This window comes from Petromyzon marinus, assembly GCF_048934315.1.
Source record: "Petromyzon marinus isolate PM22_M1 ecotype Great Lakes invasive population chromosome 68 unlocalized genomic scaffold, UKy_Petmar_22M1.pri1.0 chr68_unloc.1, whole genome shotgun sequence".
NCBI classification, from domain to species: domain Eukaryota; kingdom Metazoa; phylum Chordata; class Hyperoartia; order Petromyzontiformes; family Petromyzontidae; genus Petromyzon; species Petromyzon marinus.
Genome location: NW_027422597.1, coordinates 748,373 through 809,320, shown reverse-complemented (window position 1 = coordinate 809,320; position 60,948 = coordinate 748,373). Strand labels below are relative to the sequence as shown.

The window sequence follows — 60,948 nt, the reverse complement described above, 5'->3', positions numbered from 1 at the left end:
CAAAGCACCAAGACGTCAGTGTCCTCAGCTGTGATGATAACTGCCTTTGAGACCACATTTGCCGCATGCAATGCATGCAGGAGCAGACGGCTGTCAGCTTCTTCGTGCGTGGAGTGCAGCTCTGCTACTTCCTCACACTCATCTTCTGTCAACTTGTAGCAGGTTTCCTCCCGGGCCACGAACAACACCTCGCCATGCAGCATCTCTCTGTATCGTGGCAGTTTCCACTCTTCCACCAGAAAATTGATGAGACTGGTCTCGTTGGAGGGACCGCACTGGAATTTTCTCCGCTGCTGGACGTGGTGTCCCCCTGCAAGGTTCTTGTACTGGAGAGTGGTGTCTGCACCCCGGTTCAGTCGTTCAGCATCTTTGATCGAAGTCTGTCGGTAGACGTAAAACACGACATCAATCCTCTCACTCAGTGGCTCCTCTCGTGGAGGACCTGGATCAAGGCTGACTCTGCCACCTGTGGTAAAGGTTTTGTTGTTTTTTGGCCCAGGCTGATCCCATCAATGATGGCAGTAGATGGGGTTGGGATGTCTTCTGCAGGAGACACATTCTTCTCAAGCTCTCTGGCAAGTGCAGCCTTGTTTGTTTTTGTAGGGACCCGTCAGCATTTGCCAGTGCCCATGGCAGTGGGCCCAGTGGGTGGGCAAAGACATCCTTCATATTCAACTTCCTGCTTTCAGCCACTAGGATCATGTGGCTGAACAGGTTTCCATCTGCCTTCAGGACCACATCCTGTGCTTTCTTTCCATGTGCCGTATTTTGTACTGATATTGGAGAATGTCTTCAGACTTTGCTTGGTCACCTTGTCGTGGAACTTCACAGATTGTGGGTCTTCATCTAACCTTGCTTGATTGAATACCTGGTAGGCCTCTTCTCCTATCTCAAGAGCTCTCAACGGATCCCTGGTCACATCAGGTGGAGCTATGGTGCCAGTGGAGAGGCTAACCAGATCTGTCTCATCTGGGGACATAGGATTGATGCAGTTATTCTCCATAAGGTCAAAGAGAGACTGGACATCTGCTTCATCTCTCTTGACCCCTGGACCCTGTAGATCTGGATGAGACAGTTTGGACCTGCCTTGACCTATCAGGTCTCTCAGCTGTTTCAGGTACATGCTTCTGTACTCAGCTGTTAGGTAATATTTGGTCACGGCTCCTGGCTTCAAGCTGAATCCCTTTGTCCCTCCAGCTGTCTGGGTGTCTTTGTTCACCGTTTTTTCTATAGCTTGGTCAACAGGGATTCGGCCAAATGGATTGGCGGAGCTCAGTTGAACCGAAAAGCCTCCTTCCATGAATTCCGTGTACACATCTGGGTGTGTGATGGGCAGCTGAGACACCTGGGCGTAGTAGTAGGGGAGGTAGCGTGCATAATTCATCCTATCATAAGCGAAGCACCACGGGATCATTGCTCGAATGCTTGCCAAGTGTAGCATCCAGTCTCCCTCTCTGGATGCTCGGATGTGCCCCGACAATATTTCAACCGTGTCCAAATAGGGCGTCCAGAAGGTCGAGAGGCTGCCGTTTCCAACCTCTGAGGAACTCGCGGTAGACTTCAAACAATTCCACGACACGTGTACACGAGCTGTTCTCGAGGACCTCCTTCAAAGCGGCTTGCGAGACTTCTTTCCCAAGGTTGTCAACGGTCCTCAGCGTCTCATCCAGGTGAACCATGCGGTTCATGTGAGTTGCTACCAACCAGGACAGGAAACCATTCCATGTCAGTCGCACGAGAGCCTCACACAGGAGCTTGTGTAGTCGCACTGCCCTGTTGTGCTTGCGGCCATCCATAACACCAGAAACAATGGAGCCTTCTGCGATCATGCCAGACTCAATGCAGAGATCTCGGAGTCCAGCATTTTGGAAACGCTTTCCTAATTATTGCCAGCAGTGTGCAGATGGTGTGGAATACCCCAAGCCTGACGACGATATCATGGAGCCTGTCACGGTGTTTCCATGTGATCTCGACGGCCGTCGCATGCACGGCTTGGTTCAAAGAGGCGGACAATCTTTGTCAGGCTTAAGTACCACACGACGCTCGGTGACCGGTTAAGCACCTCGTTGACGGTAGACACTTGTGTCGCTGGAGCACTGATGGCGGGCAGATAGCCTGCATTGTCGGGGATGACCGTCGTCTCACCTCGAGTCAGGATGTAGAAGCGTGTCCAGCTGCTGATTGGCCGGTCTTCCTGTTGTGACGTGCGTGCTAGGACCCGAACAAGGTTCTTCTCCCTGGCAAGCTGAGTATTGGCTGCGCTTTCGCCATCTGCACTGTTGCTTTGTGGTGGCCTCCACCCGTTGTCCAGCGTTGTAAGTTGGTACCATTGGCGGGGGTGCATTAATGCTTCTCTGCTTTGTTTTGGCAACAGTGGGCAATGGGTTGGACAGGACCTGGGCTGGCTCGCTTTGCTTGCACAGCAATCCCTCACCGCTGACAGTGACGGTTTCTTCAAGACGATCGATATTGTCCCAGGCTAAAGTTGTGAATATACCAGGATGGATGTTAGCTGGTAGGGCAATGTCACTCCCTGATGATGAGAGGTTCTGAAGACGCAGGGCAGTGCCGATCTCTTCCATCCGTGGATAGGACACACTGTGACCAAGTCGGTTGAGGATGTTTATCAGCTCTACATTCCCTGACAATGACATGACACTGAATGGCAAAACAATGTGTTTGGAAGGCTTGGTCTTTCCACATGTCACTGCATAAACTATGTCATGGACAAATGATTGCAGAAGCCGCTGAACTCTATGGGATGCATGATCAGGATCATGAGCACCTGTGAGTAGATAGTTGAGGAAGACAATGAGCGACTCTGGAATGGTAGGACATTCTGCTTCTGGTTTGACTTCAGGCGGCCAGGCTTGAGGAACATCTTGACTCTTGATGTCCTCTTTCTAATTGACGGCTGCTTTGGCTATAACATCTTCATCACCGACACTTTTCAGGGTCTGGAGCTCCATTTTTAGAGACTTATTTTCTTTGGTAAGTTTCCTCATGGACAGGTTAGCTGGATAGAGGAGGAGTTTTCCTTTCACATCAGGGAAGATGCCCAAGGCTCCAGCAAAACGCATTCTCCAGCTATCGCCTTATGTGCTTCTTGGTTGATTCCTTGACTTGGACAATGCCTAGGGAGTCCATTGAAGCAACCAGGCTAGAAGTCAGATCAGTCTAGAACCAGTCAAGAAGTGCCAATGGTTACCACTAACAAAGTTATTGGTAATAATTGTGTGCATGTTATGAAAGTTTACAATTTATGGAAGCAAAATATCAAAAAGATCAACATTGACAAACTGAACAAAAATCATTACTTTTGCTTGTAGTACCTGGCCTTAACTAATAATCTTAAGAGGTACATTAACTTTTCAATTTAAAGCTTTCATGACTGCAAGGATTCATCTTCTTTGGTTCTTTTGGTAAAGTCACCACGTAGAATGAGAATAAAATAATAAATGAATAAAATAAAATAACATAATAAAATTCTCACGACGTTTCGGCCACAACACAAGTGGCCTTCATCAGGTGAAGGGACGAGACTGTCTGGAGGACAGCGCTGGAGCGAACAGAGCCAAGCTCAGACCACGACCTTTAAGCTGTGTGCGAAGAAACAGAGCGCCTTGACAAATGAATTAGCATAAAAAATTAGCATTTAATTGGCAGACTTAGCATGCTGAAGGCCGCTTGTGTTGTGGCCGAAACGTCGTGAGAATTTCATTGTGTTATTTTATTTTATTCATTGATTATTTTATTCTCATTCTACGTGACTTTACCGAAAGAACCAAAGAAGGTACATTAACAGTACATTGAGGGTAAAGTTGGCACTTTAGATATATTTTATGAACAGAAATAATACACAACCACTAGTACTTGCCTCACCTGCCAGTAAATGATCATGAGCAAACAAGCCGCTGGAAACAGAAGGAAAACAGATAGCGCCAATCTATTCCAGACTTAACTAAGTCTCTGAAATTGAAGAACAAGCGTGAATAGATGCAAGAATGTGTATGAAATATATCCGTTGGGGACAAACATCCATTTCGTAAGTTATTTGTTATCTTAATTAACAGCAGAGGTGTTGGAATGTTTTATTTGCAACGTTCGGGCAAATAGGCGTGAATGCGATAGGTGCGAAAGCAGTTTTCCTGGGAGATAAATTAAACAGCTGCTCATTTGGAAAGGTTATCGCGTATTATTTTACTTCTGTTGGTGTAACAAATACAATGGCACTAATGAAGTTTGGCCAACTTGGGTGGTACCGATATCTGGTCTGGCCCAAGGGGCTCTAAAATTTGTCGACTACAGGCACCGGTAACGAAACGTCATTCGTGGAACGAGGCTCGGTGGAAGGAATAGAAGTGAAGTGAATTCGTCACGTGACTGTATGACTATCAAGGGTCACACTGGACATCTGTGAAAAAAAAGAGCTTTGTAGCTCATCGGATTCCTCCAGTATGAAGACAACTATTCTGAAAGCTAAAGAGGCAGTCTTGAAGTGACTTACGTGGGCCACTGCTGGTGGAAAGGCCTCCACGAGAGGGGTCTCTAGAAAGCCTCTCCCCCCAGAGTATATGTTGCACTATTTCACCAGGTAAGGCCCCACTAAGCTACATAGCTCTTCTTTCGGAAGTGGAACCTGGCTATCATGAATGATCGCCCAACGAAGTGGCTGATATCATCAACGTCGTGTGGAAATTTAGAGCAGTAGCCAAAAAAACTCGAAACGTGTGATGTTGATTCCTAAATGTGGAGGGAAAAACCCGGAGGACCCAGAGAAAAATCCACGCCACCACTGGGGAGGGAGATGAAAACTCCAAATATACAGGAGGCGTCAGGGTCAGGATCGAACCCACAACTTCCTGTATACCAGGCGATGTAGTCAACATCTCCTAGCCACCATGGAGCCCCAAAAAGAAAGCCCCTTCCCCCGTGAAAAAATATTTCGCCTTCTCTTCCATGCTGGTCGGATGCCTTAAAAAAAAACACACATCGTAGATAGCCACTGTTTGTCCCACCACGCGCGACCTCCTTTGACACTTCTGGGTGGATAAAGGCCAGAGAAGGGGTACGGGGGAGATGCAAAACAAAAGACTTGCACCGTAACCAGGCACGGTGGTGACTGAGAATATCAGCACGCCCTGCTACCCCTGACCCCTTTTGAAACGCAATAGCCAGGGAGAGCTTCCTTCCTCAGTACTGCTGCGATGTTTAGCTGGCGATTACAACAACAACAACAACAACCAGCAGCTTCATCAGAGGATTTGCCAGAATTGTGAAGAAGTCTTCCTGTTTCCGATCTTAAATAGTGAAGGTAATTTCACCACTGTAGATGACGAATAGAGCAAGCTGATGACATCACTTATGATGATTAATAGAGCAAGGTGATGTCATCACTGATGATGACGAATAGAGCAGGGTGATGTCATCACTGATGATGAATACATAAGGTGATGTCATCACTGATGATGACGAATAGAGCAGGATGATGTCATGACCGATGATGAATACATAAGGTGATGTTATCACTGATGATGATTATGGTAAGGTGATATAATCACCGATGATGATGAATAGAGAGCAAGGAGATGACAATCGCTGATGATGATGATGATGATCATGAATCAAGTAATGCAACTAAGAATTGTAATACTCTTTGGTTCTATTGGGTAAAGTCACGTAGGTGAAAATAAAACAACAAAAAAATAACAATAATAAATGAATAAAATAAAATAACACAATAAAATTATCATGACGTTTCGGCCACAACACAAGCGGCCCTCATCAGGTGAAGGGACGAGACCGTCTGGAGGACAGCGCTGGAGCGAGAAAAGCCACGCCCAGATCACGACCCCCAAGCTAATCAATGAGTGAACGAAAGAGCTTCACAGCTCATCGGATTTCCTCACTCCAGACGGTCTCGTCCCTTCACCTGATGAGGGCCGCTTGTGTTGTGGCCGAAACGTCGTGATTTTTTGTTGTTTTATTTTCACCTACCTGACTTTACCCAATAGAACCAAAGAATATGGATCCTAGCAGTCACGAAAGCTTCAAATATAGAATTAAGAATTGTAATCTTCTACGAATGTTTTTCGGAGTTGATTACTCGCGGCCATTTTTTTGTTAAATGGCGACCATGGCCATATCAGGCATCCCCGGCCTGGTAGTGAGGGAGCCTGGCAAAGTGATCTGCTCTGGAAGTGGCAGCGATCTAATGCAAGTGAATACACCTTGCTTGGCCCGTGATTAAATAATTACGATATGTATCGTGATGCTATTTATAAATGAATAAAACAAAGTTAAAATAAGCCGACCATAACTTAAATGAACCATTGATAAATGTTTGTAATCTTGATGAATAGGACCGATTAATTTGGTCTCGTTGACTAAACACCCCCCCACGGCATTCATGCACATTCCTCTGCGTGGCTGTCAATGGACAATACCTTTCTTGAATTGGGCAAGGGTTGTTACAAAAACTTGACACGACGGGAGGGAATTACAAAGCGGAGCAGTGCCAGGGAAGAAGCAGACAGAGCAGTTGGGTTCATAAATGATAAAAAATATATATTTGAGCTATCTTTCCAGTACAGGCCCAATGAGCTATACAGTAGCTCTTATTCAGAAGCGACATGGCTATCCGAAACGATAGCTCAACGAATTCCTGTCAACATCATCACGTGGAATTTTATGGCAGCAAAATATTCTAAACGCGTCACGTTGATTCTTCATGCGGAAGGGAAAAGAGGACGACTTGGATGAAAATCCACGTGACCACGGGGAGAGAGATGTTGCAAACTCAAAATAAACAGCAGGCGTCTGGGTCCCGATCGAACCCACGACCTCCTGTCCTGTATACGGGGCAGGGTAATTAACATATCCTAGCCACCGTGATTTGTGCAGTGCAATAACCACTGGACCACAACTACCCCCCACGCACCATTCATCATCATCATCACGATCCATATGGCAGATATCCCCATAGTCGTAGGTGGTGGTTTGTTTCCACTTTCCTCTCTCTCTGTCTTGTCGTGCCAATATGCTAAAGTAGTGGCCGCATCATCTTTCTGGCACCAATCTCGTTATGAGGTCATCGTCAAGCCATTCTCCGTTAGGTCTTCCCCTCTCTCTCTCCGGTTCCACCCATTAGAACTTCTCAAAGACGTTCTCCAGGTCTGGGTAACTTTCCCTGAGGTCCCACAGCGCCTCCCAGAACTGCTTGACCCTGGGTGGTCCCCTCGCCATCACCAGCTCCACCATGTGCTGTGTCGCCTTCTCGCTGCCTTGCCGAGCTTGCATCTCCTTCACGGCCTGCGAGTGGACACACGAACGCAAAGACGTCAAGTTCAGAGCGGAACGACGTTTCTGCAGCGATGGCGGTTCTTCAGAGCCGCTTGCCTGCAACACTCCAGAAGCACTCTGTGTTTCCGTTGTAAAGCAGCAGCGTTTATGACCAAGTGTGACTCTTGTAAAGATGATCCAACATGACCAACACTTCCAGGTAAAGTTGTATTCCTATTCGGGACTTACCCCTATCGAACACTGGCCAAACTCATCGAAGGGTTTTCTTAAAACTCGGGAGACAAACCCAGCAATAAAAGTATTCACCTCAGCGTCCACTCCATCTCTTCCCCCCACCCACCCAGCCCCCCCGGCCGACTCTCTTTGTCTTCCCAATGCAATGCCTCATCACTCTCCCCCCCCCCCAGTTCCAACCAAACCTACCCCAGCCCCCTCCTCGACACTCACGCCTGTTCTGTTCCGTCACTCAAATAGCACCAACATTTTTAAAAACCACATTCCTCATCTCAGACCACTATCATCTTATGTACAATTGTATCATCGCTGTGAAGCGCGTAAGAAAAAAAACGTTCTGTAAATTTTGTAAAGATAAGGCCACAGAGTTCTTGATGAATGTTCAGGTTTTGTTTTATTGTAATTACATACTTCCGAGGACAATCACGAGTTGTTTTAGCTACGTTATTTATAAGGACAATAGGGAGAATCCTGTACGTATAGATAGTAAGACATGTAACACGATTTTTGTTTCTGGTTACTAAGTGTTATTTTCTAATTGCTTATGCCTCAACAGTATAGAAAATTGCTATTATTATTATTGTTGTTGTTCCCCTCAAACTTTTCTTTTGTGACCAGGACTTTACGTGAAGGAATGACACAAATGCACGCCACGTTTTCTCATTGAAAAGAGGTAAATGTCAAAACATCATTGGCCTGTTCTTAGTTTTTTTTCGGTGAAAAAAACTAAGAATATGAATTACTGCAGTCACGAAAGCTTTAAATCAAAAAAATCATTGTGCTGGTCACAAAAGCAAAGTTTGTGGGTAATAGATAGCCATTTTCTGTACTTTTGAGGCATAAGCAATAAGAAAATAACACTTACTACCCAGGAACAATGTTTTTGTTACAGTGTAATCAGTAAGACATGCTTCACACTCTATCGTAATCTCCATGACCTTTTCATTTCAACATTTTCCCCAAATCCACATCCCGTAATTTTGCTCAATATTTTTTTAACGTACAGGAATCCCTTGCCACCCACTGATTTGTTAACCGCAGGCTGAATGTGCACAGGGTTTTATGATTTCTATAGCGATTTACCAAAAGCGGCCTGGGCATTTGAGTGTCCGCGGTTAAGCACGGTGTTAAGGAAGTCGAGTGACGTAGGTATTGCGTCATTGCATCACATTGTAACGCGCGGCGTCATCGTTACCAATGTCGCGGGGTTCCCCGTCACAACTGCCTTGTCAATGCTTAATTCGAGAGACATTTTCTACAGCCATAATACCGCAGTACATAAAGTTCGTTTGTGGATGTTGCCGCAAGCTCTTTGCACGAGTCGTTATTTCGATGTGCACGTCATCAGCATGCAGGGATACTCTTGACCCATTGGCTCCTAAATGTCACGCGGTAGCACTCGGTATATATTCAACAAAGAAAGGTCCCTGGACAGATCCCTGCAGGACACATACTCTGATGGTGCGCTGTTTTTGAGTTGTACGCCTTTTGGCGTCTTCTGGTCCAACACCAATGGAGACTAGGCTCTAAGAAAAGCTGTCTCGGGTGTGGACCAATCAAATTCAAGGACAGTGCATATTATCAGAGTTGCCTTTTTTGTTTGCATTCTGACTGCTTGTGTTGTGGTTTTTGCAAACATGATGCCTTGAATAAAGGTGTCAGTTTTTGTGCCAGTTAAAAGGGTAAAACCTTTGATTTAAAGCTTTCGTGACTGCAGTAATTCATATTCTTAGTTTTTTCGGTAAAGTCACGTTGAAGAGAAACAACAAAATAACAATATATATATAAAACAATAAAAAATTCTCACGACGTTTCGACCATAACTCAAACGGACATCATCAGGTGTGTCGGTTTGCATAAATTTATTTTGAAAACGGCATATTTATTTATATATATATAAAATAACGTTTGCGTCACGCGCAACGATTGGCAGTTTGCCCAGGACTAGTCCATCTATTTTTTGAAAAGAGGATGGGGGAGACGAAATTTGTTTTTATGTATGCTGTCTGAAAGCCACTGTAAGCGTGAACAATCAATCAAGAAGTGAAATGATTTATCAAATCTTTCCAATGATTGCTAAGATAGAATCCATCTTCTCGGTTGAAATTGTCTCTGTGTTTGTATATGTGGATAGCCTCATGAACGAATCTCTCATGGAAGCCAGATGGCTTACAAAGAACCTCCGTCTTGGAAAAGTCAATGGCATGTGAGCCTACTGAATTAGAACAATGATCTGCTACGGCCGAGGTGTTGGTCCTACCGTGTTTAAGGTCTGCTTTATGTTCACGAATGCGGTCCGAGATATGGCGTTTGGTTTCTCCAATGTAACTACTACCACAGAGGCAACTTAGTTTGTAGACACCAGGGTATTGTATGTCCGGAATCACATCTTTTACAGACGGAACCAGATCACGGATTTTATGTAATGTGTTGAAACGGACCTGGATCTTGTGTTTATTCAAGATTTTGGAGATCTTTTTTGTGATCCCAGCAATGTAGGGTAAAGTGATGGTTTTGAAAGGCTCCTCAAGAGGGTTCTTCTTCATGGTTTGAGTGATAGCTTTGCGGATTGTATAGTCGGAGTAACCATTAGCCCTAAGAGCTTGGTGTACGTGCTTGAGTTCACTGCTTATGTGTTCCTGGTCGGATATGCATTGGGCTCTATGATACAGAGTCTTGATGAGAGAATTCTTCTGTGATGGATGGTGGTGGGAATCCGGTTTCAGATAAGCATCCGTATGGGTAGCTTTCCTGTAGACAGAGTGGCTCATTGAACCATCAGGTCTCTTTTTAATTAGGACATCCAAAAAAGGTATCTTGCCATCTATTTCGACTTCCATGGTAAATCTGATGGCTGGGTGTATGGAATTGATGTGGTCGAAGAATTGGTCTAGAGCAGGCCGGCCATGTGGCCAGATGACAAAAGTGTCATCCACGTACCTCTTCCATAAGGTTGGGCGCAGAGTGGCAGTCTGGATGGCGTCAGTCTCAAATTTCTCCATGAAAATGTTAGCTATAACTGGAGAAAGGGGGGAGCCCATTGGGGTGCCCTCAGTTTGTTTGTAGAAAGTTCCATTCCAAGTGAAGTATGTATTGGTTAAACAGTGTCTCACCAGGGGGGGTACCTCAGTGTTTAGTCCTTGATGAACCAAGTCTTCAATGATTGCAATGGTGTCAGGTACAGGAACCTTGGTGAATAAGGAAACTACATCAAAACTGACAAGCAGGTCGTCTGGGGACAGGGAAATACCCTTGATTGTTGATACCAGGTGAGTAGAATTCTGTACCGCAGAGGTGGTCTTTCCAGTGAAAGGACGCAGGATTTCAGACAAAAAACGAGCTAGTTTGTAGGTGGGGGAGCTGAAATCCTGCGTCCTTTCACTGGAAAGACCACCTCTGCGGTACAGAATTCTACTCACCTGGTATCAACAATCAAGGGTATTTCCCTGTCCCCAGACGACCTGCTTGTCAGTTTTGATGTAGTTTCCTTATTCACCAAGGTTCCTGTACCTGACACCATTGCAATCATTGAAGACTTGGTTCATCAAGGACTAAACACTGAGGTACCCCCCCTGGTGAGACACTGTTTAACCAATACATACTTCACTTGGAATGGAACTTTCTACAAACAAACTGAGGGCACCCCAATGGGCTCCCCCCTTTCTCCAGTTATAGCTAACATTTTCATGGAGAAATTTGAGACTGACGCCATCCAGACTGCCACTCTGCGCCCAACCTTATGGAAGAGGTACGTGGATGACACTTTTGTCATCTGGCCACATGGCCGGCCTGCTCTAGACCAATTCTTCGACCACATCAATTCCATACACCCAGCCATCAGATTTACCATGGAAGTCGAAATAGATGGCAAGATACCTTTTTTGGATGTCCTAATTAAAAAGAGACCTGATGGTTCAATGAGCCACTCTGTCTACAGGAAAGCTACCCATACGGATGCTTATCTGAAACCGGATTCCCACCACCATCCATCACAGAAGAATTCTCTCATCAAGACTCTGTATCATAGAGCCCAATGCATATCCGACCAGGAACACATAAGCAGTGAACTCAAGCACGTACACCAAGCTCTTAGGGCTAATGGTTACTCCGACTATACAATCCGCAAAGCTATCACTCAAACCATGAAGAAGAACCCTCTTGAGGAGCCTTTCAAAACCATCACTTTACCCTACATTGCTGGGATCACAAAAAAGATCTCCAAAATCTTGAATAAACACAAGATCCAGGTCCGTTTCAACACATTACATAAAATCCGTGATCTGGTTCCGTCTGTAAAAGATGTGATTCCGGACATACAATACCCTGGTGTCTACAAACTAAGTTGCCTCTGTGGTAGTAGTTACATTGGAGAAACCAAACGCCATATCTCGGACCGCATTCGTGAACATAAAGCAGACCTTAAACACGGTAGGACCAACACCTCGGCCGTAGCAGATCATTGTTCTAATTCAGTAGGCTCACATGCCATTGACTTTTCCAAGACGGAGGTTCTTTGTAAGCCATCTGGCTTCCATGAGAGATTCGTTCATGAGGCTATCCACATATACAAACACAGAAACAATTTCAACCGAGAAGATGGATTCTATCTTAGCAATCATTGGAAAGATTTGATAAATCATTTCACTTCTTGATTGATTGTTCACGCTTACAGTGGCTTTCAGACAGCATACATAAAAACAAATTTCGTCTCCCCCCTCCTCTTTTCAAAAAATAGATGGACTAGTCCTGGGCAAACTGCCAATCGTTGCGCGTGACGCAAACGTTATTTTTTTAAATATATATATAAATAAATATGCCGTTTTCAAAATAAATTTATGCAAACCGACACACCTGATGATGACCGTTTGAGTTATGGTCGAAACGTCGTGAGAATTTTTTATTGCTTTATATATATTTTGTTATTTTGTTGTTTCTCTTCAACGTGACTTTACCGAAAAAACTAAGAATAGGGTAAAACCTATTCCCACGTTCCTCTATTTTAGCATCTTGACAAAAAAAAACGATGTTTTTTCATTGGTAAGATAATCACACAAGCCAAACAAGTGGCGATCCAGATCTTCAAATACGCTGGTGCAATGTGTCATTAATAATGATCCTTTTTTTTTTAAATACTGAATGCAATTGAACGACGCTCTGCATGGCTTAACCATGGACCCGAAGCGTGGTAGCGCGTGGTGGAGGTGACAGAGAGTTGTGTCTTCAGCACGGACGAGTTAGAGGGTGGATCGAGTCCCCTCCACCTTCTAACAAACCCTTCCCCCCCCCCATTATCTCATTGCCATCGATCATGATCACCGTCGTTAACATTAAAGGTGTGTCAAGTTTACGTAATGCGTGGTTACGTTTTTATTGTGCTGTGTAATATACTGGATCTCATTCGGTGTTTCGTTAAAAAAAAACATGCAACTGAGTCAGACCATGGCGAGTAGTTCCCCCTAACTCCCTATTTCCCATAGGCCCCCGGTATTTGTAACCAACCACGGATTTGCCAACCGCGGCCTTTTCCGGGAATCTAATCCCCGCGGTAGGCGAGGGATTAGCTGTACATTCACACTGTCCATTACATACACTTACACGTGCTGCTTTTGGGTCCTTCAATTGCATTCAGTATTTAAAAAAAAAATGAGCATTATTAATGACACATTGCACCAGCGTATTTGAGGATCTGGATCGCCACTTGTTTGGCTGTGTGATTATCTTACCAATGAAAAAACATCGTTTTTTTGTCAAGATGCTAAAATAGAGGAACGTGTCACTTTTGTATGTGTCCTGGAGGGATCTGCCCAGGGACCTTTCTTTGTTTAATATATACCGAGTGCTACCGCGTGACATTTAGAAGCCAATGGGTCAAGAGTATCCCTGCATGCTGATGACGTGCACATCAAAATAACGACTCGTGCAAAGAGCTTGCGGCAACATTCACAAACGAACTTTATGTACTGCGGTATTATGGCTGTAGAAAATGTCTCTCGAATTAAGCATTGACAAGGCAGTTGTGTCACCAGTTGGCATAAAACCACATCTCTATCATGAGTATCAAGAAAAAATATATACTAAGTATATGTTAAAAATACTATTATGTTACTATACAGTCCGATGTAAACAGGGGTAACGGGCGTCTTAGAAACGTCATCATTATAAGATCACGTGTGCCACTACCTATGTGTGCTATGACCTATGTCTAATGCTCTGTTCAATTGTGCTTCTTACATCTGTTCGTGCTCTCGGCACTTATTTCAGCTTGTCCAACCCTAACGTCGGCATGGACCTCATTGTGATTGCTCACTGTCAACCAATCCCGCGGCAGACTCAAGATGCAAATGTTCTGTGCAGCCTAGAAAGTAGGTCCGTCGTGATAGCCTTTGTGCCAAAAGGACTGGCCAAACACCAAACGTCCTTATTCATGAGGCTACGCGTGATTGTGATGACGGTGGTCTTAGTTGGACTTTACCCGCACGCTGTTGTCGGTGAGGATGTTCCTGATCTGCAGTTGGGAGAGCAGAGGCGTCAGGTCGTCGCGCAGCGCCACGAGGAGCTCCCTCGTCTTGAAGCGGATTTTGTCTCGGAGGACAAAGTCGCTGTACTTGTTCAGAACCAGGGGGGACTTGTTGGAGAGTCTCCGGAGGAAGTCTGCGGCACCACAACAGGGGGCGACACACAGCGGCAATTGGCGCCGTTTCAGCCTTCAAAGGTGGATGAGAGCAGGTTGGAGTGCTTTTGGAAAATTTGAACAAAATAATGAATGGTAACTACATCATTAGACCTCCTTTTGCCAGTACCAAAATATGAGAATAGGGGTTTTCGCCTTTTTTTCTCGCAACAAAACTGAAACCTTTTTTTACGAGGAATCACGTGGTGCATTTACCACAATACTTGTGGCGTCCTCTGGTCTAGCCCCAATGGAGACGAGGCTCAAAAGAAAGCTGTCTATGGTTGTGGACCAATCAGTTTCAAGGACGATGCATCATATATCGTCGGTGTGTTTTTTGTTGGCATTTTGACCACAAGTATTGTGGTTAATGGACCACGTGATTCCTTGTAAAGAAAGGGTTCAGTTTTGTTGTCAGAAAAAAATGTGAAATCCCCCTTATTCTTAATGAAATGTAACGTAACCAATGTGCCTGAAGAATAAAGTTTTAATCGGCCCGCATTACCTGCTATGACGTACGGATCAGACACGTGGACACTGACAATTAAAAGGAACAGCACTGCAAGAGCATGAAATAGTACACGGTTTCAAGTTACGTAGAAAAACAGAACGACAGTGCATGGGTTATAGGACATTGCTTTGTTAATTAATTGCGTCTGGGCAGGACAGGTCACCAGAAGGAATGATGGCCGGTTAATACGACAAATGTGGATTGTTATGTTACCAAGGCCTCCCAGCCACTCCTTGAGTCCAGGATACTCGTTCTGCACGGCCTGCAGAGCAAAGAGCAGCTTGAGGCAGTCGTCATTCCCTCTCTCTTTGAAGAAGTTGAGCAGCAGCTCCGTGCACTCCACGCCATCCCGGATGCCCTTGGCCTCGGTGAAGAGCTCGTTCGGGATCCGTCCCCGGCTCATCAGCTGCAGCAGAAGATGCTTGGGGTCTCTGGCGATCCAGAGCTTCAGATCCGACTCCTTATCTCGAATGGCCCTCAACGCCTCGCCTGCGATCGACAGAGGCTCATATGAATTTCAAACGAATCGTTTAACACAGATTTTAATTGAGTTTATATCCTATTCAGCTACAATTGTGCTTCTGGAATCAAGGCACAACGTATAACATATTCAGGTTCATACTGGTACTTAAACAGTCAAGTGTGACGTAAAGTCGTTCAGTCACGCACAGCATGACATCATTCCTGTGCGGCTTTAAACGTAGCGTCATAGTCTCCGATCACTTCCCCGAGGATGAACTACGTGTTGGAAAGCAATACGGAAGCCATGCATATGCATGGTTTTTCTTCCTCGACTCTCACAAAATGGCATTCGATGTCAATACACCGGTGAGTTCACGTGGGTCGTACCGTGTGTCTGAATCCACTTCCACAGCTGCACGTATTGCTTCCTCACAGAGTAGAGGGCGTCCCACAGCGTCTCACAGCGCGCCTCTCCCTGGCTGATGAAGTGGTCCAGAACGAGCTCCACACTCTCCTCTCCGCCCTTGTCGACGGCCGCTTGGTGCACGTGTCGTGGAATCAATTTGAAGCCGTTGAGATGCTCCAGGAAAGCCGAGGGATCCGCTCCGAGCCAGGCCTTGAGATTCTCTTTGTTCACTCGGATCTGCTGCATTGTCTCGCTGCTCTCGTTGCTCCTCTGTAGCGTGTGCAGAAGACACGGTCACGATTATTTCTGTCTATCTGGGATGGAGTTTTCAGTGTACTGGTGCATGCCGACACACTGAAACAATGTAGAGTAGGGTCATCATGCCATTATGCTTCGTTGAGTTTACCTGAACTCCTTGTGTCACCTCGTGTTCATTTTGCACGATAACAATCGGTAGATTTTCATCATGCTCATTATTTGTATGAGTAGTGTCTGCAAGAAATCCGATAAAGTTAGTTAATCACTGATTCATAGCACAGTCGATGCGGTTATATTGTTCGACACAGAAAACTAAACATGGCGATCTTGGAGTCAGGGAGAACTTTTAAATGTTTCCTATAATTTTAAGATTGGACAGATATAAACTGGAATGTAAAGTTGCATAATTGCATAGCCAAGATGAAGATGTCATCCACCTGCGGCTAAAGACCATGAACAGACAGTTTTGAAGTCGTTTTTGAATCAGTCCAAATCCTACCTCGATGCCCCTCGGGACCTCGACAATTGTCAACTTCCTCCCTTTGTCACAAGAGCGGCAAGCACAGAACGAAGTAACGACGACGCTTCAATTGAGCGTCCTGTCCAACACGACTTTACTCGGGTGTGAAATATTGTCGGATGAGTGGAGGCACGGCAGAGGTGACTGTCACCAGTAGCAACACTCTCCAAGGGACTTTTTAAAATGACACCGAAGCCAAAGCTCTCAAAAGGGATGTAACTCATTTTCATCATTCTGTGCAGTGGTGTCTGCAGAGAGCATTCAGAGGCGGCTTCGTGCCGAGACGTGATTTCTCCGCGCAATTTTAATTCACTGTATAATGAGAGTAAAAATATATTTTTAGTCGACATATAATTTTATCCACAATACCAGGATTTTATCTTTAGATTAATCACGGAACATGACCACTTACCGGGACGCTTCAACATCTTCTTAAAAGTCGACCCCTTCAGTTTCATCTTTAAGCACAATATGTACAGCAGGAGTCCAGTCAGGACGAAGCCGAGGATTGTTGCCAACGCGACTACTATGGCGTCTGAAATTTTATGAAGGAGACAAAAGCACAAGCTGTCAACAACAGTCCCCTCTACGCCTACTTTTCCGGTCTATTCGATGCATTGAAATGCACGGGAATCCAGTACGTTGCATTAACACAACCTGTAGCAAAATCAACCCGTTAAATCGGTGCTCTTTTCATCATTTCTATCATTTTTTTTATCACGAAAAATATCGTGAAGGCGCTTTTTCAAAGATGATCATTTGCAGCAGTTTCACGTTTTTTTTTTAATCATTCGCCTTTCCCCAAGAACGACGTCTATCATTCACCATAAAAGCAGATGGCACATTTAATTGTGTTGAATGCACCAGTAGAATTAACTAGCGTATCCGTTTGGCTTGAACCACAAACCTCTGAAATGAGAAGTAAATACGCTTTCTTAACCAGTGTGCAGATTTCGATGCAAGGGGACTCCAGCCTAAAACTTCTTTGTAGGGACAATACAGATTTGGTGTTCAGTATTGCACAGGGTAGTGATCTGATAACAACACACGTGGCTGTGCCTGACCATGCATGCAGCCTTCTTTGGTTCTTTCGGTAAGGTCACGTAGAATGAGAATAGAATAATAAATTAATAAAATAACACAATAAAATTCTCACGACGTTTCGGCCACAACACAAGCGGCCTTCATCAGGTGAAGGGACGAGACTGTCTGGAGGACAGCGCTGGAGCGAACAAAGCCACGTCCCTTCACCTGATAAAGGCCGCTTGTGTTGTGGCCGAAACGTCGTGAGAATTTTATTGTGCTATTTTATTAATTCATTATTTTATTCTCATTCTACGTGGTGGTGGTGACTTTGCCGAAAGAACCAAAGAAGATGAATCCTTGCAGTCACGAAAGCTTTAAATCATGCCACGCAGTCCCTGAAGCCTGCAATAGACATGAGGTTGAGTTTCAATTCGGGCTTCTTCTGCGGACAGCTTCTGCCGTTTCAGTTGCCAGGCTGTCCCCTTGCTCCCACTGTCAGCTGAGAAACAAAACAGCTTATTGTGGTTGACTTGAGCGGCTTTGTAAGCCGACTACTACCTGAGCGTGGCTCCTCTGGCAGGCAAAATCCCGAATCGTCGTCTCTCTGGAGCCCCTCCGTGCACCGACACACCGTGTCCTGGGCCACGGAACAGTTCACAGCCTCCTCCTCGCCTGCAATGAGAAAGTTGATCAGTCTCAACGCGGATGGTTGGCTACGTACGGTGTGAAAAAAGTTCAACATGGATTTTTTTGCAATCTTGATTTGAAGCTTTCGTGACTGCAGGAATCCATCCTCTTTGGTTCTTTCCCGTAAAGTCCAGTAGGTAGAAATAAAATCAATCACGACGTTTCGATCGCCACGCAAGTAATCGTCTTCAGGTGGGAGAGGGCCTTAACTGGTTGTTGATGTTTCCATTCTACCTGCCATTGTCAGCAGTTATTTCCGACTCTTTGAGTTACATTACCAATTTACATTACCAAGTTAAATGTATTTGCATTAACGGGCTAAATGTCTCACTAACAAAACCAAGGTTGTCCCTTTTCCCTTGATGTGACGGTGGCTCTCGTTTTTTTAGAAGACTATAACTGGCTGTGATGTTGTTGTGTGTCTCTCCCTCTGTGTGTGTCCCTCTGTGTGTCTCTGTGTGTGTCTCTGTGTGTGTCTCTCTCTGCGTGTCTCTCTCTCTGTCTCTCTAGGTGTGTCTCTCTCTCTATACGTGTCTCACTGTGTGTATGTGTGTGTGTGTTTCTCCTATTGTTGTTGTGTCCGGCAAAACAACCCCCTACCTCCTCGCGGTGCCGGACGGGCAACTCTGTCGTGGACAACGCTGTGGGGGGAGATCCAATTTTGATTGGCTCCTCCCCTCATGGCATATGTGTCCACCACAGGGGCAAAACGGGGGCTCTGGACGGATGCGAGGGGCTGGTAACCCCTCCACCTTCAATTAATTACCACGAAACTACGAATTAAACTGAAATATGTAACAACTAAGCTTGTGCCGGAGGCCCCGGGGGGCCAGGCGTCTATGACGTCTCCTGGCCAAACCCCAATTGGCGGAGCCAGGAGATTGAATACCTACCCTCGGGGCTACTCCAGAAACAACGAAAAGCCACTACGGTTGGCCACGTGGAATGTTCGAACGCTCACTGCAGAGGAGAGGCTGCCACTCCTCTGTCGGGAGCTGGACCGGTACCGCCTGGATCTATGCGGCATTCAGGAGGTCCGGTGGACCGGCTCTGGCTCCTGCCACCATGAGGGGTGGACAGTCCTCTACTCGGGGCAGCAGACTGCCAAACAACAGGGTGTGGGTCTTCTTTTGAACAAAAGAATGAAGGGGGCGTGGGAGCGTGGCGGTGAGATGTGGGAAGCTGTAAGCCCCAGGCTACTTTGGGCTCGCCTTCCCATCAACCGGAGGCGAGGAATGGTGGTCGTGGTTACTTATGCCCCCACCGAAGATGAACATCCGTGGAGGGATGCAGGCAAAGCCGATGAGTCAGATGCCTTCTATGACCTCCTGTCACATGTGCTGGCTAAAGTGGCCCCTCGGGATAGAGTCATCATGTTGGGTGACTTCAATGCCCGAGTTGGTCATGATACTGGCACCTGGTCTGGAGTGATTGGAGGGCATGGGCCAGATCAGCTCAATAACAACGGTAGGAGGCTGCTAGATTTTTTGTGCAGCCCATGGGCTTGTAATTACCAACACGCTGTTCCGGCATCGGCGCATCCACACAACATCATGGATGCATGCCGGGTCCAAGCAAGAACATCTGCTGGACTACATAGTGACGGACCAGCGAATGCGAGCCCATGTCCTTGACACCAGGACCTACTGTGGAGCTGATCTGCCCTCTGACCATCGACTAGTCATCTGTAAGATGCGCCTGCCATTCTTCCACTCCGGTGGTGGGTGTACACCCAGGACCCCATTCCAACCTAAAGTGGCCTGGTCTCAGTTATCTGATGAAAGTTGCAAGCGAGAATTTCATCATCGCTTGCGGCTGGGATTGGCATCGTCCCCGACTCCTCCTGATGTCGAGGGTAAATGGGCGAGGTTTAGGACTGTGACTCATGCAGCTGCAATGGCTGCTTTGGGTACGCGGTCCAGACCTCCCCAGACACCCTGGATGACAGAGGAGTTGTTCGCGATGGTTGAGAAAAAGCGACAGGCCCACTGTCATCGGCTACAGAATCCCACGTCAGAGAATGAGGAGGCTTACCGCAGCCTTCGCTCGGAGGTTCGGAGAGCCGTGAGGCGCTGCAAGGATGGGTGGTGGTCGCGGGTTGCTGAGGAGATGGAGTCTGCCTCAGTGGCCCGTGATCACAAATCTCTATTTAACTCCATCAAAAAAGTAACCTGCAGCGCCACACCTATTACCATCATTAGGGGAAAAAACGGTGATCCGATTTCCGACCCCCAGGAACAGGTTCGCAGATTTGCTGAGCATTTCTGTGAGTTCCTGGGGGAGGGAAAATCCCTCAGCCAGGAAAACATCGTGGCACAAAGTGAGGATGACCCTGCTGAGGCTGCGGTGCCTCAAATATTGGATGAAGTCACCCCCTGTGAGTGGCTGGCTGAGGTGCCATCTGCTGAGGAAGTATTGAAGGCGATCCGGAGTCTGAGACCAGGAAAGGCAGCGGGCAGAGATGATCTCCCAAGCGAAATGCTGAGGGAGGGTGGCGTTTGTGCACAGACTGCCCTATATGACATCATAACAACAGTCTGGACCACTGGACGGGTTCCGCAGGATTGGAAGGATGCCCTGGTGGTCCCCCTTTTTAAGAAGGGGGACCGCACAGACTGTAACAACTACAGGGGCATCTCATTCCTCAGTGTGCCGGGAAAGGTCCTGGCAAGGATTATTCAGTATCGCCTTGCCAGGCACGCTGAGGAGAGGCTTGCGGAGCCCCAATGCGGTTTCAGGAAAGGGCGGTCCTGCACAGATGCCATATTTTCTGTCCGTCTGCTACAGCAGAGGTGTAGGGAATTCCAACAAGACCTACATCTCTGCTTTATTGACCTGGTCAAGGCCTATGATACCATCAGTAGGCCTGGGCTCTGGGTCGTTCTTCGTGCTTTTGGAGTACCTGACCCTCTGCTCACGATCATTAAGGACCTTCATGATGGTGAGCGGGCCCGGGTAAAACTACGTGGCCGGGAGTCAGAGCCATTCCCTGTACACCTTGGGGTGCGACAGGGATGTCCTCTGGCTCCCACATTATTTAACATCTATTTTGACCACGTAGTTCGTGAAGCCTTCAATAGCTGTACCGGGGGAATCTCCATATGGTACAGATATAATGGGAGGCTAATCGATGCCCGGGTGCGGTCAAGGGATGGCTCCCTATTGCTCAACCACGTTATGTATGCTGATGACTTGGTAATAGCTGCTCAGTCAGAGGAGGAGTTGGAGACGCTGCTGCTGAGACTGGAGCGTGCCACTAAGAGGTGGGGCCTTACCATCAGCCCCACCAAAACTAAGCACCTGCCTGGGTATTTTGTACCATCGGACACTCCACCCCCACAACTCCCAATCGGTGATGGGGCAGTTGTGGAGAGAGTGGAGAGTTTCCCATACCTGGGCAGTGTGCTTATGACTGGCTCCAGTTTAACAGCAGAGGTCTCACTCCGAATCAGTCGAGCGGCAATATCTTTTCATCGGTTGCGTAACGCTGTGTGGAAGCTACCTGGTCTGTCGCTCCGCACTAAGCTTCAGGTCTTCTCGGCCACGGTCATTCCCTCCCTTCTCTACGCTTGCGAAACGTGGACCCCCCTGGTGGAGCATCTTCGCCGGTTGGAAACATTTAGGCTGGCCTGCCTACGATCCATCCTGGGTTTAACCAGACTGGATTGTGTGAGGAGCTCACAAATCCTTGAAAGATCTGGGCAGGGTCCCATCGGTGAGCTCCTCCGGCAGGCAAGGCTGCGATGGCTGGGTCATGTAGCCCGCATGCCCAGCCACCGCATGCCGAAACAGCTTTTGTTTAGCCGGATTGAGGGGGCTGAGCGGGCGCGGCACGGGCTAGAGAAGAGATGGAGTGATGTGGTACAGGAGGACGTGGAGCTGAGTGGACTTGCCCATGACTGGTACCAGCGGTGTCAAGATCGGCCTCTGTGGAGGAGGCTCGTGAAGGATGCTACTGGGCAGTTGGAGGCAGTCGCCCTCCAACAACAACGGAGGGCGGAGGAGCGACGCTCACAACAGCGAGCGGAGCGCCGGGTGGCTAAAGCACAGCGGGTTGGCACAGTAGGGGGCACAGGTGGTGCATCAGCCAGTCATCTCAGTCAGTCGACCCGTGGCACCTGGGTCTGCCCCGTGACCTCCTGCCAGCGGGCGTTCGACACTTCACGTGGCCTCAGGGTGCACATAGCCTGGCACAAGCATCGTGGTGACGTCACCGCCACTTAGTGGCGAATGGCGGTTGTTGTTGTTGTTGTTTCTCCTATTGCCATCATTAGGGGGAAAAAAACGGTGATCCAATCTCCGACCCCCCCATGAACAGGTTTGCAGATTTGCTGAGCAGAAGGTTGGAGGGAAAGGGCTCGAGAGGGATACAATGAGGGAGCACAAGGGGGGGGGGGGGGGGGTGGGTAAGCGAGATAGAAGCCGGGCCTAGAGTTGTTTCGGTGTCGTTTCACGAGTTGCACAGCCATTTCGTCCCTTTTCGGGGTTATTTGGCTCCACACGTCTCCACACTGGTCGAAGCGTCTTGATGCAGGAAAGGCCCATAGACGTTGGTGCATAGTACACTACAACAATGGTTGTCGCCGCAGTGCCCTGTAATGTGGTGCCGCGCCAGGCTATAGAATCTGTTTTGTTTTCATTACGTAGGCTTTCATGAAGAAGATTTTTGGGGGTAGATTTTGTACGTAGATTTTAGACAACTATAACCCTCCACCGCCCAAGAAATGAAATAAAATCAAGTTGTAACGTGGACAAATGTGCCGATTGATTTGGGAGGTTTTTTTTTTCGCAGAAAATTTGGGGAATGTTGAATAGAAAACAAGATTTTTTTTATTTTATATATATAATTCATATGCACGGTGATTACCAATCAGGGCACTGTCCAGGCTTAACCCTGTCTCGCTTCTGAGAACTCAGGAGATTTGGTCCAATTCTGAGTTATTGTCATGGGCAGGACATTATTACTGAACCCATAATAATAATAATAATATATAGGATGGACAACAGCAGGAACATTACAAGTGTTGTAGTAGTAATAGGTTTTACCCTTTTAACTGGCACAAAAACTGACACCTTTATTCAAGGCATCATGTCTGCAATAACCACAACACAAGCAGTCAAAATGCTTGTGTTGTGGTTATTGCAAACATGACGCCTTGAATAAAGGTGTCAGTTTTTTGTGCCAGTTAAAAGGGTAAAAACCTATTCCTATATCTTGTTACTGGCAAAAGAGGTCTCATAAAAAAAATTAAAAGTGTTGTTGTTGTTGTTGTTTGGAAAAATAGAAGTAACCGGAAAGAGAGGAAGAGCTAGCAGAGTAAATGGGTTGACGACATTGAAAGAGATTGGTGCCAGGACGATGTGGCCACGAGCAAATTGGTACAAGACAAGGGCAAGTGGAAACCAATGACGGAATGTACGGGTTTATATGCCCATAGATCGTGATGATGATGATGATGCACTCCACTATACACTACACGATTATAAACCACGCTATACACTACACCATATACTTAATTATACACTCCTATATACTACACTTCAGTACTACAAACTACACTATACACTGCACTATACACTACAATAATATACATTAGGCTATGTACTACACTACTATCCCTCCTAGCCGAGAGTTTGAGTGTTTTTTGTTTTTGCATGGATAAGTATCCCGGTGCCGTGCTACTGGTACCGAGATATCGTCCTCCAAAGTCAACCAGTCTGCTCCTCCACGAGTTTGCCGAGCTCATCACCGTGATGTGCCCAACCTATGACAGGATGCTTATTCTGGACGACTTCAACATCCGTTCTAGATTTGAAGCTTTCGTGACTGCAAGGATCCATACCCTCTGGTTCCATTCGCTAAAGTCACGTAGTGGGTAAAAAAATAAAACAACACAAATCACGACGTTTCGGCCACAACACAAGTAGCCTTAATCAGGTGAAGAGACAGTCTGGTCCCTTCACCTGATGAAGGCCACTTGTGTTGTGGCCGAAACGTCGTGATTTTTGTTGTTTTATTTTTTACCCACGTGACTTCAACATCCGTGTCGACACCAGGAATTGCTCCTTGTCTGCGGGGGGCATCTTGGCTCCGCTTGATTGCTTTGGTCTCACCCACCATGTGAATGTACCCACTCGCAGACATGGTCACACCCTCCACCCTGTAATTCCCTTTGGGATTGGCGTTTTTAGATGTGCAGCCTGTTGGTCCTCGCCTTTCTGACCGTCTGGCTGAGCGATTCACTGCGGGGCGTGATCCTCCACTTAATTTCATTAGAAGGAGGCGAATTGTGTCTCATCCGATCAAGACCATGAGCCCAGCTCTATTTTCAAGATTTCTGATTAGAACAATTGGAATATAATTTGAGGTGGGATTGTCTTGCTTGGAATATTCGTTCAGGTTCCTCGTTAAGTTTTCCCCGTGTTTTTTTTTTTAATGCTGGTTGAATTGAGAGTATGCAGACCAAACCTGCCACGCATTGAAAAACTACAAATGTCAAACACAATTCACATCTACGGCAACAACCCACTTGCTGTGCTGTTATCTACCTGGTCCACAGCTGCTGCATTGCGAGCACACCTCCTCCTGGCTGTCCCTGTCCATGAATCTGCCTCTAGGGCACGGCTCACACAATGCGCCCAATCCATCACCGATGCAGTCCGCCACTTTGTGCATCCCTGAAAGGCAAAGAGGTGTGAGCAAGCAACGGAGTTGTTGCAAACACAAACACACGGCCACAAGTTGGTGAGATCGAGCTGCACTGGCAAGTCAACATGTCTCAGGTGTGATCAAGAGCACAATGCCTCGACTGAAAACACGTTTCTTTCTTTCAGTATCCACCATTGACATCCAAATTGTTGCCAGGTCACGGGGGGAGGGAAAAGTTAATTCCATTTTAGTTTCCTTTCCACAGGAGCTGAGCCGTGACTTGGTGGTTTAACGGAAGCAACCGGTCACCACAGGGATTGTGGGTCTCCGTGTCTTGGCGTCGCTTTACCTGCACGACACAGCTCACAGCAGACTCCTTGTGGCGATTTGTAGAATCCATTTCCACACTCTGTGGCGGCTGACAGCTCCTGCAGTGCATAACACACCTGCAGAGAACATCCACGCAGAATGGAGTCACCGGCTGACAGCTCCTGCAGTGCATAACACACCTGCAGAGAACATCCACGCAGAATGGAGTCACCGGCTGACAGCTCCTGCAGTGCATAACACACCTGCAGAGAACATCCACGCAGAATGGAGTCACCGGCTGACAGCTCCTCCAGTGCATAACACACCTGCAGAGAACATCCACGCAGAATGGAGTCACCGGCTGACAGCTCCTGCAGTGCATAACACACCTGCAGAGAACATCCACGCAGAATGGAGTCACCGCGGGCGACGTCGCGAGACGTCTCCACTCTGCCAGCTGCGACAGTGCCGGTGCTTTCAGGAAGGCTTTGCCGCTGTTGTTTCCGCGATGAGTTTGTGAGTATTGCCACTTTGTGTCCCGAATCCATCCATACCTGGTGTTCACCAACTCGGGTAAAAAAATAAAAAAACAAAATTGGGCGGAGAATTGTCTCCAGACAAGACACACGCACGCCTTGTATGTCGAATCGATCATCACCCTGCCGGAATGATTTGATGATTAATGGGTAGAAATAAAAGCACATTCCGATGGAAAGATCAGCCCTAGTGCAATAAGTGACTCCGACACGGTAAATAACTTCGGTATTTCATATTCTTAGCTCTTTCGGTAAAGTCACCACGTTGAAGGGAAACAATAAAATAATAAAATACATGTAAAACAATAAAAAAATTCTCACGACGTTTCGACCATAACACAAACGGTCGTCATCAGGTGTTATGGTCGAAACGACATGAGAATTTTTACTGTTTTATATATATTATTATTTCGATTTAAAGCTTTCGTGACTGCAATGATTCATCTTCTTTGGTTCTTTCGGTAAAGTCACCACCCACGTAGAATGAGAATAAAATAATAAATTAAATAATAAATCAATTTATTACTTTATTCTCATTCTACGTGACTTTACCGAAAGAACCAAAGAAGATATATTATTATTATTTTATTGTTTCCCTTCAACGTGGTGACTTTACCGAAAGAGCTAAGCATATGAATTACTGCAGTCACGAAAGCTTTAAGTCAAAATTTAACTTGGTCATTATTATTCTTAGTTTTTTCGGTAAAGTCACGTTGAAGAGAAACAACAAAATAACAAAATATATATAAAACAATAAAAAATTCTCACGACGTTTCGACCATAACTCAAACGGTCATCATCAGGTGTGTCGGTTTGATGATGACCGTTTGAGTTATGGTCGAAACGTCGTGAGAATTTTTTATTGTTTTATATATATTTTGTTATTTTGTTGTTTCCCTTCAACGTGACTTTACCGAAAAAACTAAGAATATGAATTACTGCAGTCACGAAAGCTTTAAATCAAAAGTTTTGATGTAGTTTCCTTATTCACCAAAGTTCCTGTACCTGACACCATCGCAATCATTGAATACTTGGTTCATCAAGGACTAAACACTGAGGTACCCCCCCTGGTGAGACACTGCTTAACCAATACATACTTCACTTGGAATGGAACTTTCTACAAACAAACTGAGGACACCCCAAAGGGCTCCCCCATATCTCCGGTTGTAGCCAACATTTTCATGGAGAAATTTGAGACTGACGCCATCCAGACTGCCACTCCGCGCCCAACCTTATGGAAGAGGTAAGTGGATGACACTTTTGTCATCTGGCCACATGGCCGGCCTGCTCTAGACCAATTCCTCGACCACATCAATTCCATACACCCAGCCACCAGATTTACCATGGAAGTCGAAAAAGATGGCAAGCTACCATTTTTTGAATGTCCTCAACTAAGAATATGAATTACTGCAGTCACGAAAGCTTTAAATCAAAATTTGGTCATTATTATTATTATTATTTTCAAAGTCTCTGGCACAGCCACTCCTCTCGTTCCGCTGACGCCGACCCGCTGTCATGGTGGTGGTGCTGCTGGTGCTCGACCTCGCTCTGAACCGCACCGCCGGCGGGCGGCAAGCGTTGTGGAGCGGCTCGAGCTGAAGGGGGTGGAGCAGGTGGAGCAGGTGGAGCAGGTGGAGGTGGTGGCAGGTGGAGCAGGTGGAGCAGGTGGAGGTGGAGCAGGTGGAGCAGGTGGAGCAAGTGGGAGGTGGCAGGTGGCAGGTGGAGCAGGTGGGAGGTGGAGCAGGTGGAGCAGGTGGAGCAGGTGGAGGTGGAGCAGGTGGAGCAGGTGGAGCAGGTGGAGGTGGCAGGTGGAGCAGGTGGAGCAGGTGGAGCAGGTGGAGCAGGTGGAGCAGGTGGAGGTGGAGCAGGTGGAGCAGGTGGAGGTGGAGCAGGTGGAGCAGGTGGAGCAGGTGGAACAGGTGGGGGTGGAGGTGGAGCAGGTGGAGCAGGTGGAGCAGGTGGAGCAGGTGGAGCAGGTGGGGGTGGTGGAGCAGGTGGAGGTGGAGCAGGTGGAGCAAGTGGAGCAGGTGGAGCAGGTGGAGCAGGTGGAGCAGGTGGAGCAGGTGGCGCAGGTGGAGCAAGTGGAGCAGGTGGAGCAGGTGGAGCAGGTGGAGCAGGTGGAGCAGGTGGCGCAGGTGGAGCAAGTGGAGCAGGTGGAGCAGGTGGTGGAGCAGGTGGAGCAGGTGGAGCAGGTGGAGCAGGTGGGGGTGGTGGAGAAGGTTGCAGGTGGGGGTGGAGCAGGTGGGAGGTGGAGCAGGTGGGAGTTGGGGGTGGAGCAGGTGGAGGTGGAGCAGGTGGAGCAGGTGGAGCAGGTGGAGGTGGAGCAGGTGGGGCAGGTGGAGCAGGTGGGGGTGGAGCAGGTGGAGGTGGAGCAGGTGGAGCTGGTGGGAGGTGGAGCAGGTGGAGCAGGTGGAGCAGGTGGAGGTGGAGCAGGTGGAGCAGGTGGAGGTGGAGCAGGAGATGGCAGGACCAGCAGTGACGGGGGAGCCCCTCTTTGATCCTCAGGCTAAGCCCCGCCCCTGGCCACGCCCCTGGCCACGCCCCTGGCCACGCCCCTGGCCACGCCCCTGGCCACGCCTGTCTGGGAGCCTTGGAGAATGTTCCGGAGGCTTCCATGCTAGCTCCGCCCATTCACCTTTCCCCCCTGGGATAGAATCTCCGACTGCTCATGATGCGTGGACTGCTTGACGGTGTGTGAATGTGACCCCACAATAATGCGGGAGATGGCGCTCGCCTATACCGGTAGGCACGAAGATTGTAAACTGAGTGTACCAGCCTGCGATAGATTAATGTGTCCGTCCGTCCGTCCCCTTTCAATACTTTAACGAAGTGAAATCTCGTGTGACTGACATCCTTTTATTTAACCACGTGGGTGACGTCATTGAGAGCCACTCTCTTGTCACTGTCATCCTTTATTTAACCACGTGAGTGACGTCATCGAGAGTCACTCTCTTGTCACTGACATCCTTTATTTAACCACGTGAGTGACGTCATTGAGAGTCACTCTCTTGTCACTGGCATCCTTTACTTAACCACGTGAGTGACGTCATTGAGAGTCACTCTCTTGCCACTGTCATCCTTTATTTAACCACGTGAGTGACGTCATTGAGAGTCACTCTCTTTGCCACTGTCATCCTTTATTTAACCACGTGAGTGACGTCATTGAGAGTCACTCTCTTGTCACTGACATCCTTTATTTAACCACGTGAGTGACGTCATTGAGAGTCACTCTCTTGTCACTGACATCCTTTATACTGGTAGGCACGAAGATTGTAAACTGAGTGTACCAGCCTGCAATAGATTAATGTGTCCGTCCGTCCGTCCCCTTTCAATACTTTAACGAAGTGAAATCTCGTGTGACTGACATCCTTTATTTAACCACGTGAGTGACGTCATTGAGAGTCACTCTCTTGTCACTGTCATCCTTTACTTAACCACGTGCGTGACGTCATTGAGATTCAATCTCTTGTCACTGTCATCCTTTACTTAACCACGTGCGTGACGTCATTGAGAGTCACTCTCTTGTCACTGTCATCCTTTATTTAACCACGTGAGTGACGTCATTGAGAGTCACTCTCTTGTCACTGACATCCTTTATACTGGTAGGCACGAAGTTATAAACTGAGTGTACCAGCCTGCAATAGATGAATGTGTCCGTCCGTCCGTCCCCTTTCAATACTTTAACGAAGTGAAATCTCGTGCTGTTGGGGTGTAAAAATAAAATTTGCGCAAAATTCCAATGTTCCTACCAGCCCACCCTGCAGGGACCTGTTTGCACAAGCAAACCACGCAGCGGCGAATTCAGACATCCGCTCGGCACGTTTTCAGTTCGCGAGTTAAACCTCGCAGTTTAGAAGTTGACTCGTCCCGAGCTTAATCACACGAAACCCCAATGTCGCCTCTACAAAGGCATTGCCATTACCTTAACAGGCTGCCATGAGGAAGTTCAGGAGGCTGAGTTCGCTGTTAAGGTCTTGGTGCAATGTTGTATTGTCATCGCAGAAGCAGCAACAGCACGCTGGGCTATTCCACAAAGTCTTAAAAAGAACCATGTATATATAAATATTCATCCATCTTACCGAGTCCACCCCTCCAGGATCCCCCACCACTGCTCCCCCAACCCCCCACAAAGAGGGGTAATAGGGGTAGTGAGAGGTAATAGGGGAAATGAGAGGTAATAGGGGTAATGAGAGGTAATAGGGGTAGTGAGAGGAAATAGGGGAAATGAGAGGTAATAGGGGTAATGAGAAGTAATAGGAGTAATAAGAATTAATAGGAGTAATGAGAAGTAATAGGGGTAATGAGAAGTAATAGGAGTAATTAGAAGTAATAGGAGTAATTAGAAGTAATAGGAGTAATGAGAAGTAATAGGGCTAATGATAAGTAATATATGATAATGAAAAGTAATAGGAGTAATGAGAAGTAATAGGGGTAATGAGAAGTAATAGGAGTAATAAGAATTAATAGGAGTAATGAGAAGTATAGGAGTAATGAGAATTAATAGGGCTAATGAGAAGTAATAGGAGTAATAAGAATTAATAGGAGTAATAAGAATTAATAGGGCTAATGAGAAGTAATAGGAGTATTAGAAGTAATAGGAGTATTAGAAGTAATAGGAGTAATAAGAAGTAATAGGGCTAATGAGAAGTAATAGGAGTATTAGAAGTAATAAGGGTAATAAGAAGTAATAGGAGTAACAAGAATTAATAGGAGTAATAATAATTAATAGGGCTAATGAGAAGTAATATATCATAATGAGAAGTAATAGGAGTAATAATAATTAATAGGGCTAATGAGAAGTAATAGGAGTAATAATAATTAATAGGGCTAATGAGAAGTAATAGGAGTAATAAGAATTAATAGGAGTAATAATAATTAATAGGGCTAATGAGAAGTAATAAGAGTAATAAGAATTAATAGGAGTAATAATAATTAATAGGCCTAATGAGAAGTAATAAGAGGTAATAAGAATTAATAGGGCTAATGAGAAGTAATAGGAGTAATAAGAATTAATAGGAGTAATAATAATTAATAGGGCTAATGAGAAGTAATAGGGATAATGAGAAGTAATAGGAGTAATAAGAATTAATAGGAGTAATAATAATTAATAGGGCTAATGAGAAGTAATATATGATAATGAGAAGTAATAGGAGTAATGAGAAGTAATAGGAGTAATAACAAGTAATAGGAGTAATAACAAGTAATAGGAGTAATACGAATTAATAGGGCTAATGAGAAGTAATAGGAGTAATGAGAAGTAATAGGGGTAATGAGAAGTAATAGGGCTAATGAAAAGTAATAGGAGTAATAAGAATTAATAGGGGTATTGAGAAGTAATATATGATAATGAGAAGTAATAGGGCTAATGAGAAGTATAGGAGTAATAAGAAGTAATAGGGCTAATGAGAAGTAATAGGAGTAACAAGAATTAATAGGAGTAATAAGAATTAATAGGGCTAATGAGAAGTAATAGGAGTAATAAGAATTAATAGGGCTAATGAGAAGTAATAGGGATAATGAGAAGTAATAGGAGTAATAAGAAGTAATAGGAGTAATAAGAATTAATAGGGCTAATGAGAAGTAATAGGAGTAATGAGAATTAATAGGAGTAATGAGAAGTAATAGGAGTAATAAGAATTAATAGGGCTAATGAGAAGTAATATATGATAATGAGAGGTAACTCACCACGAGGATCATTCCACCCAGCACCAGAATGCTCCTCCACTGGTGCATGACGCTGCCCCGTCTCTCCTCACCACCAACTCCCCACGACTCCTACCCAGTCCAGCTCTTGCCCAGTTCACACTTGCAACCCCAAGATAGCCGAACTCGCGACGTTTCATTCACTCGCCCAACCCCAGTTGTTGTGGCTGTTGTTGTTGTTGTTGTTGACGTTTCTGGTCCCGCTGTGTCCTACACAAGAGCCTGTTGAGCACAAACGCTCCTCTGTGATCGGGGCACGTTCAGATTCCTGGAAATCACGTGCGACACGTCACTCATCCCGACGGTGGTTTCGTGACGTTCGGAAACCCTTCGGGGCAGGTGACAGGTGACCTCATTTCACATTCCTTGCCAGACTTCAAGTGGAGCACGCGCAGTGTGTTTTTGTACGCACGTCTGCGTAATAAGGGGCCGTCCATAAATGACGTCACGCATCTAGGGGGGGTGGGGTCAGACATTTGTGACGATGTGTGACGATGCGGGGGGGTGGGGGAGGGGGTTTGAGAAATGTGACGTCACATCAAAATGCGGCAACTTTATAAATAAATAAATACGGACAACACGTTCTACTTAATTACATTTTTAAATAAATGTTTTCTCCTACAACATCAGAGTGCGGCACCACATTAAATACACGCGCTACTACAAAAACGATAGTTTAAAGAGATTTGAAGCGTGTTTTTTTCTGGGGGGAGGGGGGGTAGAGCTTTGTGACGTCATATTTGAGGGGTGGGGGTCAAAAATCGTCCAAAATCGCGTGACGTCATTTATGGACTGCCCCTAATGTCACGTAAACATTTACTCCGATCGCAGACGGTCGCCCCAACTTCTCACTCAATTCGATGCTCAACGACAGCCACGGCTAACTATGTCAACACCAAGTAACTATCATCGATAAACCTTGACTATGAATTAGTTAAAGAGTGACACGACGCCAGAACTCACCTGGCCGCATTCCAGGTGGCCGTTTGTATTATTATTTTTTTTTAAACATTTGTGTAAAAAAAAAATGTTAAACTTGTATTTCAGATTTTTATTTCGATTCAAAAGCGTTTCGTGACTTGCAGGCAAATCAAATTTCGTGGGTCTTTCGCATGTGAGTGTAAGCCTGAGTACAATCTCAACGTGTTGTTGCTGTCGAGTATTTTAATTTTAATTTGACCGTTATCATGTGGAAAATAAGGGGGGTGAGGTTGGGGGGGGGGGGTGGGGGCCACTGAAAGCAGGATCTTTTAAAGGTTTCAAATTGGCTTAGCCAAGCATGCCGGTATCAGAGCGAAGCGCCGCGAGGAACGAGCTCACCTGGGGCCAGCATACGCGGAGAGAAAGCGGAGATGGTAATCGAGGGAAGGGTAAAACAGCATTAGCCGCGGAGAAATAACAACTGGTGGTGTGCCAAAATGCAGAGGCGACAGACACCACGTCAACGGGAATTGGTAACGTGATGGTTTTCCATCTTGTCACATTCCGACGTTGGGTTTTTAATGTTCTCAAGATGGGACAAGCAACACCAACTAACTTTGATCAATAAGAACAAACAAAAATACAGCCACCTACGTTTCACCCACGGCCGCGTGTGTCGACTCCTACTAACTTTAATCAATAATTCAACAAAAATACAGCCAGCTACGTTTCACCCACGGCCGCCTGTGTCGACTCCAACAAACTTTGATCAATAACACAACAAAAATACAGCCACCTACATTTCAGCCACGGCCACCTGTGTCAACTCCAACTAACTTTGATCAATAAGAACAAACAAAAATACAGCCACCTACATTTCACCCACGGCCACCTGTGTCAACTCCAACTAACTTTGATCAATAAGAACAAACAAAAATACAGCCACCTACATTTCACCCACGGCCGCCTGTGTCAACTCCAACTAACTTTGATCAATAAGAACAAACAAAAATACAGCCACCTACATTTCACCCACGGCCGCCTGTGTCAACTCCAACTAACTTTGATCAATAACACAACAAAAATACAGCCACCTACATTTAATCCACTACCACCTGTGTCAACTCCAACTAACTTTGATCAATAACTCAACAAAAATACAGCCAGCTACATTTCACCCACGGCCACCTGTGTCGACTCCAACTAACTTTGATCAATAACTCAACAAAAATACAGCCACCTGCATTTCACCCACGGCCGCGTGTGTCAACTCCAACTAACTTTGATCAATAATTCAACAAAAATACAGCCACCTACATTTCACCCACGGCCGCGTGTGTCAACTCCAACTAACTTTGATCAATAACTCAACAAAAATACAGCCACCTACATTTCACCCACGGCCGCTTGTGTCAACTCCAACTAACTTTGATCAATAACTCAACAAAAATACAGCCAGCTACGTTTCACCCACGATCGCCTGTGTCAACTCCAACTAACTTTGATCAATAACTCAACAAAAATACAGCCACCTACATTTCACCCACGGCCGCCTGTGTCAACACCAACTAACTTTGATCAATAAGAACAAACAAAAATATAGCCACGTACATTTCACCCACGGCCGCGTGTGTCAACACCAACTAACTTTGATCAATAACTCAACAAAAATACAGCCACCTACATTTCACCCACGACCGCCTGTGTCAACTCCAACTAACTTTGATCAATAACTCAACAAAAATACAGCCACCTACATTTAATCCACTACCACCTGTGTCAACTCCAACTAACTTTGATCAATAACTCAACAAAAATACAGCCAGCTACATTTCACCCACGGCCACCTGTGTCGACTCCAACTAACTTTGATCAATAACTCAACAAAAATACAGCCACCTACATTTCACCCACGGCCGCCTATGTCAACTCCAACTAACTTTGATCAATAACTCAACAAAAATACAGCCACCTACATTTCACCCACGGCCGCCTGTGTCAACTCCAACTAACTTTGATCAATAACTCAACAAAAATACAGCCACCTACATTTCACCCACGGCCGCGTGTGTCAACTCCAAATAACTTTGATCAATAACACAACAAAAATACAGCCACCTACATTTCACCCACGGCCTCCTGTGTCAACTCCAACTAACTTTGATCAATAAGAACAAACAAAAATACAGCCACCTACATTTCACCCACGGCCACCGGTGTCAACTCCAACTAACTTTGATCAATAACTCAACAAAAATACAGCCACCTACATTTCACCCACGGCCGGGTGTCAACTCCAACTAACTTTGATCAATAAGAACAAACGAAAATACAGCCACCTACATTTCAGCCACGGCCGCGTGTGTCAACTCCAACTAACTTTGATCAATAACTCAACAAAAATACAGCCACCTACATTTCACCCACGGCCGCGTGTGTCAACTCCAACTAACTTTGATCAATAACTCAACAAAAATACAGCCACCTACATTTCATCCACGACCGCCTGTGTCAACTCCAACTAACTTTGATCAATAACTCAACAAAAATACAGCCAGCTACATTTCACCCACGGCCACCTGTGTCAACTCCAACTAACTTTGATCAATAACTCAACAAAAATACAGCCACGTACATTTCACCCACGGCCGCGTGTGTCAACTCCAACTAACTTTGATCAATAACTCAACAAAAATACAGCCACCTACATTTCATCCACTACCGCCTGTGTCAACTTCAACTAACTTTGATCAATAACTCAACAAAAATACAGCCACCTACATTTCACCCACGGCCGCCGGTGTCAACTCCAACTAACTTTGATCAATAACTCAACAAAAATACAGCCACCTACATTTCACCCACGGCCGCGTGTGTCAACTCCAACTAACTTTGATCAATAACTCAACAAAAATACAGCCACCTACATTTCACCCACGGCCGCCTGTGTCAACTCCAACTAACTTTGATCAATAACTCAACAAAAATACAGCCACCTACATTTCACCCACGGCCGCCTGTGTCAACTCCAACTAACTTTGATCAATAAAAACAACAAAAATACAGCCACCTACATTTCATTCACTACGACCTGTGTCAACTCCAACTAACTTTGATCAATAACTCAACAAAAATACAGCCACCTACATTTCACCCACGGCCGCCTGTGTCAACTCCAACAAACTTTGATCAATAACTCAACAAAAATACAGCCACCTACATTTCACCCACGGCCGCCTGTGTCAACTCCAACAAACTTTGATCAATAACTCAACAAAAATACAGCCACCTACATTTCACCCACGGCCACCTGTGTCAACTCCAACTAACTTTGATCAATAACTCAACAAAAATACAGCCACCTACATTTCATCCACGGCCACCTGTGTCGACTCCAACTAACTTTGATCAATAACACAACAAAAATACAGCCACCGAAATTTCACCCACGGCCGCCTGTGTCAACTCCAACTAACTTTGATCAATAACACAACAAAAATACAGCCACCTACATTACACCCACGGCCGCCTGTGTCAACTCCAACTAACTTTGATCAATAACACAACAAAAATACAGCCACCTACATTTCATCCACTACCGCCTGTGTCAACTCCAACTAACTTTGATCAATAACACAAAAAAAATACAGCCACCTAAATTTCACCCACGACGGCCTGTGTCAACTCCAACTAACTTTGATCAATAAAAACAACAAAAATACAGCCACCTACATTTCATTCACTACGACCTGTGTCAACTCCAACTAACTTTGATCAATAACTCAACAAAAATACAGCCACCTACATTTCACCCACGGCCGCCTGTGTCAACTCCAACAAACTTTGATCAATAACTCAACAAAAATACAGCCACCTACATTTCACCCACGGCCGCCTGTGTCAACTCCAACAAACTTTGATCAATAACTCAACAAAAATACAGCCACCTACATTTCACCCACGGCCACCTGTGTCAACTCCAACTAACTTTGATCAATAACTCAACAAAAATACAGCCACCTACATTTCATCCACGGCCACCTGTGTCGACTCCAACTAACTTTGATCAATAACACAACAAAAATACAGCCACCGAAATTTCACCCACGGCCGCCTGTGTCAACTCCAACTAACTTTGATCAATAACACAACAAAAATACAGCCACCTACATTACACCCACGGCCGCCTGTGTCAACTCCAACTAACTTTGATCAATAACACAACAAAAATACAGCCACCTACATTTCATCCACTACCGCCTGTGTCAACTCCAACTAACTTTGATCAATAACACAAAAAAAATACAGCCACCTAAATTTCACCCACGACGGCCTGTGTCAACTCCAACTAACTTTGATCAATAACTCAACAAAAATACAGCCACCTACATTTCATCCACGGCCACCTGTGTCAACACCAACTAACTTTGATCAATAACACAACAAAAATACAGCCACCTACGTTTCACCCACGGCCGCCTGTGTCGACTCCAACTAACTTTGATCAATAACACAACAAAAATACAGCCACCTAAATTTCACCCACGGCCGCGTGTGTCAACTCCAACTAACTTTGATCAATAACTCAACAAAAATACAGCCACCTACATTTCACCCACGGCCGCGTGTGTCAACTCCAACTAACTTTGATCAATAACTCAACAAAAATACAGCCACCTACATTTCACCCACGGCCGCGTGTGTCAACTCCAACTAACTTTGATCAATAACACAACAAAAATACAGCCACCGACATTTCACCCACGGCCGCCTGTGTCAACTCCAACTAACTTTGATCAATAACACAACAAAAATACAGCCACCTACATTACACCCACGGCCGCCTGTGTCAACTCCAACTAACTTTGATCAATAACACAACAAAAATACAGCCACCTACATTTCATCCACTACCACCTGTGTCAACTCCAACTAACTTTGATCAATAACACAACAAAAATACAGCCACCTAAATTTCACCCACGACGGCCTGTGTCAACTCCAACTAACTTTGATCAATAACTCAACAAAAATACAGCCACCTACATTTCATTCACGGCCACCTGTGTCAACACCAACTAACTTTGATCAATAACACAACAAAAATACAGCCACCTACGTTTCACCCACGGCCGCCTGTGTCGACTCCAACTAACTTTGATCAATAACACAACAAAAATACAGCCACCTAAATTTCACCCACGGCCGCGTGTGTCAACTCCAACTAACTTTGATCAATAACTCAACAAAAATACAGCCACCTACATTTCACCCACGGCCGCGTGTGTCAACTCCAACTAACTTTGATCAATAACTCAACAAAAATGCAGCCACCTACATTTCACCCACGGCCGCGTGTGTCAACTCCAACTAACTTTGATCAATAACACAACAAAAATACAGCCACCTACGTTTCACCCACGGCCGCGTGTGTCAACTCCAGCTAACTTTAATCAATAATTCAACAAAAATACAGCCAGCTACGTTTCACCCACGGCCGCCTGTGTCGACTCCAACTAACTTTGATCAATAACACAACAAAAATACAGCCACCTACGTTTCACCCACGACCGCGTGTGTCAACTCCAAGTAACTTTGATCAATAACTCAACAAAAATACAGCCACCTACATTTCACCCACGGCCGCGTGTGTCGACTCCAACTAACTTTGATCAATAACTCAACAAAAATACAGTCACCTACATTTCATCCACTACCGCCTGTGTCAACTCCAACTAACTTTGATCAATAAGAACAAACAAAAATACAGCCACCTACATTTCACCCACGACCGCCTGTGTCAACTCCAACTAACTTTGATCAATAACTCAACAAAAATACAGCCACCTACATTTCACCCACGACCACCTGTGTCAACTCCAACTAACTTTGATCAATAACTCAACAAAAATACAGCCACCTACATTTCACCCACGGCCGCCTGTGTCAACTCCAACTAACTTTGATCAATAACTCAACAAAAATACAGCCACCTACATTTCACCCACGGCCGCGTGTGTCAACTCCAACTAACTTTGATCAATAACACAACAAAAATACAGCCACCTACATTTCACCCACGGCCTCCTGTGTCAACTCCAACTAACTTTGATCAATAAGAACAAACAAAAATACAGCCACCTACATTTCACCCACGGCCACCTGTGTCAACTCCAACTAACTTTGATCAATAACTCAACAAAAATACAGCCACCTACATTTCACCCACGGCCGCGTGTCAACTCCAACTAACTTTTATCAATAAGAACAACAAAAATACAGCCACCTACATTTCACCCACGGCCACCTGTGTCAACTCCAACTAACTTTGATCAATAACTCAACAAAAATACAGCCACCTACATTTCACCCACGGCCGTGTATCAACTCCAACTAACTTTGATCAACAAGAACAACAAAAATACAGCCACCTACATTTCACCCACGGCCACCTGTGTCAACTCCAACTAACTTTGATCAATAACTCAACAAAAATACAGCCACCTACATTTCACCCACGGCCGCGTGTCAACTCCAACTAACTTTGATCAATAAGAACAACAAAAATACAGCCACCTACATTTCACCCACGGCCACGTGTGTCAACTCCAACTAACTTTGATCAATAACACAACAAAAATACAGCCACTTACATTTCACCCACGACATCGTGTGTCAACTCCAACTAACTTTGATCAATAACTCAACAAAAATACAGCCACCTACATTTCACCCACGGCCGCCTGTGTCAACTCCAACTAACTTTGATCAATAACAACAAACAAAAATACAGCCACCTACATTTCACCCACGGCCGCCTGTGTCAACTCCAACTAACTTAGATCAATAACTCAACAAAAATACACCCACCTACATTTCACCCACGACCGCGTGTGTCAACTTCAACTAACTTTGATCAATAACACAACAAAAATACAGCCACCTAAATTTCATCCACGGCCACCTGTGTCGACTCCAACTAACTTTGATCAATAACTCAACAAAAATACAGCCACCTAAATTTCACCCACGGCCAATCTGTGTCAACTCCAACTAACTTTGATCAATAACTCAACAAAAATACAGCCACCTACATTTCACCCACGGCCGCCTGTGTCGACTCCAACTAACTTTGTTCAATAACTCAACAAAAATACAGCCACCTACGTTTCACCCACGACCGCCTGTGTCAACTCCAACTAACTTTGATCAATAACTCAACAAAAATACAGCCACCTACGTTTCACCCACGGCCACGTGTGTCAACTCCAACTAAATTTTATCTTACCAGCCATCACAAATGATAGCGGCTCAACGGAGTGGCTGCTATCATCATCACGCGAACATTTTTACAGCAGAAATGATTTTGTTGGTTTGTATGACGAGGCTGTTGGTGGGATCTCTTTTTTTATTTTTGTATAGCTACCAACCGCATGAATTGATCAAACCAAACAGTTCTCGTTGAATCCTTCTGCTGCCAGGCCACCAAGATTATATGGCTTACCAAAAATACATAAAGTAGATACACCCCATCGTCCCATCGTCTCTACTATCAACTCCCCCACCTACAAACTGGCTCGTTTTCTGTCTGAAATCCTGCGGCCTTTCACTGGAAAAACCACCTCTGCGGTACAAAATTATACTCACCTGGTATCGACAATCAAGGGTATTTCCCGGTCCCCAGACGACCTGCTTGTCAGTTTTGATGTAGTTTCCTTATTCACCAAAGTTCCTGTACCTGACACCATCACAATCATTGAAGACTTGGTTCATCAAGGACTAAACACTGAGGTACCCCCCCTGGTGAGACACTGCTTAACCAATACATACTTCACTTGGAATGGAACTTTCTACAAAACAAACTGAGGGCACCCCAATGGGCTCCCCCATATCTCCGGTTGTAGCCAACATTTTCAGGGAGAAATTTGAGACTGACGCCATCCAGACTGCCACTCTGCGTCCAACCTTATGGAAGAGGTAAGTGGATGACACTTTTGTCATCTGGCCACATGGCCGGCCTGCTCTAGACCAATTCCTCGACCACATCAATTCCATACACCCAGCCATCAGATTTACCATGGAAGTCGAAAAAGATGGCAAGCTACCTTTTTTTGAATGTCCTAATAAAAAAAGAGACCTGATGGTTCAATGAGCCACTCTGTCTACAGGAAAGCTACCCATACGGATGCTTACCTGAAACCGGATTCCCACCACCATCCATCCCAGAAGAATTCCCTCATCAAGACTCTGCACCATAGAGCCCAATGCATATCCGACCAGGAACACATAGCCAGTGAACTCAAGCACGTACACCAAGCTCTTAAGGCTAATGATTACTCCGACTATACAATCCGCAAAGCCATCACTCCAACCATGAAGAAGGACCCTCTTGAGGAGCCATTCAAAACCATCACTTTACCCTACATTGCGGGGATCACAAAAAAATATATCCAAAATCTTGAATAAACACAAGATCCAGGTCCGATTTAACACATTACATAAAATCCGTGATCTGGTTCTGTCTGTAAAAGATGTGATTCCGGACATACAGTACCCTGGCGTCTACAAACTAAGTTGCCTCTGTGGTAGTAGTTACATTGGAGAAACCAAACGCCATGTCTCGGACCGCATCCGTGAACACAAAGCAGACCTAAAACACGGTAGGACCAACACCTCAGCCATGGCAGATCACTGTTATAATTCAGTAGGCTCACATGACATTGACTTCTCCAAGACAGAGGTTCTTTGCAAGCCATCTGGCCAGCATGAGAGATTCGTTCATGAGGCAATCCACATATATACACAGAGACTATTTCAACCGAGAAGATGGATTCTGGCTTAGCAATCATTGGAAGGATTTGATAAACCATTTCGGGTCTTAATTGATTGTTCACGCTTACGGTGGCTTTCAGACCGCATACATTAATTTTTCGTCTCCCCCCTCCTCTTTTCAGAACATAGATGGACTCGTCCACCTGAACAAAACTGTCAAATCTCTCTCCGTGGTGCTAACGTTATAAAAAAAACGCCACTTTTAAAAAATGTTCTTGCTGTGGTTTTCACACCTGATGATGATTGCTTGCGTTGCAGTCGAAACTTCGTGAGAATTTTAATGTTTCATATTTTTATTATTTTATTGTTTCCCGTCTACGTGGTGGTGACCTTACCGAAAGAACCAAGAATATGAATCCCTGCAGTCACGAAAGCTTGAAATCAAAATTTAAAAAAAATCTTGTTATGTTAACAGGTACAAATGATAGCTCAACGGAGTGGCTTATCACGCGGGAATGTATAGAAGCAGCCAATCACTCCAATCGCGTGTTTCTAAATGTGGAGGACCCGGTAAGAACGATCCACGCGACCACCTAAAGGTAGAGAAAGACGCAGACTGAAAATATTCCAGCAGCAGGCGAACCCACACAGCATCCCTGTACACCGGGCGAGGTAGTCAACATCTCCTAGCCACCGCGACGCCCATGATGATGGTGGTGAATGAACGATGAGCGTTCGTCCTCACCAGTAGTTGTGATAAGAGCAGCGTCTCTGTCCCCGGGGTCATGACGCTCTCCTCTCCTCGTCACAGACTCCTCGTCACAGTCTCTCGTTAACGCGTTGACCGTCGGTCTTGCGATTGAGTGGAAGTGTGTTTGTGTTGTGTTGTGTGTGTGTGAGAGAGGCTTTAGTGTGGACGAGTGAGTGGATCGATATGTGCGGGGTGCATTTGAGTGTGTGAGATGTCGAGTGGGTGATTGGGTTGGTGAGGCTCTTTATGTGTGTGTGTGTGATTGAGTGTGGGTGAGTATGAATGTGCGTGTGAGATTCAGGCTGGACGAGCGTGGATCGGTGTTTGTGTGTGTGTTTGAGCGTGTGAAGGATTCAGTGTGGGTGTGAGAAATTGAATGGGTTAGTGTGTGTGAGGGTGGATGAGTGAATGGGTGTCTGTATTTGACAGTGGGTGAGTGAGTGTCTATTTGAGAGCGGGTGAGTGAGTGGGTGAGTGTGTGTGTGTGAGGGTGGATGAGTGAGTGTGTGTGTGTGAGGGTGGATGAGTGAGTGGGTGAGTGTGTATATTTGGGGGTTGGTGAGTGAGTGGGTGAGTGTGTGTATTTGAGAGTGGATGAGTGAGTGTGTGTGTGTGAGGGTGGATGAGTGAGTGGGTGAGTGTGTATATTTGGGGGTTGGTGAGTGAGTGGGTGAGTGTGTGTATTTGAGAGTGGATGAGTGAGTGGGTGAGTGTGCGTATTTGGGGGTGGGTGAGTGAGTGGGTGAGTGTGTGTATGTGAGGGTGGATGAGTGAGTGGGTGAGTTTGTGTATTTCACAGTGGGTGAGTGAGTGGGTGAGTGTGTGTGTGTATTTAGGAGTTGGTGAGTGAGTGGGTGAGTGTGTGTATGTGAGGGTGGATGAGTGAGTGGGTGAGTGTGTGTATTTGGGGGTTGGTGAGTGAGTAGGTGAGTGTGTTGTATTTCACAGTGGGTGAGTGAGTGGGTGAGTGTGTGTGGGTTTGAGAGTGTCTCTGTAAGAAGTGTGATTTTAGAGTATGGATGTCTGTGTGTGTGTGTGAGATTGGGGGGCTGTGTGTGTGTGTGTGCGAGTATGAACGAGTGTCTCAGTCAGTCTGTCTCTTGTCACCAATCTTTGTCGAACATCGTTGGCGGTGATCGTTTGCCGGTCTTCACAAAGCGCCTCATTGGAACAAATGTCACTTCGAACAAACGAATCACATTGGCCTGGCCATATACGGAGATCACTTTAGTACTTCCGGTAAGCGGTCACCAGGAATGCGGCCAAGTGGGTTTCAGTATCGTGTCACTGATGACCATTAAGGGCCGTCCATAAATGACGTCACGCACCTGGGGGAGGGGCGGTGGGGGGTCAGACGTTTGTGACGAAGGGGGGGGGGGGGGATGGGGAGGGGGTTTGAGAAATGTGACGTCACATCAAAATGTGCAACTTTATAAATAAATACAGACGACACGTTCTATTTAAAGTTTGATTTAAAGCTTTCGTGACTGCAGTGATTCATAATCTTGGTTCTTTCGGTAAAGTCACCACCACGTTGAAGGGAAAACAATGAAATAATAAAAATATAAAACAATAAAATTATTATTAAAACAATACAATTATTATTCTTGGTTCTTTCGGTAAAGTCACCACCACGTTGAAGGGAAAACAATGAAATAATAAAAATATAAAACAATAAAATTATTATTAAAACAATAAAATTATTATTCTTGGTTCTTTCGGTAAAGTCACAACCACGAACATAGTAGAAGGGAAGCGATAAAATAATAAAAAAATATAAAACAATAAAATTATTGTAAAACAATAAAATTATTATTCTTGGTTCTTTCGGCAAAGTCACGTTGAAGGGAAACAATAAAATAATAAAATATATTGCATATATATATTGTTTTATATATTATTATTTTATTGTTTTCCTTCAACGTGACTTTACCGAAAGAACTAAGAACACGTTCTACTTAATTAAATAGACTTTTTTAAACAAATGTTATCTACCTACAACATCAAGGTGCAGCGCCGCATTAAATACGCACTACAATGTGACAATAGTTTAAAGCCATTTGAAGCATGTTTCATATATTTTTTTGGGCGGGGGTGGGGGGGTGGGAGGCAGAGCTTTGTGACGTCATATTTGAGGGGGGGTCTGACTTTTTGTGACGTCATGTGATCGTCCAAAATCGCAGCGAGAGCTATATAAGTAAGGGGGAGGGGGGGTGGAGGGGGGGAGGAGCCAAGGAGGAGGGATAGAGCGAGTGGGGGTGTTAAGGTTTTCACAGGTACATGAGAGATTCGTTCATGAGGCTATCCACATATACAAGCACAGAGACAATTTCAACCGAGAAGATGGATTCTATCTTAGCAATCATTGGAAAGATTTGATAAACCATTTCAGTTCTTAATTGATTGTTCACGCTTACAGTGGCTTTCAGACAGCATACATTATAAAAAAAAATTCGTCTCCCCCCTCCTCTTTTCAGAATATAGATGGACTAGTCCTAAATAATCTGCCAAATCGTTGCGCGTGGCGCTAACGTTTTTTTTTATAAATAAATAAATGTGCCGTTTAAAAAAAAAAATATGCAAACCAACACACCTGAAGATGACCGTTTGAGTTATGGTCGAAACGTCGTGAGAATTTTTTTTATAGTTTTATATATATTTATATATTATTTTGTTGTTTCTCTTCAACGTGGTGACTTTACCGAAAAAACTAAGATTATAGGTACAACCTTAACTGCTTCATAGTTTGCCTCAATACCTATCCGCATCTCCAGTTCTTCAGCCTCCTACCCACCAGCCCCGGCATTGTGTTCTACTCGGTGTTGGAGCTCGCACCTCTCCACTCCCCCTACCCCACGTCCCCAACTCTCTCTATCTCTCCACCCTGGCTCCTCCTCCCCCCCATCCCCCCTCTCTTACTTATAAAGCCTCTTGTTACAAGCAAACCCCCTTTTTGCCCACTTCAGCAATAAGTTGATTGCTGTGGCTGTCCCCACCTGATGATGGACGCTTGTGTTGCGCCCGAAACGTCGTGATTTAGCTGATTTTATTTTATGCCCCCCCCCCACGTGACTTTACCGAAAGAACCAAAAGATCATGGATCCCTGCAGTCACGGAAACTTCAAATCTAGATTTCAGTCAGTTTTTTACGACAATACCATCGGTGGTTACTACGATAGTCAGTATATACTACTGTAGAGTCAGGAGATACTTCTGTATTATCAATAGGTACTACTACTACTACAGAGTCACTAGATACTGCTGACTCTATTGTATGTAGGTCGTGTAAGGTATACATGTCTACAAAATACAAATTTCCTGGGGGCGGTAAAATGATTTTGGGTGGGGGTTGACAATTTTTGGAAACATTTTAGATCAACTATTTACCCCCCCCCCCCCCCCCCCCCCACCACCATCTATTACTTTTTGATTCAGGACTTCGGAAAGGCTCTTATAATTCCTTCTGACGGACAAATGGATAGACAAACGGAACACCGGGCTTTCACAACAGCCTAGTATTTGTGTATGTATAACCGATGTCTTTTTTAAGAGAAGACAAGTTTTGAAATACATTTTTTTACCCCGTGAAAAGCCGGGTACTTCCTGCTAGTATTTTTTTATAAATCTTTAGTAGCTCCATGGAACGTTTTATTCCCTATTCAGTCCCCTACACAATGGTTAAAAAACCGCACCTGACTATATTTCCCAGACACTCGATGTCTAAACCAGTCCAGAGTTTCGCTTGTATTGAACCAACATCGCCAATCACATTCGTTCATTTGTTGCCAAGGCGGTGAGGCAGACATCAACTTCCTCGTCTGGTATGGGTTCGATAGCGACTCTGAGAATGCCTCCGGGTTTTTCCCTCTACATTTAAAATCAACGTCATGCGTTACGAGCAGGGGTGCCAAACTCAATCGGACCGCCACGCCTCAGTTAGGCCTATGAAAATGAGACGCGTTATTTACCGAACATCGACTGCATCAAAGAACGACATTGCTAAGTTCATGACAACACTCCACATAACGTAAAAAAACACATTCATGAATAAAATAATTACGTGGCAAGATGTCATCTGCCTCGCCCGGTATACAGGAGGTCATGGGTTCGATCCCGGCCATGACGCCTACTGCATATTTGGAGTTTGCATGTCACTCTCTCTTTCTCTCCCCGTGGTCGCGTGGATCTTTATCCGGGTCCTCCGGTTCTCCCATCCACATTCAGAGCCAACATCACCACGCATTTAGAGTTATTTGGCTGCCGCCATACATTTTCCACGTGCTGATGATATCAGCCACTTTGTTGAGCTCCTACCATTTGTGATTTGAAGTTTCCGTGACTGCAGGGATCAATACTCTTTGTGTTTTTTTTGGGTTTTTTTTCCGGTGAAGTCATCACGTAGTTGGGTAGCAAAAATAAATAAAATAAACTAAATCATGACGTTTCGGGTGCAACACAAGCATCCGTCGCCGGGTGGGACGACCGCAGCAATAAACAATTTGCTGAAGTGGGCAAAAGGGCTGCCGTGACAAGAGGCTTTATAGGTCAGAGAGAGGGGGGGGGGAGGAGCCAGGGAGGAGAGACAGCGGGAGGGGAGTGGGCGGGGCTGGGGAAGTGGGCGGGGCTGGAAGTGGGCGTGGCTGGGATTGGGAGGATGAAGAAACTGGAGACGCGGATATGAAGGCAACAGCCATGAAGCCGTCCAGGGTTTTTACCTGGTTAATGACGTCCTTCCAATGATTGCTTAATTTGTATCCATCCTCACGGGTTGAAGTTACGTTTATATACCTGGATGGCTTCATGAACAAACCTTTGATAGTAGCCCGAAGGTGATGGCCAGGTCACTTCTGATAAAATGGCTACACAGTAGCTCGGGTGGGGCCTTACACCTGGTCAAATGAACACGAATGTTAGTTAGTTTTAGTCTCTGCGCAGATCAAGGCCGTAGCCATGGAGTCAACATTGGGAGGGGGAGGGGGTCCCAACCCAGAGAAATATCGACATTAAAAAATTCATTTCCTTCCTAAAATATATTTTAAAAAAAATTCACTAACACACGGGATGGACATGTTTTTATTTATGTTTAACAATAATGTCTAATAGTGTTTCATTGTATTTACATTGCTCCGTATTTGTTTTTGTTTCGTCGTATGTAATGGCAGAGATTAGGGATTAATAAAGTACAACCATGACCACAATCACGTAAACATAAATCTACGCGTTGATTTATATGAAGACGAGTCCAGATATTGTGGCCAAGGTTTAGCAAATTGTTATTTACATAGCATAGCAATTATTATAGCAATATATTAGGGGGGGCATTTTGAGCATATTTGAATACTGGGGGAGGATGTGTCCGCCCAAATATATATTAAAACTAGCTGTGCTACCCGGCTTATGCCCGGGACTTGGATTCACCACGCCCGGCCGCCTTTGTCTCCCCAGTGGCGATGTTCACACAGCACACCAGTTACTCGTTTGAGGCTGAGTCGACCTAGGGGAGGCCCAGGACAGGTTAAGATAATCGTCACCGGTGTTGGCCGTGAGCGGGAATCGAACCCGAGTCTCCAGGTTCATAGCGCAGCGTAGCGCTAACCACACACACAGACACACACACAGACACACAGACATGCACATACACACACACACACAGACAGCGCGCTAACCACTCCACTACAATGCGTCACGCTTCCACGTGCGCGGGTCACGTGACAGAATTGACGTCACAGCTCACTTCCCGTGCAAAAAATAAATGCATTAATGAGCTCCCCTCCCCCCCCACCCAAAAAAAAAATATCCAAAAGTTTTATTTTTATAATGTTTGCATGGTGTACAGTCTGCAAAGTACCCACGTGCCAAATTTCAAGTTTGTTGCATGTCGGGAAGTACGCTAAAACATTTTCAACACATAATCACAACTTCTGCCTTTTACACATGTATATATATAGATTACGGCCTTGGTGCAGATACACATCTGGCAAGGAGGCGCTGGGCATTCCTCGCATTCCACGCGTGCATAACCACGGGAGGAGCGGTGGCGCAGCAGTTAGCGCGCTGCGCTACGCGACCAACCTGGCCTAAGACCCGGGTTCGATTCCCGCCCACGGCCAAGGCCACGGCCACCGCCACCACCGGTGGAATAGATGAACCGGTGCTGGGCCTCCCCTAGGTCGACTCAGACCCAAACGAGTACCTGCTGCAGTGGTGTGCGCTAAACATCGCCACCGGGGAGACAAAGGCGGACGGGCGGGCGGGCGAGATTGGTGCTGGCCAACTCACCCCCTCGACTCGAGTGCCGTAGTGCCGGTAGCCTTCATAGGCGCTGCTTCTAACAGCACTTGCCCCAACAGTCTGTTACAGGCTACACCGGGGAAGAACCTTTGTCTTTGTACATTGCCACTCCCTTCTCTTAGCGCAACTCACGACTGACGTCACGCTCACCTGACCGCATATTTTGTGATAAGCGGCAGGTGTTTATTTTTTTTATTATATAACGCAGTGCAGGGTTTAAAATTTGATTCGGGAAGGGTCGCGTTGCTTGTTGAAGACGAACAAGACCAAGCGGAGCTCACTCGCGTTTTTATCCCAGTCGAATCACTCTCACGCTCATCCACACACTCACTCTCACTCACTCTCGCTCATACACACATTCACTCTCGCTTACACTCACTTACTCTCACTCACACTAACTCTCATCCACACACTCTCACTCTCATCCATACACTCTCACTCACTCTCACTCACTCACACTCACTATCATCCACACACCTACTCACTCTCTCACTTACTCACTCACCCACTCAATTACTCTCTCTCACTAACTCTCACTCACTCTTGCTCATCCACACACTCACTCTCACACTCACTCACTCAATCACTCTCACGCTTATCCACACACTCATTCTCACTCACTCACTCTCACACTCAATCTCACACACAGACAAACACTCATTCACGCTCAATCTCTCTCACACACTCAGACACTCACTCACACTCAATCTCACGCACACAGACACTCACACTCAATCTCACACACACAGAGACACTCACACTCAAACTCACACACACACAGACACTCACACTCAATCTCACACACACTCAGACACTCACTCACACTCAATCTCACACATACACACAGACACTCACACTCAATCTCACACACACACTCACACTTAATCTCACACACACACTCACACTCAATCTCACACACACACTCACACTCAATCTCACACTCAATCTCTCACACACACACAGACACTCACACACACAAACTCAATCTCACACACACTCAGACACTCAATCTCACACACACACACACAGAAACTCACACTCAATCTCACACACACTCAGACACTCACACTCAATCTCACACACACACACTCAATCTCACACACACACACAGACACTCACACTCAATCTCACACACACTCAGACACTCACTCACACTCAATCTCACACACACTCAGACACTCACACTCAATCTCACACACACACTCAATCTCACACACACACACACATACAGACACTCACACACACATAATCTCACACACACTCAGACACACACACTCAATCTCACACACACTCAGACACTCACACACACACTCACACTCAATCTCACACACACACAGACACTCACACACACACACAATCTCACACACACACACAGACACTCACACACACACTCACACTCAATCTCTCACTCACACACACTCAGACACTCAATCTCACACACACTCACACACACACACTCAATCTCACTCACACACTCACACTCAATCTCACACACACTCACACACACACACTCAATGTCACTCACACACACTCAGACACTCACACTCGACGCACATGACAGGCGGCCAGCAAAGTGAGGCGAGCGACTGGGAGACTGAGCGGAGTCCGTGACGAGTGGCAGGAGATCCTCACGACCCCCTGGACAGCGATGCTCCGTCTGTTTCTCATGGTGAGGACAACCGCTCCTCATTCACTCACCTTCGTCATCGTCACGGTGGTGGCTAGGAGATGTTAACTACCTCGCCCGGTACACAGGGAATGTCGTGGGTTCGATGCCGACCCTGACGACGCCTGCTGCTGCTGCTGTTTATTTAGAATTTGCGTGTCTCTCTCCCTCTCTCTCTCGACAATATGGTCGCGTGGATTTTTCTCCACGTGACGATGATCTCCGGATCTCTTTGGAGCCCCATGGGTTCTCTCGAAACACCGCTTGCGTTGCGATCGAAACGTCGTGATTTATTTGCTTTTCCAACTACGTGATGACTTTACCGAAAGATCCAAAGAGTTTGGATTCATTCCTGCAGTCACGAAAGCTTCAAATCAAGATTTCTGGAGCGTAATTGCAACCTGTACTTCACTTCCGTAAGAGTTTTATATAATTTTTTTTTTGGGGGGGGGGTGGGGGGGGGGCAGAGGTTGTGGTTATATCGCGTGAATATTAATGTTGTGTCGTCGTGCAAGCCGCCACCACCACCACCCGACACAGCCAGTCAGTAAGAGGGGTTTGTCAGGTAACACTAAAAACGTAGCCAATGAGTTACTAGTTTCAGTACCCAACCGGTCGTGTTTCTGTGTTGGAAAGTAACCCCACTACACAACTGTCAACACGTACGGGTTATTGTAGATTTGAAGTTTTCGTGACTGCAAGCATCCTTACGCTTGGTTCTTTTGGTAAAGTCACGTAGGCGAAGAAAGGTATAAATAAAATAAAAGATTCATCTTCTTTGGTTCTTTCGGTAAAGTCACGTAGAATGATAATAAAATAATAAATTGATAAAATAAAATAACACAATAATATTCTCACGACGTTTCGGCCACAACACAAGCGGCCTTCATCTTGTGTTGTGGCCGAAACGTCGTGAGAATATTACTGTGTTATTTTATTTTATCAATTTATTATTTTATTATCATTCTACGTGACTTTACCGAAAGAACCAAAGAAGATGAATCATTGCAGTCACGAAAGCTTTAAATCGAAAAATAAAAGATTAATAATTAAAATGACGACTTTCGGTAGCAACACAAGCAAATCATCATCGATAACGATTGCTTGTGTTGCCATGGAAATGTCGCGATTTAATTTAACTTATTCTTTTTTTAATATCTTTTAGTTTATTTCTATGTTTATTTATTTTATTTGTTTTTTTTTATTATTTTGCTTTACCTACGTGGCTTTACTGAAAGAAACAAGAGCAAGTATACATACCGTGTACTCCCTATTCATACGATTCACTCCGTGATCTTGTTACAGGGACATTGAGTTTTCAGGTCCACACAGCATACAGCCGTTTCGCTACGGGCAAAACAAAAAAAAAACACAGTATTTGTTTTTTTCTTCTTTGGTTCTTTCGGTAAAGTCACCACCACCACGTAGAATGAGAGTAAAATAATAAATTGATCAAATAAAATAACACAATAATATTCTCACGACGTTTCGGCCACAACACAAGCGGCCTTCATCAGGTGAAGGGGACGAGACTGTCTGGTAGGACAGCGCTGGAGTGAAAAAAGCCACGTTCAGATCACGACCTTTAAGCTGTGTCAGAAGAAACAAAGCGCCTTGACAAAGGAATTAGCATTTTACAGACCAATTCAGACCTCTAATTGTGATGGGACTTTGTAGGATGAACGTTGATATTTATAAGGGGGCACGGGGTTGACCAATAAGGTCTTAATTAGTCTGTAATAAGGAAGGTAGTGGCATTGATTAGGATTTTATGCAGGTACGTAGCGGTGTGTGTTCTAGTTGTGAGTGCAGTGGTGGTGATTGTCTATTTGTTTGCGTTTCTCCCTTTGCGATGGGACTTTGTAGGATGAACTTTGAGATTAATAAAGGGGCACGGGGGTGACCAATAAGGTCTTAATTGATCTGTAATAAGGTAGGGAGGGGCACTGATAAGGGGTTGGCAGGCATTCATTCCGCGATTGAGATTTTATTCAGATGAATCCGGAGAAGTCTGCAGAGAAAAGAAGAAGCCGACTGAACGTAAACAAGCAGCAGAGATGGCGCAGTTGATGAAATCGAGAAAACCCGGATCGTTTACTTACTTGAAAAATACCAATACATGTCCACCTCTTATTAGCGCCTCCCATTTTACAGACCAATTCAGACCTCGTTGCTCACCCCACGCCCTCATAAATCTCACAGCTCATACGACAAAGTCCAATGAGGTGGGAGAAACACAAAAAGACCATTGTTTTTTATTACTACACGCTTTTATTTAACTCACTCAGTGTGTTGTCCTATCCTCAAAAAATCTTGTAACTACATTTTTTACCCGCTTCCCAATGTGGTATCGACTGAAAACTTGGTATACTTATGTCACACTGATGTCAAGACTGTGTTCTATCGTTAAAATAAAAAATATATATAAAAATATATATATATTTTTTTTTACATTTTATACACGCTTTTATTTAACTTACTGTCTGTTGTATTCTCAAATCTTGTAACTCAATTTCAACCATCTTCCCAACGCGGTATCGACTGAAAACTTGGTGTATGTATGTCATACTGATGGCAAGACTGTGTTCTATCGTAAAAAAAATAAATTATATATTTTTTTACATTTTATACACGCTTTTATTTAACTTACTGTCTGTTGTATCCTCAAATCTTGTAAATCAATTTCAACCATCTTCCCAATGTGGTATCGACTGAAAACTTGGTGTATGTATGTCATACGGATGACAATACCATATTCTATCATTAAAACAATGTAAATATATTTTTAAACAATCCTTTTTTTTTACGGCTCGAATTGTACCATGCTCAATATTTGATTTTCTTGACTTAAATAAGGCTTTTCTTGACTTAAATAAGGCTTTTCTTGACTTAAATAAGGCTTTTCTTGACTTAAATAAGGCTTTTCTTGACTTAAATAAGGCTTTTCTTGACTTAAATAAGGCTTTTCTTGACTTAAATAAGGCTTTTCTTGACTTAAATAAGGCTTTCGTGAATGGCAGGAATTCACATTATTTGGGTCTTTACGTTAAAGTCACGTGGATTGATTCAAAGAAAATAACAAGCGATCGCCATCAGGAGGAAAAAAACAAAATAAAAGATAGCTCGTGTTGTGATCGAAACGTGGTCGTAGTTTTTTTTTTCGTAATTTTATTTTGTTATTTTCTTTGAACCTATCCACGTGACTTGACCGAAAGACCCAACGAATATGAAGAGCATTGTTTGAGCAAGAGCTCAACGCCGTATGGACCTGCAAGCTCAACTTCGCTGACGAAACGGCGACGCCACTCGCGACGTCCACGTATCGTGCACCGTGACTTTTCTCCGGCAATTCACAACGACGACGACGACGACCACGAGGACGAGAGCAAAACCGGCGTCACGATGAGCCGTCAACCCCCGATGAGGCTGTTCGCCGACCCACCCGGAGGCCCGCCATTACAACTCCCCCCCGGGGACACTTGGACACTTGGACCGGCGATAAAAAAAATAAAATCACCCGTCCACTAAGGCAGCTCAAAGGTCACCACCCTGCCCACACACCTGGGTGGCCATGAGGTCAAACTCTGCACTCCCGCTCCCATTGGTTCAGCCACGATGGCGTGATTGAATCGCCCTCACCTGGGATGCAGGGAGGTTTTCCGTCGTTTCGATCTCGATTCCCCCCCGGGGCCCTCGCTGCTGCGGATTTGGAGTCTGCAGTCTCCTCTGTAAGATAACTCGCGATCAAAAAAACGTCAATCCGTACGGCAGCCCGGAAGGATGTATTGAAGACGTTTGTGAACTCATCCACCGTCAAACAACGCTTGCGGGCTTCCTAGAGTAAAGCGGTTACTTTGAAGGGTTGGCGTATGGCCGCACGTAACACTTGGACGATTTCGTGAAAAAAAAAATATTTTTGATGTTGATTATAATTAGGGGACCGTCCATAAATGACGTCACGCACCTTGGGGGTGAGGGGTCAGACATTTGTGACGATGTGTGACGAGGGGTGGGGGTGGGGGGTGGGGGGTTCAGAAATATGACGTCACATCAAAATGCTGCAACTTTATAAATAAATACGGACAACACGTTCTACTTAATTAAATTGACTTTTTTAAATAAATGTTTTCTACCTACAACATCAGAGTGTAGCACCACATTAAATACGCAACTACTACAACGACGATAGTTTAAAGCGATTTGAAGCGTAAAATTTTGATTTAAAGCTTTCGTGACTGCAGTAATTCGTATTCTTAGTTTTTTCGGTAAAGTCACCACGTTGAAGAGAAACAACAAAATAATATATAAATATATATAAAACAATAAAAAATTCTCACGACGTTTCGACCATAACTCAAACGGTCGTCTTCAGGTGTGTTGGTTCGCATAAATTTATTTTTAAACGGCGCATTTATTTATAACTGCCAAATCGTTGCGCGTGGCGCTAACTTTTTTTTTAAATAAATAAATGCGCCGTTTAAAAATAAATTTATGCAAACCAACACACCTGAAGATGACCGTTTGAGTTATGGTCGAAACGTCGTGAGAATTTTTTTATTGTTTTATATATATTTTATTATTTTGTTGTTTCCCTTTCAAAACTAAGAATACGATTTGAAGCGTGTTTTATTTTTGAGGGGGGGGGGGGTCAGAGCTTTATGACGTCATATTTGAGGGGGTGGGGGTGTCTGACTTTTTGTGACGTCGTGTGACGAGGGGGGGGGGGGTTAAAAAAATCGTCCAAAATCGCGTGACGTCATTTATGGACGGCCCCTTAACATTATTTCTCAGAACCACGTTGGGGCGACAGGCAAAGGTGGGGTCCCAACGACTCGGCTTGAAATGCAAATTCAACAAGTGGCCAAAAAACAGGTTGACAACCAGATTAGGATTTTTAAAAAAAAATAATTAAGCGAAGCTGCCTTGCGCTGTGATGCGTTGTGGCCGATGGTCACGAACAGGGGCGGAGTGGCAGGGCTATGGGTCTCTGTGGGGCTATGGGTCTCTGTGTGTATCTGTGGGGCTCTGTGTATCTATGGGTCTCTGTGTGTATCTGTGTCTCTGTGTATCTTTGGGTCTCTGTGTGTATCTATGGGTCTCTGTGGGGCTATGGGTCTCTGTGTGTATCTGTGGGTCTCTGTGTGTATCTATGGGTCTCTGTGTGTATCTGTGTCTCTGTGTATCCGTGGGTCTCTGTGTGTATCTATGGGTCTCTGTGTGTATCTGTGTCTCTGTGTATCCGTGGGTCTCTGTGTGTATCTATGGGTCTCTGTGTGTATCTATGGGTCTCTGTGTATCTGTGGGTCTCTGTGTGTCTATGTGTCTCTGTGTGTATCTATGGGTCTTTGTGTGTATCTATGGGTCTCTGTGTGTATCTGTGGGTCTCTGTGTGTCTATGTGTCTCTGTGTGTATCTATGGGTCTTTGTGTGTATCTATGGGTCTCTGTGTGTATCTGTGGGTCTCTCTGTGTATCTATGGGTCTCTGTGTGTATCTATGGGTCTCTGTGTGTATCTGTGTCTCTGTGTATCCGTGGGTCTCTGTGTGTATCTGTGGGTCTCTGTGTGTATTTATGGGTCTCTGTGTATCCGTGGGTCTCTGTGTGTATCTATGGGTCTCTGTGTGTATCCGTGGGTCTCTGTGTATCCGTGGGTCTCTCTGTGTATCTGTGGGTCTCTGTGTGTATCTGTGGGTCTCTGTGTGTATCTGTGGGTCTCTCTGTGTATCTGTGGGTCTCTGTGTGTATCTGTGGGTCTCTGTGTGTATCTGTGGGTCTCTGTGTGTATCTGTGGGTCTCTGTGTGTATCTTTGGGTCTCTGTGTGTATCTATGGGTCTCTGTGGGGCTATGGGTCTCTGTGTGTATCTGTGGGTCTCTGTGCGTGTCTATGGGTCTCTGTGTGTATCTATGGGTCTCTTTGTGTCTATGTGTCTCTGTGTGTATCCGTGGGTCTCTGTGTGTATCTATGGGTCTCTGTGTGTGTCTTTGGCTATCTGTATCTCTCAAGGTCTCTGTATATTCATGGGTGTCTGTGTATCTATGGGTATCTGTATCTCTATGTGTCTCTATGTGTATCCATTGGTTTATGTGTGTATCTACAGGTCTCTGTGTGTATCTATGGGTTTCTATGGGTCTCTATGCATCTCTATGAGTCTCCATGCGTAGCTTTATGCTTTACACCTCTTGCTTGAGCTTCTATCAATTTGTGACGACCAGGTCGCTCCTGAAATCAAATCTGCACAGCAACTCATTGTGAACCTTGCCTGTTAAAATAACACGGAGTAAGTAGCAGGGGTACAAGTACGTCCAAACGTAGGAGACGCGGCGTTTGGCGGATCCTTTGCATCGCAGAGCCGTGAAACATTTCAGACGGCTTCGGGTAAGGCCTTCATCAGGCAGCAGATTGATTATAATCAATCATTGATTGACGCCGATGAATGTTTAGCCACGTGTCATTCCATCTAGACTCAATGAATTCTGTCCGGAGATTGCAATCTCGGGAAAATTCCGAGAAACCCCTCCCCCCACCACCACCTGGTACCTGTACCCTGCATCCCCCGGAAGTCGACTCAGCCTTAACAACAACAACTAAACACACAGATAGACCTGGTACGGTGTAGTAGTGCTTATCATCATTGGCACGTGGGCGTGGGGTGTGGTCCTGCCCACGCGCCGACCACGACAAAGGTAACGACAAAGGTAACGACTCCCCGTAAAGCCTTACCAGACTGTCGGGGCAAGTGCTGTCGGCGAGCTCCTATGAAGGCCGGTAACGTCACACGAGGGAAGTGGGTGGCCACCTTTGTCTCCCTAGCGGCAACATGTTCACACACCGCTACACCAGGTACTCGTTTGAGGCTGAGTCGACCTGGGGGGGGGGAGGCCCGGGACCGGTTCAGACAATCGCAACTGGTGATGGCTGTGAGCGGGGATCGAACCCCGGGTCGCCGGGTTCACAGTGCGGTGCGCTAACCGCTGCGCCACCACTCCCCACCAGCGCTTCCCCGTCACAGCAAGCGGCAGTGTGTGTGGGGCCATCCTGGTGGGCGGTGGGTGGGGGGGTTTGTCGCTTTGTTTTTGTGCCTCTCTCATCAACTACAAACGAGGCCCTCCCTTAAAATGGGCAAGGCGAGGGGGGAGAGAGCCCCCGAATTGGCCCATGTGCAGCCGAGTGAACTCGCCTCTGTGGCTCCGTCTGAATGTGAAATTTGCAGCTGTCGCTCTGCCCTCTACAATCAGCCGCTCAATTCCGCCGCGAATCTTCCCCTGCAGATGCTTTTCCCGCAGCAACTGTCCTCCGCCGGGGAGTGCGGCGATGGATTCTACAAAACACCGCAAGGAGTTTGCTGTGAGCTGTGCCGTGCAGGTAAAGCAACACAGACACGGAGGCTTCCGATCTACGCGCCTCTGTGGAGTGACAACGTGTGGTGACCGGATGCTTCCTTTCCTCCACCCAAGTCAGCTCCTCTCACTGCATTCTAGGCTATGGGGTTGGTGGTTACTGGAGAAATGAGAAATGAGAGATGTTGCCACTTGAGAAATGTATTGCTGTCGAGGTGGATACTTGCTGCGTCAAAGAGTTGACCGACGTAGAAGTCAATTAAAAAGGTAGCGCCATAGAAGAAGACAACCTGATGATGATGATGATGCAGGCAGGGATCAAAGGGAAACTGACACTATTTCATACCTGTCAACCTCTTATCTCAGTGCCTTACCTTATTACAGGTCAATTCAGACCTTATTGGTCACCCCTTTGTAGGATAAACGTTAAGATTTGAAAGGACAAAATCCCATCACAACGAACAAAACACCAACAAATAGACACAACAATTGCCTGTATTGAAACGGCTGAACGCTGTATGGACCTGAAAACTCAATTTCCCGGTAAGACATATGGGTTGACAGGTGTGCTATTTGGACGCACATGTGTCGTCGGATGGACAACGATAAGAAATGTATAAGTGTGTTGTTATTACTTACATTATGATACCCCATTTGCCAGTAACAAGATATAGTAATAGGTTTTTACCCTTTTTATCCGGCACAAAAACTGACACCTTCATACAAGGGGATCATGTTTGCAATAACCACAACACAAGCAGTCAAAATGCAAACACAAAAAGAGACAACTCTGATAATGATATTGGCACTTTCCTTGAATTTGATTGGTCCACACCCGAGACGGCTTTTCTTAGAGCCCCTTAGTCTCTCCACTGGTGTTGGACCAGAAGACGCCAAAAGGCGTACAACTCAAAAACAGCGCACTATCAGAGTATTGAGGGCTCGGGGTGAGCATTTACATTATGAGACCTCCTTTGCCAGTAGCAAGATATAGTAATATGTTTTACCCTTTTAACTGGCACAAAAACTGACACCTTTATATAAGGCATCATGTTTGCAATAACCACAACACAAGCAGTCATAATGCAAACAAAAAAAGAGACAACTCTGATAATAATATTGGCACTGTCCTTGGATTTGATTGGTCCACACCCGAGACGGCTTTTCTTAGAGCCCCTTAGTCTCTCCACTGGTGTTGGACCAGAAGACGCCAAAAGGCGTACAACTCTTGTGTTGTGGTTATTGCAAACATGATCCCTTGGGCAGGCTGTGTATGGAGACGATGAGGGATGGCGGCAACACCAGCTTGTAAGTAAGAAGCTCTTGACAAAAACGAAATCGCAACATATTAATAACTAGTTAATAAAGTGGTGAACTTTGAAAAAAATCAAAGACAGCTTAAAAGTAGCTCAGATTAACGCGAATAGTAGTAAAATAATAATGCCAGCGGGAGAGGCAGGATTGCCCACGTCCCATGCGGGTGGCCACTACTTCGCCGTATTTGCACGACAAGGCTCAGGAATGCGTGATACAAACGACGAAATGTGCGGTGGAAAACCCATGGATCGTGATGATGACTGAAGAAATTCGTGTTCAGTTGAGCCACTGCCAGTCACATAACTCTAACGCAGGTTGACAGTCAGTGCAGCCCGTGACTCCCAAAACCAACTTGTGATCACGTGTGTGTGTGTGTGTGAGCGGTGGTGCAGCGGTTAGCGCGCTGCGCTACCAACCCGGTGTCCAGTGTTGAATTCCAGCTCAGGGCCAACGCCAGTGACGATTATCTGAACCGGACCTGGGCCTCCCCTAGGTCGACTCAGACTCAAATGACTACCTGGTGCAGTGTGTAAACAACGCCACCGGTGGAGAAAAAGGCGGTAGAGCATCTGCCCCAAGAGTCTGTTAAAGGCTATACAGGGAGATCTTTGTCTGTGTTCTAACAACAACTCCTTTGTCCTTCAGGGATGTACAAGATGTCGGACTGCATAGCTAATGGTCGTGCTGCCATGTGTGAGTCGTGCCCTAAGGGCACATTCATGGACAGAGACAACCAGGAGAAGGTGTGCTCGTGGTGCAGCAGCTGTGGACCAGGTGAGTGTCAGCACAGCAGAGTAGGCGTTTCCCCTATCCATGCATTGTGCGTTTCAGAATTGTGTCTTCTTGCATGCGGCATAGATATTGTTTCATCATCGTCAGGATCCATGGACAGAGAGCCCGTAGTAGGTGGTCACACTGCACATTTCATCATTGGTCGTTTCCAATTTCCTATCTTGTAGTGCCACATCATAGTGGTGTAGTGTATACTACTGTAGTTTATGAGTGGTGTAGAGTGGAGCGTATTGCAGTGGTGTATAGTGCAATAGTGTAGTGTTTGGTAGTGTAGTGTTTAGTAGTGTAGTGTATCGTCATAATTACAATCCATGGGCAGATAGCCCATGGTAGTATGTGTTCACTGAAAATTTCGTCATTTGCTGTTTCCACCTTCCGTCTTGTGGCAATATGCTAAAGTCGTGGCACATTTTTCTGGCAACGCCCTCTTGCGATGTCATCAAGCCGTTATCTGTTAGGACTTCCTCTCTTTCCATTTCCTTCCATTTTTCCAAATAGTGTCAATTTCCTTCTCATCGCTCCCTGCATCATCATCAGCATCATCATCATCATCAGGTTGTCTTATACTACAATACAACCTTTTTATTCTATACTAGCGGTAAGTACCCGGCGTTGCCCGGGCGAAAAAGGCAGACACACACACATCGATTTAGACACGCTTTCTATGTACATGAGTTTAGTGGAAGAAGCAAGGAACAATAATATCATTTGTCGGCACGCAAACATTATGATTGTAATATTAGCAAGGTGATTATTGAAAAAAATTGGTTTCTATGAAGATGATTTGGCACCAAAAAAAAATACAAAAATTTGTTGTCTGCACACAAACATTATTAATGTACATTGATTGTATCTTTCGGCAAAGTTACGCAGATAGAAAACAATTAAAAGTGTAAAAAATATCACACAATACCATATAACAACAAGAACCGCCATTCGGGATTAAGTGGTGGTAACATCACCACGACGCTTGTGCCAAGCTAGGTGCACTTTGAGGCCACGTGAAGTGTCGAACGCCCGCTTGCAGGAGGTGACGGGGCAGACCTAGGTGCCACGGGTCGACTGACTGAGATGACTGAGATGACTGGCTGATGCACCACCTGTGCCCCCTACTGTGCCAACTTGCTGTGCTTTAGCGCTCCGCTCGTTGTTGTGAGCGTCGCTCCTCTGCCCCCCGTTGTTGTTGGGGGGCGACTGCCTCCAACTGCCCAGTAGCATCCTTCACGAGCCTCCTCCACAGAGGCCGATCTTGAGAGCACTGGTACCAGTCATCAGCAAGTCCACTCAGCTCTACGTCCTCCTGTACCACATCACTCCATCTCTTCTCTAGCCCGTGCCGCGCCCGTTTAGCCTCCTCGATCCGGCCGAACAAAAGCCGTTTAGGCATGCGGTGGCTGGAAATGTGGGCTACATGGGCCAGCCAACGCAGCCTTAAAGGATTTGTGAGCTCCTCACACAATCCAGCCTGCAGGTTAAGCCCAGGATGGATCGTAGGCAGGCCAGCATAAATATTTGTAACCGGTCAAGATGTTCCATTAGGGGGGTCCATGTTTGGCATGCGTAGAGAAGGGAGGGAATGACTGTGGCCGAGAAGACCTGAAGCTTAGTGCGGAGTGACAGACCAGGCAGCTTCCACACAGCGTTACGCAACCGATGAAAAGATAATGCCGCTCGACTGATTCGGAGTGAGACCTCTGCTGTCAAACCGGAGACAGTAATGAGCACACTGCCCAGGTATGGCAAACTCTCCACTCTCTCCACAACCGGCCCATCACCAATTGGGAGTTGTGGGGGTGGAGTGTCCAATGGTACAAAAAACCAAGGCA

At 45.6% G+C, this 60,948-nt stretch overlaps 2 protein-coding genes across 3 annotated transcripts in view; one reads left to right on the top strand and one right to left on the bottom strand.

Annotated features, from left to right (window-relative positions):
- Positions 1-3,635: 3,635 nt before the first annotated feature.
- On the bottom strand, positions 3,636-42,924 carry LOC116958017 (uncharacterized). Its single transcript, XM_076058083.1, has 11 exons — positions 41,712-42,924; positions 31,256-31,495; positions 25,075-25,171; positions 24,626-24,754; positions 17,948-18,061; positions 16,776-16,898; positions 15,992-16,077; positions 15,567-15,855; positions 14,931-15,206; positions 14,009-14,187; positions 3,636-7,311 (listed from the first exon to the last, which is right to left on the bottom strand). Exons 2-11 carry the CDS (start codon positions 31,301-31,303, stop codon positions 7,147-7,149), a joined length of 1,506 nt encoding a protein of 501 aa, XP_075914198.1. The 5' UTR covers positions 31,304-31,495; positions 41,712-42,924; the 3' UTR covers positions 3,636-7,146.
- Positions 42,925-48,220: 5,296 nt separating this feature from the next.
- The window catches only part of LOC142907989 (uncharacterized), a 23,727-nt gene continuing 10,999 nt past the window's right edge, over positions 48,221-60,948 (top strand). For both annotated transcript variants that reach the window (XM_076058082.1, XM_076058081.1), the window contains exons 1-3: positions 48,221-49,677; positions 56,945-57,038; positions 58,976-59,104. In XM_076058082.1, coding sequence (XP_075914197.1) covers positions 49,657-49,677; positions 56,945-57,038; positions 58,976-59,104 — 244 coding nt within the window. In that variant the 5' untranslated portion in view covers positions 48,221-49,656. The remainder of the gene's footprint in view (positions 49,678-56,944; positions 57,039-58,975; positions 59,105-60,948) is intronic.

What these genes read in the sequence shown, in the direction of transcription:
- LOC116958017 (XM_076058083.1), bottom strand. Translation starts at nt 31,303, where the DNA reads ATGCACCAGTGGAGGAGCATTCTGGTGCTGGGTGGAATGATCCTCGTG. An exon ending in TGGGTGGAATGATCCTCGTG is followed by an intron (nt 25,172 to 31,255) that starts GTGAGTTACCTC and finishes TGTTCTCTGCAG; the next exon opens with GTGTGTTATGCACTGCAGGA. An exon ending in TCACCGACAACAGCGTGCGG is followed by an intron (nt 7,312 to 14,008) that starts GTAAAGTCCAAC and finishes GTCCACTCGCAG; the next exon opens with GCCGTGAAGGAGATGCAAGC.